Source organism: Musa acuminata, unplaced genomic scaffold (assembly GCF_036884655.1).
Source record: "Musa acuminata AAA Group cultivar baxijiao unplaced genomic scaffold, Cavendish_Baxijiao_AAA HiC_scaffold_1138, whole genome shotgun sequence".
NCBI lineage: Eukaryota > Viridiplantae > Streptophyta > Magnoliopsida > Zingiberales > Musaceae > Musa > Musa acuminata.
This window is the reverse complement of record NW_027021350.1, coordinates 251951-324039: the sequence shown is the minus strand read 5'-3', so window position 1 is coordinate 324039 and position 72089 is coordinate 251951. Positions and strand designations below refer to the sequence as shown.

The window sequence follows — 72089 nt, the reverse complement described above, 5'->3', positions numbered from 1 at the left end:
AGTCACACAGGATGCTTCGATTAGAATGAGACAATTAGAACAAGAAAAATCATGTTGGGCCGGAGGAACATGTCAGAAGATTGGACATCGGGCCGGTAGATCGGTCGACATATCGACAAAAGGCTTCGGGCCGTGGATTCAGGCATTGGGCCAAGAAGAGCGGATATTGCACCAAGGATATCGGAGTTGCGGAGTCAATTGGCCAATTGGGCAATAGGTCGTAGGAGAGGACGATGCACCGAAGAATTGGACGAAGCGTTGAGAGACCAATGACATGCCGGACAACTTGATTAATGCTTAGTATTAATTGTCTAGATCGAAGTTTGTTTTACATGTGCAGAATTAACTACGATAGCAAGGCATGAAGCAAAATGAAGTTCCGGAGTCAAGGACGTGATCACATTGGGAGTTCGAGAGTTCGTCGGAAGTTCGGACGTTCATCTGAAGTTCTGGAGGAACCAGCCGAGAAGTCTCGGAGCTTGCCAGAGAAGCTCGTCAGAACTTGCCAAGAAGATCGTTGTGAAGTCCAAGAGCTTGCTGGGAGTTCGTCGGAACATTGCCGAGAGATTGTCGGAAGTTCGCTGGAAGAATAGACTTATGGACTTTGTTTAGCTTAGAATATGTCTTAGGAATCGTAATTAGCACGTAATTGGGCTTGGATTGGGCCAACCCAATTACGAGCCAGCTAGGCCCATGTAAGAACTGTGTTGGGCCTAATAAGAAGCCCAAACAGTGCCCTAAGAAATCTCGTCGTCGTGGCATAGTCTTCGAGACTGTGTCAGGTGATGGTACCGCCAGTCTAGGTAGTGGTACTGCCCAGCACTACCCTCCAGGCGGTGGTATCGCCAGACCTGGGTGGTGGTATCGCCCAGGGTAGTGTCAGCCAAACTGACACTGGTCGGTGGTACCACCCAGCGTGGTGATACTGCCCGTGCCCGGGGAACCCGGGATGAGATGTTTTTAGGCTCCAAGTTTGAATCAACTTGAAGCCTATAAATACCCCTCTCATCTCTGGTTAAAGCACATAAGCACAGAGAGTTTAAAAGCAAATAAACACGGTAGAAATCTCTTGTGAGAATCCTCCTCAAGTTTTAAGTGTTAGAATTCTGTAAGAGGAGTGTAAGTGCTTATAAGGGTTGTCTCCTAAACCCAATAAAAGGAGAAGAGGGGTGTAAGAAGAAGTTGATCTTCGCCTATTGAAGGAAGACCACTAGTGGACATCGGTGACCTCATCGAAGGAGGAAGCCAAAAGTGGATGTAGATCAAGATTGACTGAACCACTCTAAATCTCGATTTGCATTTACATTCTGCTCTTTATATTAACTACAAACTGCCTTCGTTATTTTACATCAACTATATTTTCGTTTCAATCTTAAGTTAAAGTTCTTTCCGAAACGGTTTTCATTGAAAATAGATTTCTTCATACGAAAGTCATTTTTGAACCGATGAAAGTTTTTCGTTGTACTAATTCATCCCCCCTCCCCCCCCCCCCCTCTTAGTGCTCTTGATTATAACAATTGGTATCAAAGCCACAGTTTTCTAATTTGGTTTAACACCCAAATAGAAATGGCTCATTTCGGCTTTCAAGAGGATCAATCTCTCATTTGTCCTCCCTTCTTCAATGGAACATACTACACTTATTGGAAAACTCGAATGAGAGTTTTCTTGCTTTCATTGAATCTTGATTTATGGCACATAGTCAAAAACGGATTTGAAATGTCTTCACTTCCAATGAACCATTGGAATGATTTGGAGAAGAAGAATAAAAATTGGGATGAATCGAGTTCCTCCGAAGATGTGAAGAAAATAAAAAAAGGCGAGGTGGCAAACTACGCCTTAACGACATTCAACGATGAGGTAATCGAAACCCCCTTAATTTATTTTAAAATTACTTGATGTTTTCCATAATGCATTTTTATTTAGTTTAAGAAAGTTAAATATTCTTGAAAATTACATGTTTAATAAAAAAATGTAAAAATCATGATCATGCTAGTAATTTCGAAAATGATAATAAAAATTACATGCTTAATAAAAAATTGATTTTGATTAAAAATGCCTTATGAAATCATGCTATGTGGTTAAGAAGTAATAATGTGTATCATGTTATTTTCCATTGTTATTTCTCGATTTTGATTAAATGAAATCATGTTTGATTTGAAGTAATGCATAATGATGGAATTAAAATATTAAATGTTTTGATACTATGATTGACGATTTTATGCATGAGATTTTAAAGTTATATATGATGATTTTTGTGATTTATTGGTATTGATGGTTTTTATGATGAAATTCATTTTTTGATCCTAAACATTGATGCATATTTTTATTTGGCATAAAAGAAAAGGACATGCATGTATAAAATAAATCATGTGAATTAAAATAACTAAAAAGTGGAAAGGTTTCTCCTTGAAAAATTTATTTTTTTGACTTTATCAATTTTTCCAAAAAGGAGATTAATGAATCTATTTATATCATCTTTATGAATCTCTTGAACCATGAAATTGATTTTGATGGTTTGAATTTAATGGGTTTTATCGAAATCACGATCTTGATTTCTCAAGATTTATTACATGAAATCTTTTATATGAATCAAGATTTTTCATGATCTCCTAAGAATTCTTTACATTATTTATTTAAAAGGAGATGTGTCAAAATGAATCATGTCTTTTAGTTTTCATATGATCTCATCTTTCATGACATGATTTTCTGTCTTTGTATATATCCTTGTATTCATCACCCAATTAATTTTCTGTCTTTGTATAACTCCTTGTATTCATCACCTAATTAATTCATCGCTCCTTGTATTCATCAGCCAAACCTATAAGTCTGGTATCAAAGAGTGGAGCACTCATACAGGACATCCTTAGTGTCTCAAGTCTAAGGACCAGATATACCACTAGGACTACGGAATCGCTGTCTGACAATAAGGCATCATCAACCATCCAACATTCCGTAAGCGGATCAATCAGTGAACTCATTCTCCAATGAGCACCTATACTGTATCCCGAGTGTCCCTACACGAGCAGCTATGAGACCAGCTGCATCCATCATATGGACGGGTATACAGCACACCAGTCTATCCGGTTATCACGATATCCCACTCGAGTAATCTATGACCGGGATTTTTAGGATCTGTGTTTAAAGGTGAATTGATCTCATTATCGTGATCTCATCACGATTCGATTCCCATTACACAAATCCAAGGACATCACAATATATATATGCATATATATAATAGTTATAAAGTGATATATGCCAAAATATAATAAGCAAAAAGATTCTGTATCAAGTCACATGTGCCATCACTCACGTGATTGGCTTGCTGGGCACCTATGACTAGTAATCTCCCACTTGACCTAAAGTCAATCACCTATGTGTCTGATCCCCATCAGACCCCTGTGATGCTCAAAGATAATCTGAGAAAATGGCTTTGTTAGTGGATCTACAATGTTATCTTCGGATGAAACTCTTTCCACTACTACATCTCCTCGGGTTACGATCTCTCTTATAAGCTGGAACCTCCTCAGAATATACTTAGATTTCTGATGAGACCTTGGTTCCTATGCTTAAGTAATCGCCCCGTTGTTGTCGCAATATAAGGAGATCGGCACCTCGCTACCCGGCACGACTCCTAAATCTATGATGAACTTCTTCACCTAGACTCCCTCCATTGCTGATCTGATGCAGAAATGTACTTCGGTTCTGTGATCGAGTCAACAGTAGTATCTTGCTTGGAACTCTTCCAGCACACTGCTCCTCCATTCAAGGTGTACACATACCCTGAATTCGACTTGCTATCATTGACATCAGACTGAAAACTTGAGTCCGTGTAGCCTTCAACCTTAAGGCTATTACCTCCATATACTAGTAAAATATCCTTAGTCCATCTCAAGTACTTAAGGATACACTTTACTGCTTTCCAATGCTCCAAGCCTGGATCCGCCTGATACCTGCTCGTGACACTCAGAGCATGCACTATATCAGGCCTAATACATAGCATGGCATACATGATAGACCATATTGTTGAGGCATAAGGTATCATATCCATGTTCACCCTTTCTTCTGGAGTATTTGGGGACATACTCGTAGAAAACGATATCCCATGTCTCATCGGTATGAGACCTCTCTTAGAATTTTTCATTCCAAACCTTTTGACAATGGTTTCTATATACCTAGACTGGGACAAGCCAAGCATCCTCTTGGATCTATCTCTATAGATTCTAATCCCCAAGATATAAGATGCTTCCCCTAAGTCCTTCATGGAGAAGTGTCTAGATAACTAAGTTTTTACTATGGATAGCATTCCTACGTCATTCCCAATGATCAAGATGTCATCCGCATATTGCTAGTCATAGGTGCCCAGCAAACCAATCACGTGAGTGATGGCACGTGTGACTTGATACAGAATCTTTTTGCTTATTATATTTTGACGTATATCACTTTATAACTATTGCATATATGTATATATATATTGTGATGTCCTTGGATTTGTGCAATGGGAATCGGATCGTGATGAGATCACGATAATGAGATCGATTCACCTTTAAACACATATCCTAAATAATCCCGGTCATAGGTTACTCGAGAGAGACATCGTGATAACCGAACAGACTGGTGTGCTGTATACCCGTCTATATAATGGATGCAACTGGTCTTATAGCTGCTCATGTAGGGACACTAGGGATACAGTACATGTGCTCATTGGAGAATGAGTTCACTGATTGATATGTTTACGGAATGCTGGATGGTTGATGATGCCTTATTGTTAGACAGTGATTCCGTAGTCCTAGTGGTATATCTAGTCCTTAGACTTGAGACACCAAGGATGTCCTGTATGAGTGCTCCACTCTTTGATACCAGATTTATAGGTTTGGCTATCCCAGATCTAGTACAGCTGGTCATTGGGAATGGTAGTCGACCTTACAAGGGCTATTGAGTGTCGATAGAGGATCATCCACTCTCGGCGACTTGAGAGGAATATCCCATATGTTCTTGCTCAGACAAATCCCTGGCCAGGGTCATTCGGGTTGAGAGAGAAAGAGTTCTCCGGGAGAATCCGATTAGAGCAAGATTCGAGTAGAAACCGTATGGGTCTAACAGCACCATGCATGATATACGGTCTCTGAGATATTAGATGGATGAGGGATTATAGGTACACGGTAACTGAGGACAGACAGGTCCAATGAATTGGATTCCCCTGTATCGTTTGGGGACTACAGCGTAGTGGCTTAGTACGTCCGTAGTCGATGAGTCAAATGAATTATTACAGAGATAATAATTCATTGAGTTAGAAGGAGTTCTGACAAGTATGACTCACGACCAGCTCGATATTGGGCCTAGAGGGTCACACACATATGGTAGGCATTGCGATGAGTAGAGGTTCGGATATGAGATATCCGACAGAGCCCTTGTCTTATTGGATGCAGATCTAATACCCACTAGGGGAGGACCCATTAGGGTTTGATAGGGGATCTCTATAAATAGGAGGGATTCAGAGCCTCATAGGCTAGAGCCTTTGATTGCCTCTCCTATTCTCCTTCCCCTCTCCACCTCAGAGCAGGCCTGGAGTTTTGAGGAGCGTCGTCGCAGCCCTGTTGTGTGGATCACCGCTAGAGAGGAGGACGCTTAACCTCCTTCACCCTCTCCTAAAGATCTGTAAGGAAATAGGGATATACGATCTCCCTAGGTAACATAATCTACTTTATACACAGTTTTAAGTTTCGCGGATTTTGTGCACCAATCTTCGCACGACGACGAACATCTCTTTGGGAATTGGGGATTTTGTTTTCTTGTTCTTTCGCTACGCATATGATGTCGCCCCCAAGATTTCCAAACAGTGGTATCAGAGCCACGTTATTCGTGTGAATGATTGGTTTTGAACTGCATTTGTTGTGTTTAGGAAGAATTTTGACGTCAAAATCGTTGACGCAAAAACAAGGAAGGGCAGCAACAGTTGCTGCCCTCGATCTGCGTGCATGCAACGCAGCCGAAGGCAGGCAGCATAGGGGCTGCGTCTGCAGCAGCCGGCCGGCGGCCTGCTTGCAGCAGGCTTGCATCTGGCGGGGCTGGCAGCCCGCGGGCAGAGGCGCCTGCGACTGCTTCTCTCGCGGGGTGAGGCGCCGTAGGGCAGCGGCGCCTATCGCCGCTGCTCCCTCGAGGATTTCTCAAGGTATGGATATGTGTACTTAATGAAGTACAAGTCCGAGGCTTTTAAGAAATTTAAAGAGTATAAGAATGAGGTGGAGAACTAGACTGGAAAGAGTATCAAAACTCTTCGATCAGATCGATGAGGTGAGTACTTAAGTATAGAGTTTACTCAGTTCCTCAAGGACCATGGGATATTATCCCAATGGACACCTCCTTATACACCTCAGCTCAATGGTGTCTCTGAAAGGAGAAATTATACGTTATTAAACATGGTACGGTCCATGATGAGTTTCGCTGATCTATCCATCTTATTCTAGGGATATGCCCTAGAGACCGCAACTTACCTTCTGAATAGAGTTCCAACTAAGTCGGTAGTGTCTACATCATATGAGATATGGAAAGAGAAGAAGCCTGATCTTAAGGTTGTTAAGATTTGGGGCTGCCCTGCCCACGTTAAAAGACACAACCCCGATAAGTTAGAATCAAGGATAGAGTGATGCAAATTTATGGGATACCCCAAGGAAACTTGTGGGTATTATTTCTATCATCTCGAGGACCAAAAGATCTTTGTAGCTAAGAGAGCAGTGTTCCTTGAGAAGGAACATATTCTTGGCGGAGATAGTGGGAGAATGATAGAGTTAAGCGAGGTTGGAGAACCAAGCTCAAGCACCACTCTACAGCCCGAGTATGTTCAGGTACCTAATACACAAGTTTCAACTTTACGCAGGTCTGATAGAGTATCCCATCCTCCTAAGAGATATGTGAGACATATTAGAGGAGAGGATGTTGAGGATATTGATCCTCAGACCTACGAGGAGGCTATTATGAGTATAGACTCCGGGAAGTGGCAAGAAGCCATGAATTCTGAGATGGATTCTATGTACTCCAATAAGGTTTGGAACCTAGTTGATGCGCCCGAAGGTATTGTACCCATCAATGGATCTTTAAGAAAAAGATCGGAGTAGATGGAAAGATAGAGACCTATAAAGCAAGGCTAGTGGCTAAGGGGTATCGTCAAAGGCAAGGTGTTGACTACGACGAAACCTTCTTACTCGTAGCAATGGTAAAATCCATCAGAATTCTATTGGCTATTGCAACACACTATGATTATGAGATATGACAGATGGATGTGAAAACCGCATTCCTCAATGGGAACCTCGAGGAGGAGGTGTATATGATGCAACCTGAGGGATTCATGTCCAAGAACTGCCCAAATAAGGTGTGTAGGTTGCTTAGATCCATTTATGGACTAAAGCAAGCTTCCTGAAGTTGGAACATAAGATCTGATGAGGCAATCAGATCTTATGACTTCGTTAAGAATGAAGATGAGCCTTGTGTGTACAGGAAGGTAAGTGGGAGTGCTATCAGCTTTTGGTGTTATATGTGGATGACATCCTAATCATTAGGAATGATGTAGGAATGCTATCCATAGTAAAGGCTTGGTTATCTAGACACTTCTCCATGAAGAACTTAGGGGAAGCATCCTATATCTTGAGGATTAGAATCTATAGAGATAGATCCAAGAGGATGCTTGGCTTGTCCCAGTCCAAGTACATAGAAACCATTGTCAAAAGGTTTGGCATGGAAAATTCCAAGAGAGGTCTCATACTGATGAGACATGGGATATCGCTTTCTATGAGTATGTCCCCAAAGACTCTAGAAGAAAGGGCGAACATGGATATGATACCTTATGCCTCAATAATAGGGTCTATCATGTATGCCATGCTATGTACTAGGCTTGATATAGCACATGCTCTGAGTGTCACGAGCAGGTATCAGGCGGATCCGGGCTTGGAGCATTGGAAAGTAGTAAAGTGTATCCTTAAGTACTTGAGAAGGACTAAGGATATTTTACTAGTATATGGAGGTAATAGCCTTAAGGTAAGGCTACATGGACTCAAGTTTTCAGTCTGATGTCGATGATAGCAAGTCGAATTCAGGGTATGTTTACACCTTGAATGGAGGAGCAGTGTGCTGGAAGAGTTCTAAGCAAGATACCACTGCTGACTCGACCACAGAGGCGGAGTACATTGCTGCATCAGATGCAGCAAAGGAGGGAGTCTGGTTGAAAAAGTTCATCACAGATTTGGGAGTCGTGCTGGATAGCGAGAAGCCGACTTCCTTATATTGCGACAACTATGGGGCGATTACTCAAATAAGGGAACCCAGGTCTCATCAGAAGTGTTTTGAGGAGGTTCCAACTTATCAGAGAGATCGTAACCCGAGGAGATGTAGCAGTGGAAAGAGTTACATCCGAAGATAACATTGCAGATCCACTAACAAAGCCGTTGTCTCAGATTGTCTTTGAGCGTCACAAGGGTTTGATGGGGATCAGACACATAGGTGATTGGCTTTAGGTCAAGTGGGAGATTGCTAGTCATAGGTGCCTAGCAAGCCAATCACGTGAGTGATGGCACGTGTGACTTGATACAGAATCTTTTTGCTTATTATATTTTGGCGTATATCACTTTATAACTATTGCATATATGCATATATATATATTGTGATGTCCTTGGATTTGTGCAATGGGAATCGGATCGTGATGAGATCACGATAATGAGATCGATTCACCTTTAAACACATATCCTAAATAATCTCAATCATAGGTTACTCGAGAGGGACATTGTGATAACCGGACATACTGGTTGTTGTATACCCGTCCATATGATAGATACAGCTGGTCTCATAGTTGCTCGTGTAGGGACACTATGGATACAGTACAGGTGCTCATTGGAGAATGAGTTCACTGATTGATCCGTTTACGGAATGCTGGATGGTTGATGATGCCTTATTGTCAGACATCGATTCCATAGTCCTAGTAGTATATCTGGTCCTTAGACTTGAGACACCAAGGATGTCCTATATGAGTGCTCCACTCTTTGATACCAGACTTATAGGTTTGGCTGTCCCATATCTAGTACAGTTGGTCATTGGAAGTGGTAGTCGACCTTACGAGGGCTATTGAGTGTCGATGGAGGATCATCCACTCTCGACGTCTTGAGAGGAATATCTCATATGTTCTTGCTCAGACAAATCCCTGGCCAGGGTCATTCGGGTTGAGAGAGAAAGAATTCTCCGGGAAAATCTGATTAGAGCAAGACTCGAGTAGAAACCGTATGGGTCTGACAGCACCATGCTCGATATATAGTCTCTGGGATATTAGATGGATGAGGGACTATAGGTACACGGTAACTGAGGATAGACAGGTCCAATGGATTGGATTCCCCTGTATCGTTTGGGGACTACGGCGTAGTGGCATAGTACGTCCGTAGTCGATGAGTCAAGTGAATTATTACATAGATAATAATTCACTGAGTTAGAAGGAGTTCTAACAGGTATGACTCACGGCCAGCTCGATATTGGGCCTAGAGGGTTACATACATATGGTAGGCATTGCGATGAGTAGAGGTTCGGATATGAGATATCCGACGGAGCCCTTGTCTTATTGGATGCAGATCCAATACCCACTAGGGGAGGACCCATTAGGGTTTGATAGGGGATCTCTATAAATAGGAGGGATTCAGAGCCTCATAGGCTATAGCCTTTGCTTGCCTCTCCTATTCTCCTTCCCCTCTCCACCTCAGAGCAGGCCTGGAGTTTTGAGGAGCGTCGTCGCAGCCCTGCTGTGTGGATCACCGCTAGAGAGGAGGTCGCTTGACCTCCTTCACCATCTCCTAAAGATCTGTAAGGAAACAGGGATATACAATCTCCCTAGGTAACACAATCTACTCTATACGCAGTTTTAAGTTTCGCGGATTTTGCGCACCAATCTTCGCACGACGACGAACATCTCTTTGGGAATCGGGGATTTTGTTTTCTTGTTCTTCCGCTGCGCATATGATGTTGCCCCCAAGATTTCCCAACATTTATAACACCAAAAAGGTGATAGCGCTCCTACTTACCTTCCTATACACACAAGGCTCATCTTTATTCTTAACGAAGTCATAAGATTTGATTGCCACATCAAATCTTATGTTCCAACTTCAGGAAGCTTGATTTAGTTCATAAATGGATCTAAGCAACCTACACACCTTATCTGGGCAGTTCTTGGACACGAATCCCTCAGGTTGCATCATATACACCTCCTCGAGGTTCCCATTGAGGAATGTGGTTTTCACATTCATCTGCCAAATCTCATAATCATAGTGTGCTACAATAGCCAATAGAATTCTGATGGATTTCAGCATTGCTACGGGTGAGAAGGTTTCGTCGTAGTCAACACCTTGCCTTTGATGATACCCCTTAGCCACTAGCCTTGCTTTATAGGTCTACTACGATCTTTTTCTTAAAGATCCACTTGCAACCGATGGGTACAATACCTTCGGGCGCATCAATTAGGTTCCAACCCTTGTTGGAGTACATAGAATCCATCTCAGAATTCATGGCTTCTTGCCACTTCCCGAAGTCTATACTCATAATAGCCTCTTCGTAGGTCTGAGGATCAATATCCTCAACATCCTCTCCTCTAATATGTCCCACATATCTCTCAGGAGGATGGGATACTCTATCAGACCTACGTAAAGTTGAAACTTGTGTATTAGGTACCTGAACAAACTCGGGCTATAGAGTGGTGCTTGAGCTTGGTTCTCCAACCTCGCTCAACTCTATCATTCTCCCACTATCTTCGCCAATAATGTGTTCCTTCTCAAGGAACACTGCTATCTTAGCTACGAAGACCTTTTGGTCATCGAGATTATAGAAATAATACCCACAAGTTTACTTAGGGTATTCCACAAATTTACATCGCTTTGTCCTTGATTCTAACTTATCGGGGTTGTGTCTTTTAACGTGGGCAGGGTAGCCCCAAATCTTAACAACCTTAAGATCAGGCTTCTTCCCTTTCTATATCTCATATGGTGTAGATACTACCGACTTAGTTGGAACTCTGTTCAGAAGGTAAGCTGTGGTCTTTATGGCATATCCCGAGAATAAGATGGGTAGATCAGCGAAAATCATCATGGACCGTACCATATCTAACAGCGTACAATTCCTCCTTCCAGAGACACCATTGAGCTGAGGTGTATAAGGTGGTGTCCATTGGGATAATATCCCATGGTCCTTGAGGAACTGAGTAAACTCTGTACTTAAATACTCACCTCCTCGATCTGATCGAAGAGTTTTGATACTCTTTCGAGTCTGGTTCTCTACCTCATTCTTATACTCTATGAATTTCTCAAAAGCCTCGGACTTGTACTTCATTAAGTACACATATCCATACCTTGAAAAATCATCAGTAAAGGTAATGAAGTAGGAGTAACCACCAATGGCATGAGTTGACATGGGTCCACATACATCACTATGTATGAGTTCCAACAGCTCAGTGGCTCTCTCTCCAGTTTCACTAAATAGAGAGTTGGTCAGTTTTCCACGAAGGCAAGGCTCGCAAGTTGCATATGACACATAGTCGAATGGATCTAGATATCCATCATTTAGCAACTTTTGAATCATTCCCTCATGGATGTGACCTAACCTACAATGCCATAGGTATGCACTGTTCACCTCATCTCGTTTCCTTTTAGACACACTTACATTCATGATATATGGAGTAGTGTATAGCATAAACAAACCTTTATGCAATATTCCTCTCGCCAATCTCCCCTCGGCTTTGCAAGAATTTACAATAAATTGTAGATGTGATAAGCAATACTGGTATCCAATACCAATGCACTATCACAAAAATATGATAATTGGAGATTGATCATGAATGTACCTGAAGCTTCTCCAAGCTTCTATTTCGCCCTCTCTGCAAGGTACTTTTTGCAGTTCCTCTTCTAGTGTCCATCTTTACCACAATGAAAGCACTGGCCTTTGTCCTTTGCTAGGTCTTTCTTAGTAACTTTTGCTTTACCTGGTCTGCTCTTGCCCTTTCCCTTCTTAAGGGACCTTTCTGCTTTCTTTTTCTTTCTGGTCTTACTAGTGTAGATAACTAGCTTCTCTTTCTTAATAGTACTCTCTGCCTCCCTCAACATATTGAGGAGCTCTGGGAGAGTCACCTCAAGCTTGTTCATATTAAAATTCATTATGAACTGTGAAAAGGAATATGGTAGGGACTGAAGCACAATGTCCACATACAAGTTATCCTCTAGGACCATTCCTAGACCTGTGAGTTTCTCTATCCACTCAATCATCTTTAGGACATGTTTCTGAACCGGTGTCTCCTCTGTTATCCTAGCGCGAAAGAAGCTCTTGGATATCTCATATCGTTGAGTCATTCCCTGTTCCTCAAATAATTTACGGACGTGTAGGAGAATGGATCTGGCATCCATCTTTTCATGTTGTCTCTGTAACTCAGGAGTCATAGAGCCCAACATATAGCACTGAGCAAGAGTGGAGTCATCAATGTACTTTACGTTGCGAGCGATCTCATCCTCGCTTGCCCCTTCTTCGAGCATAGACATCACTGTATTAAGGACGTACACGATTTTCTCTGCCATGAGAACAATTCTCAAGTTACGGAGTCAATCCGTATAATTTGGACCAGTGAGGCGGTTGACATCAAATATGCCACGTAAGGGATTTGAAAGCGACATTTTCTAAAAATAAAGATACAGCAGAAATGAATAACATGCAGATTTTGTAAGAAATAAACTATCAAGATATGGACTTCTATCTTAATATACTCACATTATTTTACTAACGAGTCACGCGACACTCTCAGCACGTGAAACGGAAGTCTCCGGCAGACTTCTAGTGGGGATCAAGATCCAATCAACGTCTTAATGTAACCTCGAGGGACTCGACCAATCACACTAAGCCTAAAAGGTAGGCAACTCTTGTCGATCACAACTCCTTCTGATTCCCATCCTGTTCGGCCTCCGAATCACCATGGTCTCGAGGGACTCGACCAACCATGATGCTCGGTTAAGTCAACACCTTCGTTACAAGATGAGTCTGATTTGATGATATATCTTCGAGGGACTCGACCAAGCATACCATATCCTCAGGTCACCGGTGACATCTCTATGTCGTAAGCAAGATAGCGAATCGCGATATAGGTGAGTCTCGAGGGACTCGACCAACTCAACCTACATCGGGAATCGGTTCCTACTTATAACGGTGGAAGGCCACGTGGGTCAATCTAATTGCCTCACGTTTACTAACTTAATATTATCGAGAGAGATGTTTCTATGATTTGGTCTCCTAATATGACATGTCACACGTATACATATTTAATATATATCTACATCGCATGCAAATATATATTCATATCTAGTATGTGTATAAGCAATCACCCCAGATGATCATGGACCATAATCTAATGTGATTAGGCCCGAGCCAGTAGGCCTAATCACTCACATCAAGATCTATGTGTGCAACGGTGCATCTTCATGCCCTGTGATCGTCCATCTCATCCTCGTCGGTTCCGTCGACATCTCGATGCATCTTCATGCATCGCGATCTTTCGTCTCATGGGTCCCGCTATCGCATCCACGCTCCCGCTGTGCCTCCTCATGTGATTACAACTTAATCATAGGCACGCAGGCCCGATAATAAATGAGAAATATAATGGAGGCTCGCAAACCTCAATAATAATAATCACAAGTACACACATCACACGGTCCATGATCATCCGTCCACACATCATACATCATATGTATAAATAATCATCATTATGTAGGACTACTAGATAATAATAAAAATAATAATCAACTAAACTTTTTAATTAATTAGTATTTTATGAAATCAGGGACATATAGGAAATTTCTTAATTCCTAAGGGTATTTTCGTAATTTAGATAAAAAAAGGAATTTTTCAAATTCATAGGGGCAAAAATATCTTTTTACAAAAGCCCTAAGCCCCTCTACCCTGCTGCCGCCGCCGCCACCCTGCTGGCGGCGGCCTGTGCGGCGGGGCGAGGGCGCTGCCCTCGCTTGCATGTCACGGACAAACTTCGAAACAGGGTGTTTGATGTAATGCTTATGTATGTCCATGTCTTTTGGCATGTTCATGCCTTGTACAACATGTAGAGGGGCGGCCGAAGGCATAATAGTCCCATTTTAGTTGGGTTGGTGGCCTCTTTAGGCTTGTAAATAAAAGGTTGTGTCATGTGGACACGTGCGAGAGCTTTTCGGTCTGTAATGGACCATTTTACCCTTTGTTGTGCCACTATTCAGAGCTTGTAAAGTCTGTTTGTAATTTGCATTGTCTATGAAGTGTTTTTCGGACATGTTTGCTTGTGGATCCCGATTGAGGCGTTCTCTTTAACCCGTTCTCTCTTTTGTTGGTCCTAAGGGACAATGGGAGGCTTCGGGGAGGCTGACCTTTGCGGACGGATGCGCGAGGGTGCCGCACGACTTAGGCAAAACCAGCTAAGTCCGTGTCATATGGTATCAGAGTGGGACAAGCACTCATAGAAACACTTGACATGCAAACGTGGGGGACCTAGCGAGGCTGCGTTGAGGGTAGTCTGCACACGCGCGACCGTTTGAGGGAAAACGGGCATGGAGATGTAGGGAAAAGAGTCGCTCAGAGGAGCGGGCATCTGAGATTGGCATTCAGAGGAATGGCCAACCCTTCGCGCAAGAGGCACCACGAGAACAGGCAAGCTTAGAAGAATTTGGAGCGCACAAAGGTTGGGATGGCTAAGTTTGAGCTACGGCTCAACGTTGACAACTATACTTGATGGTGCTCTAGGCAAGCGAGGCGCTTGGCAAGAATGAGACCATGCAAGATGGAATGAGTTGCTCAACGACCAAAAGAGTTATGCAAAGCTCACAGAGGTGAGGGGAATTGCTAACTCGAAGAATTTGGTACTCATGTATGGGCTTGTATGCGGACGACGGAATGTTCGTGGCCATCCCAAGGCGACCGAAACTCGGCGCCATGGAGCATTGAAACTTTCTCTTCGGCATGTGAAGGATACGTCCGTCGGAGGCTAAAGTGTGCAACGAGTTCAGCATGTTGCTAGGCCTTGAGGGGTGCAGCGGGGGCTGTATTGACATGGAGTCGTAATCTAGCAAGTGCGTTTGCAGGAGGCAGAACAGTGCACAGTTTGTTCAGCAGATCGGAGTAGTCCAAGGGGATGGTGGTCTCCGAAACGAAGAGAGATGTTGCTCCAACGGGATAGTTACCCAGGAGGGATAAGTCCCAGCTCTCCAGAGGGAGAATCATGTGAGACGGACCTCACATGTTGAGGAGGAGTACCTCAACAAACAACAACTCCACGAAGCTCGATGGACTGAGCAAGCAGCGAGAAGTTGTCGCATGATCTCGCTCGAGAGAATGCATTGGTGGATGCATTGCGAGATCAAGTGGGGGAGCGACCTAAAGCAACTTAAATGAAGGCACACTTGGAGTCAATGTGGAGATCGGACTCAAGGGAGGGCTGACCCGTGGAATGGTGGGCACGAGGGCCACCATCGACTCAATGCAAAAACGAGGAGCGGAGCAACTTGGGTGTAACTTGGCGAAGTACCCAAGCCGCATGAAGGGAGCCAGCATAGAAGTTGGAACGTGGAGCAGAGGCACAGTGCTTTCCTTAGACAGAGGTCAAGGACATGAACTCTTGCAGAGGCAATAGTAGGATCATGTTGTTCCATGGGTCCTTCATTCTAACGGAGCAGACTCATCTTGCATGGTGCCAAAGACGAAGGGAGCTTCGGGGCACATGCACCTTATCTCGGAGAAGCATTTGATGGAGGAACTAAGGCGACTCAATTTGCGGAGGCTAAGTTGGGTTCAGAAGGCCTTAGCACAGGGCAAGAGGACGCAGAGGCAGGTACTCTTGAAGAATATGCCATAGTGTTGCCATTCGAGTTGCTATGAAGGAAGCGGTGCGCAGCGGAGATTGTGCTGGTAGGGGCAGAGGCCCAGGATCCAAACAATGGTGCACAAATTACAGTGAAGTCGGTGGACTTCGGGAGCGACTAGGCGACGGACTGTCCTAGAGCGGTGATTCATCTAGGTGTGACCCAAGAGTGGGTGGATGAAGGTCGATTGCCAAAGGAGCGAACAAAATCGAAGGTGGAGGAGACCCTGCGATGTATTGGCAGAGGCCACACATGGAGGGTTCACAATTCGAGTTTATTCCACAAGGATCAGAATGCAATGGAGATGTCACCAGGAGGCGACATGGTGCAGCGGATCATGGTGGAATAGTTCGTGGTAATGCGACACACACGACATAGTCCCGGGAGGGACTAGATCATATGGAGGTATGATCGGGAGCTACTGGAAGCTCCACTTCGGTGAACAACACGACGGCAAGAAGGGCTATGGATTCAAAGAGTGAAGGCCATGGTACCGCAGAGGCGGGTCTTCCGTGCGTGCATCGAATTTTGCATCGGATGAAAACCTTGGTCATCAGCATAAGGGGGCTGGGTTCCACCAAGGGAAAAGTTCGAATGCAAGTACCAGTGAGTTCCATAGGAGGAACTTGATCATGTAGAGGTATGATCGAAGCAGCTGGAGAGTTGGACTGCTCCAAAGCTCATATTCGCTTAAGGGAGCCCGGCAAGTCAGAGGACAAGGCCGAGTAAGCGAACGTTGCTACCAAGGAAGCTAGGGAGAACAGAGTCGGTGCAAATCCTACAACGTGATGGCGGAGGCCATGCATGGGAGTTGCAATCTGTCTTTCCATCGACCAAACGGACTGCTTGGAGAACACAAAGGTGTTGAAGCAGGGGGTCGAAAGGGGCGAGGAAGCGACGACGAGTCCAGAGGGACTTAGCTACCCAAAATCAAGCATCAGTCAGAATGGAGGTGGACTCAGAGGAGTGCCACGGAGACATATCTACTGATTGTGAAGAAAAGGGATGCAGATGCGAGGCGACGAATAGTAGGGCCATGGGCATGGCAGCGCCATGGTACCGCAGAGGCGGGACTTCCGTGAAAGTCATTGATCCCTTGCTCTCACGGAGGGAGAGCGCTTGGTCGTGAAAGGGGCCGAGGAAGTGGAGCATGCAGAGGCAATCTCCAAGTACCAAGACAAGGCTGAAGGGCAGAGGCCAAGAAACTTCGTAAGACCGGTGTCAACAAGTTTCTCATCAAGATAGCCGTAAGTGAAGGACTTCGTGTTGGGAAATCATTGGGGGGGCGACATCATATGCGCAGCGGAAGAACAAGAAAAACAAAATCCCCGATTCCCAAAAAGATGTTCGTCGTCGTGCGAAGATTAGTGCGCAAAAATCCGCAAAACACAAAACTGCGTATAGAGATTATGTTACCTAGGGAGATCGTATATCCCTGTTTCCTTGCAGATCCTTAGGAGAGGGTGAAGGAGGTCAAGCATCCTCCTCTCTAGCGGTGATCCACACAGCAGGGTTGCGACGACGCTCCTCAAAACTCCAGGCCTACTCTGAGGTGGAGAGGGAGAGGAGAATACGAAAGGCAAGCAAAGACTCTAGCCTATGAGGTTGTGAATCCCTCATATTTATAGATATCCCGTGTCAAACCCTAATGGGTCCTTCGTTAGTGGGTATTGGATCTGCATCCAATAAGACAAGGGCTCCGTCGAATATCTCATATCCGAACCTCTACTCATCGCAATGCCTACCATATGTGTGTGACCCTCTAGGCCCAATATCGAGCTGGCCGTGAGTCATACCTGTCAGAACTCCTTCTAACTCAGTGAATTATTATCTCTGTAATAATTCACTCGACTCATCGACTACGGACGTACTAGGCCACTACGCCGTAGTCCCCAGACGATACAGGGGAATCCAATCCATTGGACCTGTCTGTCCTCAGTTACCATGTACCTATAGTCCCTCATCCATCTAATATCCCAGAGACCGTATATCGAGCATGGTGTTGTCAGACCCATATGGTTTCTACTCGAGTCTCGCTCTAATCGGATTCTCCCGGAGAACTCTTTCTCTCTCAACCCGAATGACCCTGGCTAGGGATTTGTCTGAGCAAGAACACATAGGATATTCCTCTCATGACGTCGAGAGTGGATGATCCTCTATCGACACTCAATAGCCCTAGTAAGGTCGACTACCACTCCCAATGACCAGCTGTACTAGATCTAGGAACAGCCAAACCTATAAGTCTGGTATCAAAGAGTGGAGCACTCATACAGGACATCCTTGGTGTCTCAAGTCTAAGGACCAGATACACCACTAGGACTACAGAATCGCTGTCTGACAATAAGGCATCATCAACCATCCAGTATTCCATAAGCGGATCAATCAGTGAACTCATTCTCCAATGAGCACCTGTACTGTATCCCTAGTGTCCCTACACGAGCAGCTATGAGACCAGCTGCATCCATCATATGGACGGGTATACAGCACACTAGTCTATCCGGTTATCACGATGTCCCTCTCGAGTAACCTATGACCGGGATTATTTAGGATATGTGTTTATAGGTGAATCGATCTCATTATCGTGATCTCATCACGATCCGATTCCCATTGCACAAATCCAAGGACATCACAATATATATATGCATTTATGCAATAGTTATAAAGTGATATACGCCAAAATATAATAAGCAAAAAGATTCTATATCAAGTCACACGTGCCATCACTCACGTGATTGGCTTGCTGGGCACCTATGACTAGCAATCTCCCACTTGACCTAAAGCCTACCACCTATGTGTCTGATCCCCATCAGACTCCTGTGACGCTCAAAGACAATCTGAGACAACGGCTTTGTCAGTGGATCTGCAATGTTATCTTCGGATGGAACTCTTTCCACTACTACATCTCCTCGGGTTACGATCTCTCTTATAAGCTGGAACCTCCTCAGAACACTTCTGATGAGACCCGGGTTCCCTTATTTGAGTAATCACCCCATAGTTGTCGCAATATAAGGAAGTCGACTTGTCGCTATCTGTATCGACTCCCAAATCTGTGATGAACTTCTTCACCCAAACTCCGTCCTTTGCTGCATCTAATGCAGCAATGTACTCCGCCTCTGTGGTCGAGTCAGCAGTGGTATTTTGTTTGGAACTCTTCCAGCACACTGCTCCTCCATTCAAGGTGTACACATACCCTGAATTCGACTTGCTATCATCGACATCAGACTGAAAACTTGAGTCAGTGTAGCCTTCAACCTTAAGGCTATTACCTCCATATACTAGTAAAAGATCCTTAGTCCTTCTCAAGTATTTAAGGATACACTTTACTGCTTTCCAGTGCTCCAAGCCTGGATCCGCCTGATACCTGCTCGTGACACTCAGAGCATGCGCTATATCAGGCCTAGTACATAGCATGACATACATGATAGGCCCTATTGCTGAGGCATAAGGTATTATATTCATGTTTGCCCTTTGGAATTTTCCATGCCAAACCTTTTGACAATGGTTTCTATGTACCTGGACTGGGACAAGCCAAGCATCCTCTTGGATCTATCTCTATAGATTCTAATCCCCAAGATATAGGATGCTTCCCCTAAGTCCTTTATGGAGAAGTGTCTAGATAACCAAGTCTTTACTGTGGATTGCATTCCTACATCATTCCCAATGATGAGGATGTCATCCACATATAACACCAAAAAGGTGATAGCGCTCCCACTTACCTTCCTGTATACACAAGGCTCATCTTCGTTCTTAACGAAGTCATAAGATCTGATTGCCTCATCAAATCTTATGTTCCAACTTCGGGAAGCTTGCTTTAGTCCATAAATGGATCTAAGCAACCTACACACCTTATCTGGGCAGTTCTTGGACACGAATCCCTCAGGTTGCATCATATACACCTCCTCCTCGAGGTTCCCGTTGAGGAATGCGATTTTCACATCCATCTGCTAGATCTCATAATCATAGTGTGCTGCAATAGCCAATAGAATTCTGATGGATTTTAGCATTGCTACGGATGAGAAAGTTTCGTCGTAGTCAACACCTTGCCTTTGACGATACCCCTTAGCCACTAGCCTTGCTTTATAAGTCTCTACCTTTCCATCTACTCCAATCTTTTTCTTAAAGATCCATTTGCAACCGATGGGTACAATACCTTCGGGCGCATCAACTAGGTTCCAAACCTTATTGGAGTACATAGAATCCATCTCAGAATTCATGGCTTCTTGCCACTTCCCGGAGTCTATACTCATAATAGCCTTCTCGTAGGTTTGAGGATCAATATCCTCAGCATCCTCTCCTCTAATATGTCCCACATATCTCTCAGGAAGATGAGATACTCTATCAGACCTGCGTAAAGTTGAAACTTGTGTATTAGGTACCTGAACAAACTCGGGTTGTAGAGTGGTGCTTGAGCTTGGTTCTCTAACTTCGCTCAACTCTATCATTCTCCCACTGTCTCCGCCAAGAATGTGTTCCTTCTCAAGGAACACTGCTCTCTTAGCTACAAAGACCTTTTTGTCCTCGAGATGATAGAAATAATACCCACAAGTTTCCTTGGGGTATCCCACAAATATTCATCGCTCTGTCCTTGATTCTAACTTATCGGGGTTGTGTCTTTTAACGTGGGCTGGGCAGCCCCAAATCTTAACAACCTTAAGATCAGGCTTCTTCCCTTTCCATATCTCATATGGTGTAGACACTACCGACTTAGTTGGAACTCTGTTCAGAAGGTAAGCTGCGGTTTCTAGGGCATATCCCTAGAATAAGATGGGTAGGTCAGCGAAACTCATCATGGACCATACCATATCTAATAGCGTACGATTCCTCCTTCCAAAGACACCATTGAGCTGAGGTGTATAAGGAGGTGTCCATTGGGATAATATCCCATGGTCCTTGAGGAACTAAGTAAACTCTGTACTTAAGTACTCACATCCTCGATCTGATCGAAGAGTTTTGATACTCTTTCCAGTCTGGTTCTCCACCTCATTCTTATACTTTCTGAATTTCTCAAAGGCCTCGGACTTGTACTTCATTAAGTACATATATCCATACCTTGAGAAATCGTCAGTAAATGTAATGAAGTAGGAGTAACCTCCAATGGCATGAGTTGACATGGGTCCACATACATCACTATGTATGAGTTCCAACAACTCAGTGGCTCTCTCTCCAGTTCCACTAAATGGAGATTTGGTCAGTTTTCCACGAATGCAAGGCTCACAAGTTACATATGACACATAGTCGAATGGATCTAGATATCCATCATTTAGCAACTTTTGAATCCTTCTTTCATGGATGTGACCTAGCCTACAATGCCACAGGTATGCACTGTTCAACTCATCTCGTTTCCTTTTAGATACATTTACATTCATGATATGTGGAGTGGTGTCTAACATAAATAAACCATTATGCAATGTTCCTTTCGTGATGATCTTATCATATAATAATATTGAACAACCATTGTTCTCAAAAACAAATTTATATCCACTAACTGTTAAACATGAAATGGAGATAATGTTTTTGATAATAGAAGGAACAAAATAACATGCATCTAATGCAATAAAAGCTCCACTAGGCAGATGTAAGGCGACCTCGCCAACAGCAACTACAGCAACTTTTGCTCCATTACCCATCTTGAGGTCCATCTCGCCTCTTTCAAGTCTCCTAGGCCTTGCCAGAACCTGCAACGAATTGCATATATGATAAGCACTACCGGTATCCAATACCCATATGTTATCATAAGAGTCTGACAAATGGAGACTGATCATGAATGTACCTGAAGCTTCATCAAGCTTTTGTTTCGCCCTTTCTGCAAGGTACTCTTTGCAGTTTCTCTTCCAATGCCCATCTTTACCACAGTGGAAGCACTGGCCTTTGTCCTTTGTTGGGTCTTTCTTAGCAACCTTTGCTTTACCTTGTTTGCCCTTGCTCTTTCCCTTCTTAAGGGACCTTTCTGCTTTCCTTTTCTTTCTGGTCTCACTAGTGTAGAGAACTGGCTTCTCTTTCTTAATAGTACTCTCTGCCTCCCTCAACATATTGAGGAGCTCTGGGAGAGTCACCTCAAGCTTGTTCATATTAAAATTCATTATGAACTGTGAAAAGGAATCTGGTAGGGACTGAAGCACAATGTCCACACACAAGTTATCCTCTAGGACCATTCCTAGACCTGTGAGTTTCTCTATCCACTCAATCATCTTTAGGACATGGTTCTGAACCGGTGTCCCCTCAGTCATCCTAGCGCGAAAAAGGCTCTTGGATATCTCATATCATTGAGTCCTTCCCTGTTCCTCAAACAATTTACGGACATGTAGGAGAATGGATCTGGCATCCATCTTTTCATGTTGTCTCTGTAACTCTGGAGTCATAGAGCCCAACATATAGCACTGAGCAAGAGTGGAGTCATCAATGTACTTCACGTAGCGAGTGATCTCATCTTCGCTTGCCCCTTCTTCGGGCGTAGGCATCACTGTATCAAGGACGTACACGATTTTCTCCGCTGTGAGAACAATTCTCAAGTTACGGAGCCAATCCGTATAATTTGGACCAGTGAGGCGGTTGACATCAAGTATGCCACATAAGGGATTTGAAAGCGACATTTTCTGAAAATAAAGATGTAGCAGAAATGAATAACATGCAGATTTTGCAAGAAATAAACTATCAAGATATGGACTTCTATCTTAATATGCTCCCACTATTTTACTAACGAGTCACGCGACACCCTCAGCACGTGAAACGGAAGTCTCCGGCAGACTTCTAATGGGGATCAGGATCCAATTAGCGTCTTAGTGTAACCTCGAGGGACTCGACCAATCACACTAAGCCTAAAAGGTAGGCAACTCTTGCCGATCACAACTCCTTGTGATTCCCGTCCTGTTCGGCCTCCGAATCACCATGGCCTCGAGGGACTCGACCAACCATGATGCTCGGTTAAGTCAACACCTTCGTTACAAGATGAGTCTGATTTGATGATATACCCTCGAGGGACTCGACCAAGCATACCTCAGGTCACCGGTGACATCTCTATGTCGTAAGCAAGATAGCGAATCGCGATATAGGTGAGTCTCGAGGGACTCGACCAACTCAACCTACACCGGGAATCGGTTCCTACTCATAACGATGGAAGGCCACGTGGGTCAATCTAATTGCCTCACGTTTACCGACTTAATATTATCGAGAGATGTTTCTATAATTTGGTCTCCTAATATGACATGTCACACATATACATATTTAATATATATCTACATCGCATGCAAATATATATACATATCTAGTATGTGTATAAGCAATCACACCAGATGATCATGGACCACAACCTAATATGATTAGGCCCGAGCCAGTAGGCCTAATCACTCACATCAAGATCTATGTGTGCAACGGTGCATCTCCATGCCCTGTGATCGTCCATCTCGTCCTCGTCGGTTTTGTCGACATCTTGATGCATCTCCATGCAACACGATCGTCCGTCTCGTGGGTCCCGCTATCGCATCCACGCTCCCGCTACGCCTCTTCATGTGATTACAACTTAATCATAGGCACGCAGGCCCGACAATAAACGAGAAATATAATGGAGGTTCGTAGACCTCAATAATAATAATCATAAGTACACACACCACACGGTCCATGATCATCCGTCCACACATCATACATCACATGTATAAATAATCATCATCATGTAGGACTCCTAGATAATAATAAAAAATAATAATCAACTAAACCTTTTAATTAATTAATATTTTCTGAAATCAGGGACATGTAGGGAATTTCTCAATTCATAAGGGTATTTTCATAATTTGGACAAAAGACAGAAACTGAAATTTCTCAAATTCCAAGGGGCAAAACTATCTTTTTCCCAGAAAACCCTAATGCCCTCTTACTGCTGCCGCTGCCGCCGCCGCCACCCTGCTGGCGGCGGCCTGTGCGGCGGGGCGAGGGCGCTGCCCTCGCCTGCAGGCGGCACGCCCGCTGGCGGCGCTGCCGCTGCAGGTGGGCTCCCCTTTCGGGCGTCGCTGCCTCCGCAGGCGGTGCTGTCCCGCCGGGCGGCCGCCCCTGTGGGGGGCGTTTCGCCCGCGGGAGCAGCGGCGGCAAGCGTCGCGCGTCGCTGCCCTGCGGCGGCAGGCGCCGCTTCCTTTCGGCGGCAGGCGCCGCTGCCCTGCGGCGCCTCTGCCCGTGGGTTGCCATGCCCGGCCGGCAGCAAGCCTGCTGCAAGCAGGCCGCCGGGCGGCTGCTGCAGACGCTGCCCCTGCGCTGCCCGCCTTCGACTGCGCTGCACGCACGCAGATCGAGGGCAGTAACTGTTGCTGCCCTTCCTCGCTTTTGCGTCAATGATTTTGACATCAAAATTCTTCCTAAACACAACACACGCAGTTCAAAACCAATCATTCGCACGAACAACCTGGCTCTGATACCACTGTTGGGAAATCATTGGGGGGGCGACATCATATGCGCAGCGGAAGAACAAGAAAAACAAAATCCCCGATTCCCAAAAAGATGTTCGTCGTCGTGCGAAGATTGGTGCGCAAAAATCCGCAAAACACAAAACTGCGTATAGAGATTGTGTTACCTAGGGAGATCGTATATCCCTGTTTCCTTGCAGATCCTTAGGAGAGGGTGAAGGAGGTCAAGCGTCCTCCTCTCTAGCGGTGATCCACACAGCAGGGTTGCGACGACGCTCCTCAAAACTCCAGGCCTACTCTGAGGTGGAGAGGGAGAGGAGAATAGGAAAGGCAAGCAAAGACTCTAGCCTATGAGGCTGTGAATCCCTCCTATTTATAGAGATCCCGTGTCAAATCCTAATGGGTCCTTCCCTAGTGGGTATTGGATCTGCATCCAATAAGACAAGGGCTCCGTCGGATATCTCATATCCGAACCTCTACTCATCGCAATGCCTACCATATGTGTGTGACCCTCTAGGCCCAATATCGAGCTGGTCGTGAGTCATACCTGTCAGAACTCCTTCTAACTCAGTGAATTATTATCTCTGTAATAATTCACTCGACTCATCGACTACGGACGTACTAGGCCACTACGCCGTAGTCCCCAGACGATACAGGGGAATCCAATCCATTGGACTTGTCTGTCCTCAGTTACCATGTACCTATAGTCCCTCATCCATCTAATATCCCAGAGACCGTATATCGAGCATGGTGTTGTCAGACCCATACGGTTTCTACTCGAGTCTCGCTCTAATCGGATTCTCCCGGAGAACTCTTTCTCTCTCAACCCGAATGACCCTGGCCAGGGATTTGTCTGAGCAAGAACACATAGGATATTCCTCTCATGACGCCGAGAGTGGATGATCCTCTATCGACACTCAATAGCCCTCGTAAGGTCGACTACCACTCCCAATGACCAGCTGTACTAGATCTGGGAACAGCCAAACCTATAAGTCTGGTATCAAAGAGTGGAGCACTCATACAGGACATCCTTGGTGTCTCAAGTCTAAGGACCAGATACACCACTAGGACTACGGAATCGCTGTCTGACAATAAGGCATCATCAACCATCCAGCATTCCATAAGCGGATCAATCAGTGAACTCATTCTCCAATGAGCACTTGTACTATATCCCTAGTGTCCCTACACGAGCAGCTATGAGACCAGCTGCATCCATCATATGGACGGGTATACAGCACACCAGTCTATCCGGTTATCACGATGTCCCTCTCGAGTAACCTATGACCGGGATTATTTAGGATATGTGTTTATAGGTGAATCGATCTCATTATCGTGATCTCATCACGATCCGATTCCCATTGCACAAATCCAAGGACATCACAATATATATATGCATTTATGCAATAGTTATAAAGTGATATACGCCAAAATATAATAAGCAAAAAGATTCTGTATCAAGTCACACGTGCCATCACTCACGTGATTGGCTTGCTGGGCACCTATGAGTAGCACTTCGGGTCATGCAAGAGTGCACGACCAAGGAACGAAGCAGGCAGTACACGGTGTTGTACCTTTGCTACTCAGTGGAGTAGGCGGCAGGGTTAATGGAGAAGACGGTACAATCCCAGAGGCGACCTCATCTATCAGAGAATTACTCCAAGTTGGGGTGAAAACTTCCTGCATTCCAGAAGTTCAATGGCATTGAGAAGGTGAATCACAGTAGCTAACTCAACGCAAGGAGTGCAAACACTTCAAGTACTTCAGAAGTGTGAGCAAAGAGCAGGCGAAGGCCAGTAACCAGCTCGATGCATGAAGTACAACCTCGAGGAGGCGGGCGAAGTCAAGTAACCTTTGCCTTCTCAACTCTTAAGAGAATGGGTGAAACCAAGTACCCCAGTTCTCTTATTTATCCAGCAGAGGAGCTCTGCATAAGTTCAAATACCCTTCGAGGATAATGAAAGACAATAGTTGTCAAATCCTCACCAACGGTGATCAGTGCTACTGAGAGTAGATTGTCCGCTTCATTTCCCAACGAAATGCCAATCGAAAGCGGAAGTGATGTGAACCTACTTGGATGTGACAACTAACTGAAAGAAGAGTCAATGAGTAGATTTTGTAGAGGAAGGACCCAAAACTTCAGAAGTTTGCGAGGCGATGCTCGTTAAAGCTCCAACAAGCATCCACCCAGTTCAAGCAGCATGTGGAAATTTTGAGAAACTAGCGCAGTAAGAATGGTCTTTTCCTTCATTTGGTGGATCCGCAGGAATCAACGAGGATCAACACAACTCAGCCAACCCCACACCAGAGTCAGAGTCATTGGCGAGTTGAAGCAGCATGGCGGATCAAAGGTTCGACTACTCAAAAACAACAGCGGAGAGCAGCTGGGAGCCAGGAGGCGCATTGCAGCTGGAGTAGAAGATTGAAGACTCAGCAAAGGTGAAGAGTTGCAGTATTCACAAAGGCTTCGACGAGGACGTCGAAGGGATAAGTGGGGGAGAATGTCACGGACAAACTTCGAAACAGGGTGTTTGATGTAATGCTTATGTATGTCCGTGTCTTTTGGCATGTTCATGCCTTGTACAACATGTAGAGGGGCGGCCGAAGGCATAACAGTCCCATTTTAGTTGGGTTGGTGGCCTCTTTAGGCTTGTAAATAAAAGGTTGTGTCATGTGGACACGTGCGAGAGCTTTTCGGTCTATAATGGACCATTTTACCCTTTGTTGTGCCACTGTTCAGAGCTTGTAAAGTCTGTTTGTAATTTGCATTGTCTATGAAGTGTTTTTCGGACATGTTTGCTTGTGGATCCCGATTGAGGCGTTCTCTTTAACCCGTTCTCTCTTTTGTTGGTCCTAAGGGACAATGGGAGGCTTCAGGGAGGTTGACCTTTGCGGACGGATGCGCGAGGGTACCGCACGACTTAGGCAAAACCAGCTAAGTCCGTGTCATGCAGGCGGCAATCCCGCTGGCGGCACTGCTGCTGCAGGTGGGCGCCCCCGCGGGCGGTTCTGCTCGCGGGGCAACGCCCGTAGGCGGTGCTGTCCCCGGGGCGGCCGCCCTTGTAGGTGGGCGCCCCCGCGGGCGGTTCTGCCTGTGGGGCAACGCCCGCAGGCGGTGCTGTCCCCCCGGGCGGCTGCCCCTGCGGGGGGTTTCGCCCGCGGGGGCAGCGGCGGTAGGCGTCGCTGCCCTGCGGCGCCTCACCCCACGGGAGAAGCGACCGCAGGCGCCTCTGCCCGCCGGCCGCAAGCCTGGTGCAAACAGGCCGCCGACCGACTACTGCAGACGTAGCCCCTGTGCTGCCTACTTGCGGTTGCGCTGTACGCACGTAGATCGAGGGCAGTAACTGTTTCTGCCCTTTCTCACTTTTGCGTCAACAATTTTGACGTCAAAAGTTTCTTCAATACATAACACACGCAGTTCAAAACCAATGTATCGCACGAACAACCTGGCTCTGTTGAGAAATCTTGGGGGCGACATCACATGCGTAGCGGAAGAACAAGAAAAATAAAATTCCCTATTCCTAAAGAGATGTTCATCGTCGTGCAAAGATTGGTGCACAAAATCCGTGAAACTTAAAACTGCATATAGAGTAGATTGTGTTACCTAGGGAGATCGTATATCCCTGTTTCCTTACAGATCTTTAGAAGAGGGTGAAAGAGGTCAAGCTTCGTCAATTCAATTGAAGTTTAACTCGGTATTAAACTAATTCCACTTCACCAAAATCATGTGTTACGGTGTCAATAAGCGAGTAGTAGCTCCTTTCAGAATGGCTTTGAATCTACATCCAATAACCCAAGCCTTTTAGATTAGTGGATCTATATCCAATAATCTCTTATGGGCTCTTATTGGATCTCATCCATGGGATCCAATAATTTAGAGGCTTATTGGATATCCAATAAGACAAGGGCTCCGTCGGATATCTCATATCCGAACCTCTACTCATCGCAATGCCTACCATATGTGTGTGACCCTCTAGGCCCAATATCGAGTTGGCCGTGAGTCATACTTGTCAGAACTCCTTCTAACTCAGTGAATTATTATCTCTGTAATATTTCACTCGACTCAACGACCACGGACGTACTAGGCCACTACGTCGTAGTCCCTAGACGATACAGGGGAATCCATTTCATTGGACCTGTTTGTTCTCAGTTACCGTGTACCTATAATCCCTCATCCATCTAATATCCCAGAGACCATATATTGAGCATGGTGCTATCAGACCCATACGGTTTCTACTCGAGTCTCGCTCTAATCGGATTCTCCCGGAGAACTCTTTCTCTCTCAACCCGAATGACCCTGACCAGGGATTTGTTTGAGCAAGAACACATGGGATATTCCTCTCATGAAGGCAAGAGTGGATGATCCTCTATCGACACTCAATAGCCCTCATAAGGTCGACTACCACTCTCAATGACCAGCTGTACTAGATCTAGGACAGCCAAACCTATAAGTCTGGTATCAAAGAGTGGAGCACTCATACAGGACATCCTTAGTATCTCAAGTCTAAGAACTAGATATACCACTAGGACTACGGAATCGATGTCTGACAATAAGGCATCATCAACCATCCAGCATTCCGTAAGCGGATCAATCAGTGAACTCATTCTCCAATGAGCACCTATACTGTATCCCTAGTGTCCCTACATGAGCAGCTATGAGACCAGCTGCATCCATCATATGGACGGGTATACAGCACACCAGTCTATCCGGTTATCACTTCTAGAGTAACCTGTGACCGGGTTTATTTAGGATCTGTTTTTAAAGGTGAATCGATCTCATTATCGTGATCTCATCACGATCCGATTCCCATTACACAAATCCAAGCACATCACAATATATATATATATATATATATATATATATATATATATATATATATATATATATATATATATATATATATATATATATATATATATATATATATATATATATATATACAATAGTTATAAAGTGATATATGCCAAAATATAATAAGCAAAAATATTTTATATCAAGTCACACGTGCCATCGCTCACGTGATTGGCTTGTTGGGCACTTATGACTAGTAATAAATTAACACTATAATAATGCACAAATAAGAATGATTACTTACCTTTATCATGATTTAAAAATTGATGTAATGGGTCTTCCCTTCTTTTTGACAATGACAAAGGGGGAGTAAAACATACTAGAAAGTAAAAATTTGCTAGCTCACACAATTCAAGAAGAAAGTAAAAATTATACTTCTCAAAATCGAAGAAATTGCTATCTTGAACATTACCAAGAATTGCTTGCTTGAAATCTCAAGAAGATATAAAAATATGCTATCTTGCATATCGCAAAGAAAAGTAAATATGCCACCTTGCATATATTTAAATTTGCTAGCTTGTATGTCGTAAAACTTACATATTTCAAGAAAGCAAGTGTTGCTTTCTTGAACATCTCTAATTTGCTAACTTATATAATGTAGAACTTGCTATCTTGAACACTATAAAAAAGTGTTATCTTACCTATCTCAAGAAGCAAAAATGCTAAACTTATACATCTAGCAAAATTTACAAACTTGCAAAACTCTAAATTTTTGCAAGCTTGCATGATGATAAAAAAAACTAGAAATTATGTTTATCATGCAATGTGTAGAACTTATATTACAAACACTTGATTATGGTACTTCTTTTTGTTGATGACAAAGGGGGAGAAGTATGTTGATGACATGCATGATTTGATCATGACATGTTGCTTGGATTTTTGAATCCAAGAGTTTCTATTAATATAGCATATTGATAGGGGGAGTTTGGTTAAACTCCGAGAGTTAAGGTTAACTCCGTCGTCGGTTGGTTGTCATCATCAAAAAGGGGGAGATTGTTGAATCTTGTATTTTGATGATGAAACCAATTGATAATTGTGTTTATATTTTAATCTGCATTTTGAGTGACGCAGGATGCTTCGATCAGGATGAGACAATTAAAGAAGGAAAAATCATGTTGGGCCGGAGGAACATGTCAGAAGATTGAATGTCGGACCGGTGGATCGGTCGATGTATCGACAGAAGGCTTCGGGCCGTGGATTCGGGCATCGGGCCAAGAAGAGCGGACATTGCGCCAAGGATATTGGAGTTACAGAGTCAACTGGCCGATTGGGCAATAGGCCGTAGGAGAGGACGATGCGTCGAAGAATCAGACGAAGCGTCGAGAGACCAATGACATGCTGAACAACTTAATTAATGCTTAGTATTAATTATCTAGATCGAAGTTTGGTTTACATGTGTAGGATTAACTATGATAGCAAGGCATGAAACAAAATGAAGTCCCAGAGTTAAGGATGCGATCACGTTGGGAGTTCGAGAGTTCGTCGGAAGTCCGGATGTTCGTCGATAGTTCTGAAGGAACCAGCTAAGAAGTCTCGGAGTTTCCAGAGAAGCTCATCAGAACTCACCAAGAAGATTGTCGTGAAGTCCAGGAGCTTATCGGGAGTCTGCCGGAACATTGCCGAGAGATCGTCGGAAGATCTCCGGAAGCTCACCGGAAAAATAGATTTACGAACTTTATTTAGCTTAGAATACGTCTTAAGAATCGTAATTAACACATAATTGGGCTTGGATTGGGCCAACCCAATTATCGGATAGCTAGGCCCATGTAAGAACTATGTTGGGCCCAATAAGAAGCCCAAACAGTGCCCCAAGAAGTCTCACCGTCATGGCACAGTCTTTGAGACTGTGTCAAGCGGTGGTACCATCAGTCTGGGCGATTGTACCACCCCTGACAGGGTGCTAAGCAGTGGTACCACCAGTCTAGGTGGTGGTACCGCCCAGCACTACCCCCAAGGCGATGGTACCGCCAGACCTGTGCGGTGGTATCGCCTAGCGTAGGCGGTGGTACTGCCCGTGCCCGGGGAACCCGAGATGAGATGTTTTTAGGCTCCAAGTTTGAATCAACTTGAAGCCTATAAATACCCTTCTTATCCTTGGTTAAAGCACACAAGCACAGAGAGTTTAAAAGCAAAAAACGCTATAGAAATCCCTTGTGAGAATCCTCCTCAAGTTCTAAGTGTTAGAATTCTGTAAGAGGAGTGTGAGTGCTTGTAAGGGTTGTCTCCTAAACCCAGTAAAAAGAGAAGAGGGGTGTAAGAAGGAGTTGGTCTTTGCTTATTAAAGGAAGACCTCTAGTGGACATCGGTGACCTCGTCGGAGGAGGAAGCCAAAAGTGGATGCAGGTCAAGATTGACCGAACCACTCTAAATCTCTGTTTGCATTTACATTCTGCTCTTTATATTAACTGCAAACTGCCTCCATTACTTTACATCAACTATACTTCTGTTTCGACCTTAAGTTAAAGTTCTTTCCGAAATGTTTTCATCGAAAAACCGTTTAGGGAGTAATGAGGTAGTTTGCTTTCTTCATATGGATTTCATCGGAAAAATGGTTTTCATCGAATGAGGTCAAATCCTAATGCTCTTGATCCTAACATATCATAATCCTAATGAGGTCAAATATAACAATTTAGGGAGTAAATCCTAACAATTTAGTTATGGTTTTATATTTGAATTAGATGGTTTTTTTTTTCATATGGGTTGGAATACATTAATAATTTATACACGAATAATTTAGTGCTATGGTCCAATGCAGGATCCACATTTGTAGTTACTATAAAATCTACAATGGCTTATGAAATCTCAATAATAATAATAATAATAAAATTATAAGTTTCGATTATTTGAGATCGACTATATTATTATGGTCGAGATCGTAAAATCTACATATTTAATTAAGCTTAGAGTATTTGAATCTTTATTTATATTTTACACTAAATACTTCTTAATCTTTTCTTTATCTTTTATAATACCATTAATATTAATCCTTTCATCTTTCTAATTATTATTCGTCTCATAATTATCTTATAATTTTTTCTTTTACTAATGATCGGAATAATATATTCATTGATCTCTCTATCTTTTGATTACTTAAAGAAAATTATTATCCATCCAATATAATATTATTTTCTTATGTATGACTAAGATTGCATCTCATATATTCAATTTTAGTCCTACTTAATTTAAGACCGAAGGATTACCTAGCTCAAGTTTATAACTAATTTTATTTAGGTTTTCATTAATTATGATGATATCATCATCAAATAATATACACTAGGTCTATCACGTATATGATGAGTAACTTCATTCATTATTAATGTAAAAAGGAAGAGACTTAATGCAGATCCTTAATATAATATTATAACAATCGAAAACTCACTTGGCATAGTTTCTATAATTCTAATGCTATTATCTATATTATTATACCTATCCTTAATAACATCAATATAATTAGTGGACACATTTTTGTTTTCTAAAATCCATCATAATAAATATGTAAGAACTCTATTGTAGGCTTTCTCTATATCAATAAAAATCATATACAAATCTCTTTTTCTCCTAATATTTTTATTATTTATTTTAACAAATAAATAACTTCTATAATTGATAGGCATAAAATTAGATTAATTTTTAGATATATTTATTCCAAACATTATCCTAATTTCAATAAATCTTTCCCAAAGTTTCATCACTAAAAAACTTTTTCTTCATTTATCATGCATTATTCTGAATCTCATCATTTTATTGAATAATTTAGTTAACCAAGCTACTCCCTTATCCTAACAAATTAGTGGTTACATTTTTATTTTCTAAAATCCACCATAATGAATATGTAAGAACTCTATTGTAGGCTTTCTCTATGTCAATAAAAATTATATACAAATCTATTTTTCTCCTAATATTTTTTATTATTTATTTTAACAAATAAATAACTTCTATAATTGATAGGCATAAAATTAGATTGATTTTTAGATATATTTATTACAAACATTATCCTAATTTTAATAAATCTTTCCCAAAGTTTCATCACTAAAAAACTTTTTCTTCATTTATCATGCATTATTCTGAATCTCATCATTTTATTGAATAATTTAGTTAACCAAGCTACTCCCTTATCGCTTAAATTTTTCTAGACCTCAATAGGGATATCATTAAGTTTCACACTCTTAGTTATTTTCATCTTCTTTAAGACGTCTTTTACTTCACTAGCTCTAATTTTATAAATAAATCTATGATTATTATATACATCACTATTATTTATCGTTAAGGTTAATTCCTAAGTGAAATCTTTATTAAATAATTTATAAAAATATTTTTTAAATTTTATTATCACTAACAAGTATTCTTTGATCTTTGTCTTTTATACATCTAATGTTACCTAAATCCTTATGCTTTTTTTCCCTATATTTAGTAATTTGATATATATCTTTTTCATCATCTTTAATATCTATTATAAAAATTATCATAAGCTTTATATCTTGTTATGGTAATCACTTTTTTATCTTCTATTTATATTCTTTATATCTTTTAAATTTTTTCTTATTTTTATAATTTTATTAATATTTAAAATATAATTTTTTTTGTAAAAATTACTTCTTGAACTTTTTTGCATTACTATCAACTCTCTCTTACAAGTCATACATTTACTTTTAGTCTCATAAAAAATTCTTTTTTGTTTAAGCTCCTAATTTTATTAGTCATCATAGTCTTTTGTTTAAGTTTCAAATCACTTCTCTTTCCACCCTATTCTTAAAAATTTCACCATCCGATTCTAGTAAAAAAAAATTTATCTTTTTTTATTTACTTCATACAAATAACTTTATCTACCTTTGAGAAAAAAGTCTCTCTAACTACAATTGTAACAAAATATTAATACTACCAAATAGTAAAAAAGTCTCTCTTCTTAAAATAAATATTTACAATAATAAGACCACGAAGTTGTAAAATCTAAAATCATACTACCATATTTATTTCTCTTCCTATAACCAAAAGCCACCCATGCATTCATTTTTCCTATATGACTATTCAAATCTCCTTCAATTATTAGTTTTCATTCCTTGAATGATATCATCTAGATATTCTCAAAATTTTCTTTTGATTTAATCATCTAATATATCTTGAGAGGCATAAGCACCAATGATATTCAAAACATATGCATATTGTCCTTTGATAAATTTTAGAACTATAATTCTATCTTCAAATCTTTTTATATCTACTACATTGTTTTTAAGATTCTGTATTTATCTTTTCTACTATACCAAATTTTATATCCAATACTATCAATTTCTTTAAATTTTTGTAAGCAAATGATATTTATTTTTCTTCTAATTTGATCATAGTGTTAATCTCTTTTTTTGAATGTTCATATAATCCAAGTTACTAAACTAGACCTTTATTGGTTGACAAAGAACCCTTAACTACTTTTGAGCATCAATATGATGGACTGTTTCGTGATGACCTCTTAGCCCACAGTTTATGATTCGGGACACCTAGACGGTGAAGGTGCGTCGAGTCACGTCCCGATGACAACCTAGCTCTATACTGAAATTGGTCAAGATTCATATTCATGGGATATGACATAATTATATATTGATTATCAGTGATCTAATATAATTTTTTTTATTTTTTACATCCGGGCTTGGGATCGATATTGACGGTGTAATTTTTTGTTATCGTTCTATAGTAACGGACATTTTGGATCTTTGTAAATCCTTAAAAAGGTGATTAAGATGGAACATGTGTGTGCAACCAACAAGGCTCCTACCATCCCAAGATTTTTTTTTTTTTTTTTTCATGGGACAGATCCTAAACTATATTTTGAGTGATTAAGTAATACAGCTTCTTTTTTTATTATTTTTTTGTTCCTTTGTGCTAAAAAATAATAAAAAAAATATGTTGGACTTGTGAAGAAAGACGGTAAAGATCCAATTGCAAATAACCTAATTTTTCTTCGATTAAAACAACGGTAGCCACCATAATCTTTAATTAGATTGTGCCTTTCCTTTGTCTCCATCAACCATTAGACTGTGCATTATTACGTGTTAAAGACTACATCTACTTAGACCCAAAACTCTGTTGACTTCGCCCATGGAATTGAGTTGACCAATACTTACATATATCGGCACTTGTCCGCTTCCCCACCTGCCGCCTTCCTCCGTTTCCGCCGCGCGCTCTCTCGTTACAGCGCACGACTACGGATCGTTTCCCGTCGCTCTCCGATAACACTCAACACGACCCTCGGGCAGCAAAACCCACGCCGCCATCTCTTTCCAAATTCCTTCTTCCTTCTCGGATTCGGGGCGTCGTCGTGATGCCCGGCGGTGAGGCGGTGGCGATCGCTGTGCGGTCGGTGGAGCCCGCACCCTCTGACCGCCAGGCCGGCGCCGAGTGGCGAGAGGAGAGGGACGTGGAGGCCGGCGTCGGCGGAGTTAAGAAGGGTGAGAGTGAGAAACTGTGTCGGATTTGCCATTTGGGCTCCTGCGTTGGAGGATCGGAGGCGTCGGAGTTGATCCAGCTGGGGTGCGCCTGCAAAGGGGAGCTCGGCAGCGCGCATCGGCCCTGCGCCGAGGCCTGGTTTCGCGTAAAAGGCAACAGGTACCCTTTATCTGATCTCTCGTGCGATGTCATATGGCCCTTCTCTTCTTTGAAGTCAAACCGTTTGTAGAAATGCTAATAGCCAACCCTTTATTTGATCTCTCGTGGCATGTCATACGGTCCCTCTTCTTTGAAGTCAAACCGTTTGTGGAAATGCTACAAAGGAAATAGCTATTGAGTTCTGCGTCGATTAAATTCCACATGAAATGAACTGAAATGATTTCACTCGGTCACACAATTTAGCAAATTTATGGAATCTTATATAACAATGGCATGACCTTCAACGTTTCACCTTTTTACTGTTCCGATCGATGACAGTCGCTTGAATAGGTAGAAGTTGTCCTAAGAACATGATTGCCGACATTATTGCTTCATGGTTTAAACAAGAACACCAAAGTACAAAATTGCAGTTGCAGTCTTAAAGAAAATAGATCAGATGAAATGTTTTGTTCATCAGATGTGCACCTTTTTTATGGGATATGCTGGTAAAACCATTTGTAGACCTGAGACGACTTGTTTGCGTATCCTAAAGTCTATTCATTCCTAGTGTGCTCACCTTCTTTTGGCTCCAAACAAAGATACATGTACTCCCATGCTTTTCATGTCAACCTCCCTATCTTCGAATGCATCACCTCTCTGTCCTTCCTGTCCTTCACTTAGATATGTTGGTATCAGCTGCAATAGCTTAATCAGTTTAAGTTTTCAGGGCATCATCGGTTAGCATTTCTTTTTCCTGAGAATAGATATATATTTAAGGATAAATAGCTTAAGTTATGGGTTAGATAAGTAACTCTCAACTTGACGATTTGAGACAAAAAAAACTGTGAACTAAGTTGAGCGAATTGGTCTTTGCCCATGGGTTCTTGATGCCATGTTTGGCTCATTCCACATTCAATCCGCATGAAGGTGCCAAGCCTCTGCAGTGAATTGGAATCAGAGGAGCAGATTGTACTCCTGTGATAAGTTGGCTTAAATTTCTAACTCTAAAGTTGTTCCTACCAACTCAAGCTTCTTGGCAAGGACCTGCCACTATCTAGATGATAGCTGTTGGGAAGCAGTAACTGCAATTTAGAGTTAATTGGTGTGATGTTCCCCTAGGTTTAATTGGAGTGTCTGATAGTCCAAGTTCATTGCAATAATGATACCAATCATTGACTTACATTTACAATCTTTATGTCCACATGCAAGTTTCCAGCTCATAAAGACACCACATGTGTCTTTTTACAAGTAGTACCTGCTTATTCAAATGGGCTTTATTTTTTGTTGGTTTGGCAATTGGATGAAGAGAACAAGTACATGTGGTCGTTAATGGAGGATAGAATATATATTTGAATCAGTGATTTAAAAAGCACTAGGCGCTAAAAGGCGCCAAGGTCCAAAAACGCCCGAGGCGCTAGGCGCTCGCCCGAGCGATAAAATATAAAAATATATAATATAATTAATAAAATAATATAAAAATATATAATATAATTAATAAAATAATATAAAAATATATAATATAATTAATAAAAATTAATAATATTAAAATTAAAATAATATATTATTAATCTATTAATAATATTGAAAATTAATCATTTCAAATAAACTTAATAATATTAACATTTAACAGTATACAATATATGTATACTGTTAAAAGGAAGTGTAAAGGGGTGCTGAGCCTACTGACTGAGAAAAAAGGAAGCGGCAACGGCGAGCGGCAAGCAGCGGGAGGCGTGAGCGGCGACAGCGACAACGTTTGCGAGCAGCGGCAGCAGGAGTAGGAGCAGGAGCGGCAAGCAGCGGGAGGCGCGAGCGGCGACAGCGGTAGCGTTTGCGAGCAGCGACAGCAGCGAGCAACAACAGCGGGAGCAGGAGCGGTGAGCAGCGAGAGGCGCGAGCAGCGACAGCGGCGAGCGGCGAGCAGCGGGATCGGGATCGAGATCGAGATCGGTGTCGGCAGCAGCGAGGGTTAGGGTTCGTTTGTCACTTATATCAGTTTTAGTTGGTTCGATTGAACCAACTAACCATCATAGACTGAACCAGGATCGAACCAGACCTAAAATCTTGGTTCGGTCGCCTTAGTTAACCCAGGCGCTCGCCCGAAGCGCCTGGGCTCGGGCGAGCGGCCCAGGCGGCGCCTGGGAGATTAGCGAGGCGCTCGGGCCTCGCCTCGCCTCGCCCGAGCGCCTAGGCGAGCGCCCGAGCGCCTTTTTAAATCGCTGATTTGAATTAATAGATGATTGGCTGGTTGCTTGTCCTTTGTGTTTCAATAATTTTTTGCTGGAATGGACACTGCTTTTTTAACAATTTCAGAGATGACGAAGCTTGGTTGTAAATTTAGGTATTTACGATTATTTTGAAAATACTACATTTTGACTAATTTGATTGGATGAAATTTTAGATGCGACTGACAATAAACTTGAGTTAAAGATTCAAATCTTAGAAACTAAATGTTTTAAAGTAGTACTATGATCGAGTATATGACATATAAGACTAGTAATACTATAAAGATGAATGATATAGTTAAGATAGATAGGCAAATGATTAAGGTGAATAGGGATGTTGGGGTTTTTTTGTATTATCATTGGAGTAATCCATAGCTTTAAAGAAAAAGAAAAAAATTATATAACAGTTGCTAGGCCTTATCATGTGCTCATGCAAGCCGACTGCCTATTCTTACAATGGACAGAAGCTTCCACATGAACTTGGAGAACTGAAGAAGAAAATTTTCATACTTGGCCCAGAATGTTTTCCTTTATATCCAACACTTCTGCTAGATCTCTCTTATGATCCCTAGTGTCATGCATATTAGTATATGTTTGCTGTCAAACAAAGACATTTATCCCATAAAACTATATCGGTCCTGTCAGTCCTTTCCTATTAACCTTGTTTAAACCATATTATCTATCATTTGAATTAAGTTTCCCTATACTGTTTCTTCACTTTGGACGGTGAAAAGAAGAAGAAAGAGGCACTCTACCCATCAACCAAGATTCAGGCCTCCCTGCTACTAGTTAACCTTACGGTCTATGCTGATCCTCTTTAGTCATGTCCCAGTACCAATAACAATAAATCTTCTGTCAGTACTAAGTTTTATATAGTTGCTTTGGAGAGGATATGCCTCTCCAAGATTTAGTCCTTTATGTGCTTCAAGGTTTTGATCAAGTACTAGTGAACTTGAGTGACATCATGATGTCTTTACCTCCTAATACAGGAGCTGCGAAATTTGTGGTGTCAATGCGAAAAACATCAACGGCGAAGAGGACATCAGTTTCATGGAGAGATGGCATGAGAGGAGAACGTTGAGAAGGGGCGGTGATGCCACTTCTGAGACAAGCCGGTGGTGGGGGAATCAACGGTTCTGTAATTTTTTGATCGTGTGCTTGGTGATAGCATTTGTTCTTCCATGGTTTTTCCATGTAAGAGTGCTTTGAGATGGCACCTGCACTGCAATTGCTTGGTTGTGAAGAATGGAAGCTGGACGATCCATAACAACTTAAGGGGCCAGAGTTGATGCTACAGTAAGTTTTCTGCTGCTGCCTTTGTGGATAGCAAAAACATGTGCACCAGTAATTTGGTGGACATGAAATAGAAATAGGGTTATGTGAAAATGTTGTTCATCAAAGTGATATTTTGGTTAATGCCTATGTTGTATACAACAATAAAACTGGTAAGTCTCAATTATTTTTAACCGAAGCGAAATGTGTATGTGATTATTATTATTATTTTCCTTGTGTTGGGAACACTTTCATTGATTGTTGTAACCAATCTGTGTGTTCACATTTATTATTATTTATTTTCATGTATGACTGAAGAAGCTGAAGGGTAACATTCCCATCCATTTCTTCCAATAAGTATGTATAAATATGTTGCGATTTTAATCGTCCTATAGTTGTGTACATATGTTGACTGAATTAAGCCTCTGCAGATCACATTCACAAAGGCTTAATTAGTTAGTACACAGAAAGCGACAGAGATGCCAACGCATGACAGCCACTTGCAAACCTAAACGTTCATGCATCAAAATGCATGTATGCAATCTTATCACTTACATTTATTTATAATTGAGCATTTCATCTAAATAAATAATTACACATTCTTGCAGAATAAACATGAAAAAGACAATTGTAGCATTTTAAAATGACCAAAACCTTTGTCCTCCTATGAGCCAAATGGTCTTTCACTCAGATTGTTGATGTTGTGTCTTGAGGCTAGGAAGGCAACGACAGCTAAAATTTGCGGTAACAACAGTGGACACTACTTCTCGCCTTCGTATGTCAAGCACTAAGACTGACTACCTCCTTCAGCAATTTGCAGACGGAAGATTTCAAGTCACAGGGGATATGTAGCTGTGTTGGAACTGCATCAAGTGCAAATAACGCAAGAATTCTCATGGAATCCGACAGAATCACCTTCTCCATCCTGTTTACTCTTTGATTCATAAATTTGCAGGAGGTTCTCATCTGGCAACCTCGACATATCTGTAGAATTGAGAAAGCGTCAAATTTGGCATAACATTTGGTCTTTCGATTTTGGCCATAACTTCAGTATGAAGCCAACTTACAATATCTTCTTGAATGCTGAAGAAAGAACGTAGTCTTTTGGCTGCAAACACTGTTTTTCTGTCGAGAGATGGACAACCGAAAAGAGCAATTTCTTTCAACTCCCTTCCTGACAACCACCTGCACTTGAATGGATACAAAATCTAGACAATTAGCATAATGATTCAGCTATACAACATCTGAAACCAAAGACTGCATCAGATAGAATGTCGTCTCTCTTTTACCTTCCTTCTTCCTGTTGACAAGTATAATTGTTGCTCATTGGAAAACATAATTCCTGATTTCTGTCTAAGATAAATTTTCCCAAGCAGTTGAACGTCCTATCACAAACTTAACTGGTTTTGCCTAAATCGTACGGCACCCTTGTATGTCCCTCCGCAAATGTCAACCTCCCCGAAACCTCCTATGGTCCCTTAAGACCTACAAAAAAGAACGGGTTAGAGAAAGCATTTCACTTGGGATCCATAAGCAACCATTTCAGCAAACGCTTTATAGCCAATGCAAATTACAAACATAGACTTCACAAGCTCTGAATGATCGCACAAAGGATGGTCCAAAATGATCCACTACAGACCGACATGCCCACAAGTGCCCACATGACACAACCTTCGTTTACGAGCCTAAAGCGGCCACTAAAACCAACCAAAATAGAGCTGCTAAGCCTACTATCAGCCCTCTACATGCTGTGCAAAGCATGAACAAAACCAAAAGATATGGACATAAATGAGCATTACATCAAGCACCTCGTCTACAACTTTGTCTATGACATTATCCCCCACTTATTCCTTTGACATCCTTATCGAAGCCTTTGCAGACACTACATCTCCTTGCCTTTGCTGAGTCTTTAATCTTCTCCTCCAGTTCCAACACGCCTCTTGGCTCCTAGCTGCTCTTCGCCGCTGTTGTTGCGTAGTCAAACTTTGATCTGCCATGCTGCTTCAACTCGCTAGCAACACTGACTCTAGTGTGGGGTCGACTGAGTTATGCTGATCCTTGTAGGGTCCTGCAAATCCTTGAGATGAAGGAAAAGACCTTCCTTATTATATGCTAGTCTCTCAAATGCCTCATGCCGCTTGAGCTAAGTGGATGCTTGTTGAAGCTTTAACGAGCATCGTCTCGTAGATTTTGAAGTTTTTGAGGTCCTTTCTCCGCAAAATTTGCCCTTTGATTCTTCTTCAATTTAGTTGTCACTTCTAAGTAGGTTCGCATCACTTTCGTTTTCGATTGACATTCTGTTGGGAAATAAAGCAGACAATCTACTCTCAAAAGCACCGATCACCATTAGCGAGAATTTGACAACTATTGTTTTCCATTAGGTTTCTTCGAAGAGTCTTTGAACTTGTGCAAAGCTCCTCTGCTAGATAAATAAGAGAATTAGGATATTCGGCTTCGCCCATTCTCTTAAAAGTTGACAAGGCAAAAGTTACTTGACTTCGCACGCTTCCTTAAAGGTTGTACTCCATGCATTGAGCTGGTTACTAGCCTTCGCCCACTCTTTGCTCACACTTACGAAGCACTCGAAGTGTTTGCACTCCTTCTATTGAGTTAGCTACTGTGATTCACCTTCTCAATGCCATCGAACTTCTATAATGTAAGAAGTTTTCACCTCAACTTGGAGTAAGTCTCTAATAGTTTTAGTTGCCTCTGAGATTGCACCGTCTTCTCCATCATCTTTGCCCCCTACTCCTCTGAGTAGCAAAAGTATAGCACCACGTACTGCCTACTTCGTTCCTTAATCGAGCACTCTTGCATCGACCCGAAGTCCTCCACTTTTGGCTATCTTGATAAGAAGCCCGTTGACATCAATCTTACAAAGTTTCCTGGCCTCTACCCTTCAACCTTATCTCGGTACTTGGAGTTTGCTTCTGCATTCTCCACCCCCTCGACCCCTTTCACGACCAAGCTATCACAAACGGTCGTCGCACACCCGCAACAACTCCGTTCAACGAATCGTTCGTCGCTCTCGTCTACATGTACAGTTGCTTGGCAACATGTTTTGACTTGGTTTTAAGTCCTTTTTCTTGTAAAAATGTAAGTTCGAACAAGTTGCAACGCTACAATATGACCGCTCACCGAACCAAGCAAAATAACCCCAAAATAGCTTCGTTTTCGCGTCCACGGGCTGATTTCTACAGCCCGCTGCTGCATGCAAAACGTCAACCATCTCAGCACCTTGGAACCCCCCGGGTGGCACAGGGCTGGATGGGGCTTCGGTATAGTGTCGGGTATTGAATACTCTTTCGTAAGTTCGCACATTACCTTGACGGGAACTTGTTGTCGCACCCGGCACCCGGCACCCGGTGAGCAGCTGTTTGTGGACTTGCAACTGTTCGTTCAACCTTCTAAAGTCCTTGTTTTCCCCCTCTCCCTCTTTTCTCTTGTGCACGCAAGATGCTCGCTGAATTGCTTGTAAAGCTTCCCCTTTTCGCGAGACGTCGGGACTTGTCCGTCGCTCGTTCTTCGAATTAATCAACTTTCTCTTTGTACAAGTCCTTCGGGACCTGCAAGAGGTTACAAGTGGGCTGATCTTTGCGGACGCAAATCGCAAGGGCGAAGCGCGACTTAGGCAACGTAAGCTAAGTTCGCGTCTTTACCGTAAGGGTGCCTCGTGACTTAGGCAACGCAAGCTAAGTTCGCGTCTTTGCCGCAAGGGTGTCTCACGCCTTAGGCAATTCCAGCTAAGGTTGTGACATTGTGGTATCAGAGTGGGCAGGCACTTCGAGCAAGCAGCGAAGGAACTTTGCAACTTCACCATTGCAAAGCATCGTGGCGAATCAAGCAAGACGGGGCAAGCCGGACCCTTGCCCTAAGCAGCCGTAGGTGGGCTGCAAGTGCACATTCGCTCGCATGTTGTTGGAGCCGCTCAGGAGGAGCGCGACAGCGAACATGATGAGCGAGAAGTTGGCTACTCTCCGCGAGCGGAGGAGGCGCAATCTGGAGTGCCAATCAGGAAAAAGAGTCATAAGGAGAGACTCACAATGGCGGAAACCCGCTTGGATGTTCTCGAAGCGAGCTTGGAGGAACTCTACCATGGCCAACGAAGGCTTGTTGAGGTAGAGAGCTCGCAAGAAGAAGCGGAGTCCAGGATCGACAAGGTTGAGGCCCTAGTCGATCGATTGTCATATGACACCAAAGACTCTGTGCAACACCTGCAGGAAGTTGTGGCGGAACTCACTTCGAGGGTGTCCATGCTCACAAGGGCACTAAATGCGAGAGGAAGCAACACTCGCGTTGCGCCGCCACAAAACTTGAGGGCACTCGAGCCTCATGGTTATAGAGGGGCCAGAGATGCAAAAGAGCTCGAGAATTTCCTGTTCGATATGGAACAATACTTCCAAGCTACGAGGCCTGATTCTAAAGAAACCAAAGTTTCTATAGCGACCATGTATCTGAACGGAGATGCAAAACTTTGGTGGCGAACTCGTCGGGAGGAGATCCAACAAGGTCGGTGTCGAGTTGACATATTGTCACGGCCTTAGCTGGAATTGCCTAAGGCGTAAGGCACCCTTGCGGCCAAGACGCGAACTTAGCTTGCGTTGCCTAAGTCGCGCTTCGGCCTTGCGATATTGCTCCGCAAAGATCAGCCCACTTGCAACCTCTCGCAGGTCCCGAAGGACCTGTAAAAAAGAAAGTTGATTAGTTCGAAAGAACGAGCAACGGACAAGTCCCGAAGTCTCGCGAAAAGGGGAAGCTTTACAAGCAATTCAGCGAGCACCTTGTGTGCACAAGAGAAAAGAGGGAGAGGGGGAAAACAAGGGCTTTAGAAGGTTGAACGAACAGTTGCAAGCCCACAAACAGCTGCTCACCGAGTCTCGGGCGCGACAACAAGTTCCCGTCAAGGCAACGTGTGAACTTGCGAATGAGTGTTCAACGCCCGGTACTATACCGAAGCCCCATCCAGCCCTGTGCCACCCGGGGGGTTCCAAGGGGCTGAGATGGCTGACGTTTTGGTGAGCGGAGGCAGATTCCAGAAATCAGCCCGCTAACACGAACTTAGCTGGTTTTGCCTAAGTCGTGCGGCACCCTCGCGCGTCCGTCCACAAAGGTCAGCCTCCCCGAAGCCTCCCATTGTCCCTTAGGACCAATCAAAGAGAGAACGGGTTAAAAAGAACGCCTCAATCGGGATCCACAAGCAGACATGTCCGAAAAACACTTCATAGACAATGCAAATTACAAACAGACTTTACAAGCTCTGAACAGTGGCACAACAAAGGGTAAAATGGTCCATTACAGATCGAAAAGCTCTCGCACGTGTCCACATGACACAACCTTTATTTACAAGCCTAAAGAGACCACCAACCCAACTAAAATGGGACTATTAAGCCTTCGGCCGCCCCTTTACATTCTGTACAAGGCATGAACATGCCAAAAGACACGGACATACATAAGCATTACATCAAACACCCTATTTCAAAGTTTGTCCGTGACATTCTCCCCCACTTATCCTTTCGACGTCCTCGTCGAAGCCTTTGTGAACACTGCAACTCTTCGCCTTTGCTGAGTCTTCAATCTTCTGCTCCAGCTGCAATGCGCCTCTTGGCTCCCAGCTGCTCTCCGCTGCTGTTTCTAAGTAGTCGAACCTTTGATCCGCCATGCTGCTTCAACTCGCCAATGACTCTGACTCTGGTGTGGGGTTGGCTGAGTTGTATTGATCCTCGTTGATTCCTGCGGATCCACCAAATGAAGGAAAAGACCATTCTTACTGTGCCAGTTTCTCAAAATTTCCACATGCTGCTTGAACTGGGTGGATGCTTGTTGGAGCTTTAACGAGCATCGCCTCGCAAACTTCTGAAGTTTTGGGTCCTTCCTTCACAAAATCTGCTCATTAACTCTTCTTTCAGTTAGTTGTCACATCCAAGTAGGTTCGCATCACTTCCGCTTTCGATTGGCATTTCGTTGGGAAATGAAGCGGACAATCTACTCTCAGTAGCACTGATCACCGTTGGTGAGGATTTGACAACTATTGTCTTCCATTATCTTCGAAGGGTCTTTGAACTTGTGCAGAGCTCCTCTGCTGGATAGATAAGAGAATTGGGGTACTCGGTTTCGCCCATCCTCTTAAGAGTTGAGAAGGCAAAGGTTACTTGACTTCGCCCGCCTCCTCGAGGTTGTACTTCATGCATCGAGCTGGTTACTGGTATTCGCCTGCTCTTTGCTCACACTTCTGAAGCACTTGAAGTGTTGCACTCCTTGCGTTGAGTTAGCTACTGTGATTCACCTTCTCAATGCCATTGAACTTCTGGAATGCAGGAAGTTTTCACCCCAACTTGGAGTAATTCTCTGATAGATGAGGTCGCCTCTGGGATTGTACCGTCTTCTCCATCAACCCTGTCGCCTACTCCACTGAGTAGCAAAGGTACAGCACCGCGTACTGCCTGCTTCGTTCCTTGGTCGTGCACTCTTGCATGACCCGAAGTCCTTCACTTACGGCTATCTTGATGAGAAACTTGTTGACACCGGTCTTACGAAGTTCTTCGGCCTCTGCCCTTCAGCCTTGTCTCGGTACTTGAAGATTGCCTCTGCATTCTCCACCTCCTCGGCCCCTTTCACGACCAAGCACTCTCCCTCCATGAGAGCAAGGGATCAATGACTTTCACGGAAGTCCCGCCTCTGCGGTACCATGGCGCTGCCATGCCCATGGCACTACTATCCGTCGCCTCGCATCTACATCCCTTTTCTTCACAATCAGTAGATATGCCTCCGTGACACTCCTCCGAGTCCACCTCCATTCTAACTGATTGCTTGATTTTAGGTAGCTAAGTCCCTCTGGACTCGTCGTCGCTTCCTCGCCCCTTTCGACCCCCTGCTTCAACACCTCTGTGTTCTCTAAGCAGTCTGTTTGGTCGATGGAAAGACAGACTGCAACTCCCATGCATGGCCTCTGCCATCACGTTGTAGGGTTTGCACCGATTCTGTTCTCCTTAGCTTCCTTGGTAGCAACGTTCGCTTACTCGGCCTTGTCCTCTGACTTGCCGGGCTCCCTTAAGCGAATATGAGCTCTGGAGCAGTCCAACTCTCCAGCTGCTTCGATCATACCTCTGCATGATCAAGTTCCTCCCATGGAACTCACTGGTACTTGCATTCGAACTTTTCCCTTAGTGGAACCCAGCCCCCATATGCTAATGACCAAGGTTTTCATCCGATGCAAAATTCGATGCACGCACGGAAGACCCGCCTCTGCGGTACCATGGCCTTCACTCCTTGAATCCATAGCCCTTCTTGCCGTCGTGTTGTTCACCGAAGTGGAGCTCCCAGTAGCTCCTGATCATACCTCCATATGATCTCATCCCTCACGGGACTATGTCGTGTGTGTCGCATTGCCACGAACTGTTCCACCACGATCCGCTGCACCATGTCGCCTCCTGGTGACATCTCCGTTGCATATTGATCCTTGTGGAATAAACTCGAATTGTGAACCCTCCATGTGTGGCCTCTGCCAATACATCGCAGGGTCTCTTCCACCTTCGATTTTGTTCGCTCCTTTGGCAATCGACCTTCATCCACCCACTCTTGGGTCATACCTAGATGAAGCACCGCTCTAGGACAGTCCATCGCCTAGTAGCTCCCGAAGTCCACCGACTTCACTGTAATTTGTGCACCATTGTCTGGATCCTGGGCCTCTGCCCCTACCAGCACAATCTCCGCTGCGCACCGCTTCCTTCATAGCAACTCGAATGGCAACACTGTGGCATATTCTTCAAGAGTACCCGCCTCTGTGTCCTCTTGCCCCGTGCTAAGGCCTTCTGTACCCAACTTCACCTCCGCAAATTGAGTCGCCTTAGTTCCTCCATCAAATGCTTCTCCGAGATAAGGTGCATGTGCCCCGAAGCTCCCTTCGTCTTTGGCACCATGCAAGATGAGTCCGCTCCGTCAGAATGAAGGACCCATGGAACAACATGATCCTACTCTTGCCTCTGTAAGAGTTCATGTCCTTGACCTCTGTCTAAGGAAAGCACTGTGCCTCTGCTCCATGTTCCAACTTCTATGCTGGCTCCCTTCATGCGGCTTGGGTACTTCGCCAAGTTACACCCAAGTTGCTCCGCTCCTCGTTTCTGCATTGAGTCGATGGTGGCCCTCGCGCCCACCATTCCACGGGTCAGCCCTCCCTTGAGTCCGATCTCCACATCGACTCCAAGTGTGCCTTCATTTAAGTTGCTTTAGGTCGCTCCCCCACTTGATCTCGCAATGCATCCACCAATGCATTCTCTCGAGCGAGATCATGCGACAACTCCTCGCTGCTTGCTCGGTCCATTGAGCTTCGTGGAGTTGTTGTTTGTGAGGTACTCCTCCTCAACATGTGAAGTCCATCTCACATGATTCTCCCTCTGGAGAGCCGAGACTTATCCCTCCTGGATAACTGTCCCGTTGGAGCAACATCTCTCTTCGTTTCGGAGATCACTATCCCCTTGGACTACTCCGATCTGCTGAACAAACTGTGCATTGTTCTGCCTCTTGCAAACGCACTTGCTAGATTGCGCCTCCACGTCAATACAGCCACCGCTGCACCCCTCAAGGCCTAGCAACATGCTGAACTCATTGCACACTTCAGCCTCCTCCGGACGTATCCTTCGCATGCCGAAGAGAAAGTTTCAATGCTCCATGGCACCGAGTCTCGACCGCCTTGGGATGGCCACGAACATTCCATCGTCCGCATACAAGCCCATGCATGAGTACCGAATTCTTCGAGTTAGCAATTCCCCTCACCTCTGTGAGCTTTGCACAACTCTTTCGGTCGCTGAGCAACTCATTCCACTTTGCATGGTCTCGACCTTTGCCAAGCGCCTCGCTTGCCTTGAGCACCATCAAGTAAAGTTGTCAACGTTGAGCCGTAGCTCAAACTCAGCCATCCCAACCTTTGTGCGCTCCGCATTCTTCCAAGCTTGCCTGTTCTCGTAGTGCCTCTTGCGCGAAGGGTTGGTCATTCCTCTGAATGCCAATGTTAGATGCCCACTCCTCTGAGCGACTCCTTTTCCCTACATCTCCATGCCCGTTTTCCCCCCAAACGGTCGCGCGTGTGCTGACTGCCCTCAACGCAACCCCGCTAGGTCCCCCACGTTTGCATGCTAAGTGTTTCTATGAGTGCTTGTCCCGCTCTGATACCATATAACACGGACTTAGCTGGTTTTGCCTAAGTCGTGCGGCACCCTCGCGCGTCCGTCCGCAAAGGTCAGCCTCCCCGAAGCCTCCCATTGTCCCTTAGGACCAATCAAAGAGAGAACGGGTTAAAAAGAACGCCTCAATCGGGATCCACAAGCAGACATGTCCGAAAAACACTTCATAGACAATGCAAATTACAAACAGACTTTACAAGCTCTGAACAGTGGCACAACAAAGGGTAAAATGGTCCATTACAGACCGAAAAGCTCTCGCACGTGTCCACATGACACAACCTTTATTTACAAGCCTAAAGAGGCCACCAACCCAACTAAAATGGGACTATTAAGCCTTCGGCCGCCCCTTTACATTCTGTACAAGGCATGAACATGCCAAAAGACACGGACATACATAAGCATTACATCAAACACCCTGTTTCAAAGTTTGTCCGTGACACCGCGGCATGCGAAAACGGAGCTGTTTTGGGCTGTTTTGGGGCTATTTTGCTCGGTTCAGTGAGCGGTCGCTTTGTAACGCTGCAGCTTGTTCGAACTTACATTTTTACAAGCAAAATGACCTAAAACCAAGAGAAAACATGCTGTCAAGCAGCTGTACATGTAGGTGTGAGCGACGAACGGATCGTTTAACGGAGTTGTTGCGAGTGCGCGACGACCGTTCGTGACATTCTCCCCCACTTAAACTGTCGACGCCCTCGTCGACGCTTGTTGGTAGTTGTTGATGATTTCTTCTTCATGTCGCAGGGCGTCTTCAGGCTCCCAACTGGCTTCAGTTCGGGGAAGTTTTCGCCACTTCACCAAGTACTTTGTCTGCTCAGTTCCGTTGGGTAGCTTTATCTTGCGGTCCGCCAGAATAGTTTCAACTCGCTTCTCGTAGGAGGCTGTGATGGGAGGTAGCCGAGTTGGAACACTTCGGGAAGCATCTTGCGGATCCGAGTGGTAGGCTTTTAGGTTGCTGGCTTGAAGAACGTTGTGAATTTTGAACCATGCCGGCAGCTGCAACTTGTAAGAGACGTTGCCCACCCTACTGATAATTGGGAAGGGCCCTTCATACTTGCGCACTAATCCTTTGTGGACTTTATTCCTAAAGAATTGGAGTGATGCTGGTTGGAGCTTTACCAACACCAAATCGCCAACTTTGAACTCTTGCGGTCGCCTTCCCAAGTCTGCCCACTTCTTCATTCTTTTTTGCCGCCTTCTCCAAGTAAGCCCGCGCAATATCTGCATTTCGGTGCCACTCCTTTGCGAAGTGGTAAGCTGACGGACTACTCCCAGTATACCCAATCGCCATGGTGTGAGGAGTTGACGATTGTTGTCCTGTAATAATCTCGAATGGGCTCTTGTTGGACGCAGAGCTCCACTGCAAGTTGTAGGAGAATTGGGCAATGTCCAATAACTTCACCCAATCTCGTTGGTTGGCACTCACGTAGTGCCGAAGATATTGCTCCAAGAGCGAGTTTATCCTTTCAGTCTGGCCATCCGTCTGAGGGTGGAGGCTTGTGAAGTATAACTTTGACCCCAACAATTTGAATAGCTCGGTCCAGAATCGTCCCATGAACTGAGCGTCTCGATCACTGATGATATTGTGCGGGACTCCCCAATACTTCACCACCTCCTTCATCATCAGCTTGGCTGCCTCTTCTGCTGAACAGTGTAGGGGAGCAGCAATGAAAGTTGCATACTTTGAAAACCGATCGACCACCACGAGTATCGATCCGAGTCTCCCTACAGGTGACAAGCTTGATATGAAGTCCAAGGAAATGCTCTCCCACGACCTTTCTGGTACGGGCAATGGCTCCAAAAGTCCCACCGGCTTCCGCTGCTCCACCTTGTCTTGTTGGCAAGTAAGACATGTTCGAACATATTCCTCCACATCAGTCCCCATCTTCGGCCAGTAGAAGGCCCTCTCCACGAGAGCCAACGTTCTGTGAATGCTTGGGTGTCCAGCCCAAAGGGAATCGTGACACTCTTTTAAGAGTTCACGCCTCAAATTGTCCACTCGGGGAACGTAAACCCTATTCCCTTTTGTGTAAACGAGTCCCTCCTGGACCCAAAATCGTCGTGCCTTGCCTTCTTTGATGAGCTGCATCAGGATAACTGCCTAGGGGTCACTATACAGTCCATCCCTGATCCTGGAAAGGAAGTTGGAGTGCAATTGACTTGCTTGGCCTCCGCCCTCCAATTGTGCGGCATTCACACGCTCCACTTTCCGACTCAATGCATCGGCCACGACATTTGCCTTCCCAGGCTTATACTCCATTGCCATATCAAATTCAACCAGGAAGTCCTGCCATTGCGCCAGCTTTGGGGAGAGCTTCTTCTGAGTTTGGAAATAGCTCAGAGCGATGTTATCCGTCCTCAGCACAAATCGCGATCCGAGGAGATAGTGTCGCCAAACTCGTAGACAGTGGATCACCGCTGTCATCTCCTTCTCATGCACTAGATACCGTCGCTCAGTCTCGTTGAGTTTGCGGCTCTCGTAGGCCACCGGATGACCCTCCTGCATAAGTACTCCCTCAATAGCGAAGTCTGAAGCGTCTGTATGGATTTCAAAGGGCTCTCCATAGTCTGACAATTTGAGCACCGATTCTTCCAGAACAGCAACCTTCAGATCTTGGAATGCTATTTCACATTTGTCAGACCACTTCCAAGGCTGCTCCTTCAGTAACTCCATCAGTGGAGTTGCACGCTTCGAGTATCCCGCTATGAAGCGTCGATAGTAGTTGACGAAACCAAGGAAGGATCTCAACTCTGGCACCTTCTTTGGAGTTCACCATTCCGCAACCGCTTGCACCTTCGACTTATCCATCCGAATGGAGCCATCACCGATTCGATGCCCCAAGAATAAGATCTCAGTTTGAGCAAAGTAGCATTTCTCCCTTTTCACGAACAAAGTGTTCTCCCTGAGAACCTTGAAAATTGTCCAAAGGTGTTTGACGTGCTCCTCGAGCGTTTGACTGTAGACGACGATATCGTCCAAGTAGACGACCACGAACTTATCCAAATACTCCTTGAATAGCTGGTTCATGAGAGTGCAGAACGTGGCCGGAGCGTTGGTTAAGCCGAAAGGCATCACCAAGAACTCAAACGCTTCATACCTGGTCACACAGGTAGTCTTCGCTTTGTCGCCTTCAGCAATGCGCACCTGCCAATACCCCGACCGAAGGTCGAGCTTCGAGAAATACTTAGCTTTGCCCAACTGGTCGAACAAGTCCGCGATGAGTGGGATGGGATACTTGTTCTTCACTGTCACTTTATTAAGGGCTCGGTAGTCGACGCATAATCGGATGCTCCCATCTTGTTTCTTTTGGAAGAGAACTGGAGCTCCGAAAGGTGCTTTAGAGCTGCGGATGAGACCACCGCTTAGCAATTCACCTAACTGCTTTTTGAGTTCCGGCGGGGACATGCGGTAGGGTGGTCTCGTTGGAGGCTTCACTCCTGGCTCCAGCTCGATGCTGTGGTCCACGCCTCTGCGTGGTGGAAGAGTCTTCGGCAACTCGGGTGGCATAACGTCATTGAATTCTTTCAGGACGTTCGCCACCCCAGCAGGTTCTTGAATGGCCTTCTCGTTGAGTGGCTTTAGCTTCATAGCAGCCACGAATGTTAATTCGTCTTTTCGCACTCCTTTCTTCAGTTGTAATGCCGATATGTGTTGGGGCTCCTTGGTTCCTCTCCGAGAGACGGGAACCACGCAGGGATCATCGCCTCCCATCATACATAGGGAGTTCAAGAATGGCATTGGCACCAACTTCGCCGCATGTATAAACTCCATACCAAGAATCACTTGGAAGTCATCCAGTGGCACTGCCATCATGTTGGTGTTCCCGCTCCATGTCCCGATTTTGATGGGAACTCCCTTCGCCAACCCGGAGATTCGCCTGGCCTCCGAGTTCACCGCCTTCATTCGGCTTAGGCTCTTCTCCAAGATCAACCCAAGTCGTTGTGCTTCTCGATCGGCTATGAAGTTGTGGGTAGCGCCCGTGTCCACCATTGCACGGGTCGTTTAGCCATTTAGCTTGATGTCCACGTACATCAGCTCATTACTTCCTGCTTTTTGTAGCTTTGTCTTCATGTTCTCCCCCACTTGACCCCGCATGGCGTTCAACAAATGCATTGCTCCCATTCGGGGTCCTTGCGACTCCTCGTCGTCGCTGCTGGATTCAGAACTGCTCGAACTAAGAGCAACAGCTTTGCCCTTGTCCGATGGGGGGGGGGGGTGAATGGAAGCCGTCAAAGCATTAAGTGCTTGTTTTTGTGGGCACTCCCTTACCATGTGCGGTCCTCCGCACAAGAAACATCCTCCAGGTTTTGAGGCCTTGTCTTTCGGGTTTGACCCTTTGTGGGAACTCTTCTTCTTTTGTTCGCCCCCGAGCTCCTTCCCTCGAGAATGGTTTGGAGGGCGATTGCCTGAAGATTGTTTCCTTCTACCTGGGTCTTCGGAGGAAACAAAGTCGGTGAGCCTTTCTGCAGCAGCAATTGCCCCGACCATATCGGTGACATTCCTTCGATTTAGTTCCTGTTGAGCCCATGGCTTCAAACAATCGAGGAAGCTGAACAACTTGTCCTTCTCGGACATTTCCTGTATGTCCAGCATTAGTGCAGAAAATTGTTTCACATAGTACTCTGGCGGAGTTGCCTCAACTTCCTTCTTGCGACGAACTCTGTGTTCTCCGGTAAGAACTGAGTTCTCAACACCCGCTTCAAGTCTTCCCATGTGTCAACCCGACACCGACCTTGTTGGATCTCCTCCCAACGGGTTCGCCACCAGAGTTTCGCATCTCCGTTTAGATACATTGTTGCTATAGAAACTTTGGTATCTTCAGAATCGGGCCTCGTAGCTCGAAAGTATTGTTCCATGTCGAACAGAAAGTTCTCGAGCTCTTTGGCATCTCTGGCCCCTCCATATCCATGAGGCTCGGGTGCCCTCAAGTTTTGTGGTAGTGCAACGCGAGTGTTGCTTCCTCCCGCATTTAGTGCTCTTGTGAGCATAGCCACCTTTGAAGTGAGTTCCGCCACAACATCCTGTAAGTGTTGCACGGAGTCTTTGGTGTCATCAGACAGTCGGTCGATTAGGGCCTCGACCTTGTCGATTCTTAACTCTGCTTCCTCTTGCGAGCTCTCTACCCCAACAAGCCTTTGCTGGCCATGGTAGAGTTCCTCCATGCTCGCTTCAAGAACATCCAAGCGGGTTTCCGCCATTGTGAGTCTCTCCTTGTGACTCTTTTTCCCCGTTGGCGCTCCAGATTGCGCCTCCTCCGCTCCCGGAGAGTAGCCAATTTCTCGCTCATCATGTTCGTTGTCACGCTCCTCTTGAGCGGCTCGAACAGCCTGAGAGCGAGTGTGCACATGCAGCCCACCTGCGGCTGCTTGGGGCAAAGGGTCCGGCTTGCCCCGTCTTGCTTGATTCGCCACGATGCTTTGCCATAGCAAAGTTGCGAAGTTCCTTCGTTGCTCGCTCAAAGTGCTTGCCCACTCTGATACCACAATGTCACGGCCTTAGCTGGAATTGCCTAAGGCGTGAGGCACCCTTGCGGCCAAGACGCGAACTTAGCTTGCGTTGCCTAAGTCACGCTTCGGCCTTGCGATAGTGCTCCGCAAAGATCAGCCCACTTGCAACCTCTCGCAGGTCCCGAAGGACCTATAAAAGAGAAAGTTGATTGGTTCGAAAGAACGAGCAACGGACAAGTCCCGAAGTCTCGCGAAAAGGGGAAGCTTTACAAGCAATTCAGCAAGCACCTTGCGTGCACAAGAGAAAAGAGGGAGAGGGGGAAAACAAGGGCTTTAGAAGGTTGAACGAACAGCTGCAAGCCCACAAACAACTGCTCACCGAGTCCCGGGCGCGACAAGTTCCCGTCAAGGCAACGTGTGAACTTGCAAATGAGGGTTCAACGCCCGGTACTATACCGAAGCCCCATCCAGCCCAGTGCCACCCGGGGAGTTCCAAGGGGCTGAGATAGCTGACGTCTTGGTGAGCGGAGGCAGATTCCAGAAATTAGCTAGCGACACGCGAAAACGGAGCTGTTTTGGGGCTGTTTTGCTCGGTTCGATGAGCGGTCGCTTTGTAACGCTGCAGCTTGTTCGAACTTACATTTTTACAAGCAAAATGACCCAAAACCAAGAGAAAACATGCTGTCAAGCAGCTGTACATGTAGGTGTGAGCGACGAACGGATCGTTTAACGGAGTTGTTGCGAGTACGCGACGACCGTTCGTGACAACATGGGAGGACTTGAAGCGAGAGTTGAGAACTCAGTTCCTACCGGAGAACACCGAGTTCGTCGCAAGAAGGAAATTGAGACAACTCCGCCAAAATGCTTCCATCCGAGACTACGTGAAGCAATTTTCTACGCTAATGCTGGACATCCAGGACATGTCCGAGAAGGATAAGCTGTTCAGCTTCCTCGATGGTTTGAAGCCATGGGCGCAACAAGAACTACATCGAAGGAATGTCGCCGATTTGATCGGGGCAATTGCTACCGCAGAAAGGCTCACCGACTTCGTTTCCTCTGAAGACCCGGGAAGAAAGAAATAATCTTCAAGCAATCGCCCTCCAAAATATTCTTGAGGGAAGGAGCTCGGGGGCGAACAAAAGAAGAGGAGTTCCCACAAAGGGCCAAGCCCGAAAGGCAAGGCCCCAAAACCTAGCGAATGCTTCTTGTGCGGAGGGCCGCACATGGTGAGGGAGTGCCCACAAAAACAGGCACTCAATGCTTTAACAGCTTCCATCCATCCCCCCAAATCGGACAAGGACAAAGCTGTCGCTCTTAGTTCGAGTAGTTCTGAATCCAACAATGACGGCGAGGAGTCGCAAGGACCCCGGATAGGAGCAATGCATTTGTTGAACGCCATGCGGGGTCAAGTGGGGGAGAACACGAAGACAAGGCTACAAAAAGCAGGAAGCAGTGAGCTGATGTACGTAGACATCAAGCTCAATAGCCAAACAACCCATGCAATGGTGGACACGGGCACTACCCACAACTTTATCGTCGATCGAGAAGCAAAGCGACTTGGGCTGATCTTGGAGAAGAGCCCAAGTCGAATAAAGGCAGTGAACTCGAAGGCCAAGCAAATCTTTGGGTTGGCAAAGGGAGTTCCCATCAAGATCGGAGCATGGAGCAGGAGCACAAACATGATGGCAGTGCCACTGGATGACTTCCAAGTGATTCTTAGAATGAAATTTATGCACGCGACGACGACCCCTATGGAATGGAAGTTAGTGCCAATGTCGTTCCTTAACTCCCTATATGTAATGGGAGGTGACGACCCCTGTGTGGTCCCCGTCTCTCGGAGAGGAACCAGGGAACCCCAACATATATCGACATTATAACTGAAGAAAGGGGTGCGAAAGGGTGAATTAACATTTGTGGTTGCTATGAAGCTAGAGCCACTCAACGAGAAGGCCATTCATGAACCTGCTATGGTGGCGAACGTCCTGAAAGAGTTCACTGACGTTATGCCACCCGAGTTGCCGAAGACTCTTACGCCACGCAGAGGCGTGGATCACAAGATCGAGCTGGAGCCGGGAGTGAAGCCTCCAGCGAGACCACTCTATCGCATGCCCCCGCCAGAGTTGGCAGAACTCAGAAAGCAATTAGGTGAACTGCTAAGCGGTGGTCTCATTCGCAGCTCTAAAGCATCATTCGGAGCTTCAGTTCTCTTCCAGAAGAAACAAGATGGGAGCATCCGACTATGCGTCGATTACCGAGCCCTCAACAAAGTGGCGGTAAAGAACAAGTATCCTATCCCGCTCATCACGGACTTGTTCGACCAGTTGGGCAAAACCAAGTATTTATCAAAACTCGACCTTCGGTCAGGGTATTGGCAGGTGCGCATTGCTGAAGGCGACGAAGCGAAGACTACTTGCGTGACCAGGTATGGAGCGTTTGAGTTCTTGGTGATGCCTTTCGGCTTAACCAAGTCTCCGGCCACGTTCTGCACTCTCATGAACCAACTATTCAAGGAGTATTTGGATAAGTTTGTTGCCGTCTACTTAGACGATATCGTCATCTACAGTCAAACGCTCGAGGAGCATGTCAAGCACCTTCGGACAATTTTCAAGGTTTTCAAGGAGAACACTATGTTTGTGAAGAGGGAGAAATGCTACTTTGCCCAAACGGAGATCTTATTCTTGGGGCATCGAATCGGTGATGGCTCTATTCGGATGGACAAATCGAAGGTGCAAGCGGTTGCGGAATGACGAACTTCAAAGAAGGTGTCAAAGTTGAGATCCTTCCTTGGTTTCGTCAACTACTATCGACGCTTCATAGCGGGGTATTCGAAGCGCGCAACTCCACTGACGAAGTTGTTGAAGGAGCAATCTTGGAGGTGGTCTGATAAATGTGAAATTGCATTCCAAGATCTGAAGACTACCGTTTTAGAAGAACCGGTGCTCAAATTGTCGGACTATGGGGAGCCCTTTGAAGTCCATATAGATGCTTCAGACTTCGCTATTGGGGGAGTACTCATGCAGGAGGGTCATCCGCTAGCCTACGAGAGCCGTAAGCTCAACAAGACCGAGCGGCGGTATCCAGTGCATGAGAAGGAGATGAAAGCGGTAATCCACTGTCTACGAGTTTGGCGACACTACCTCCTCGGATCGCGATTTGTGTTGAGGACAGACAAAATCGCTCTGAGCTATTTCCAAACTCAGAAGAAACTCTCCCCAAAGCAAGCACGATGGCAAGACTAAGCAAGTCAGTTGGAGGGCAAAGGCTAAGCAAGTCAGTTGCACTCCAACTTCCTTTCCAAGATCAGGGATGAACTGTACAGTGATCCCCAGACAGAAGCCCTGATATAACTCATTAAAGAAGGCAAGGCACGACGATTTTGGGTCCAGGTGGGGCTTGTTTGCACCAAAGGGAATAGGGTCTATGTTCCTCGAGTGGACAATCTGAGACGTGAACTCTTAAGAGAGTGTCACGATTCCCTTTGGGCTGGACATCCAGGCATTCATAGAACCTTGGCTCTCGTGGAGAGGGCCTTATATTGGCCGAAGATGGGGACTGATGTGGAGGAATATGATCGAACGTGCCTCACTTGCCAACAAGACAAGGTGGAGCAACGGAAGCCGGTGGGACTTTTGGAGTCGTTGCCCGTATCAGAAAGGCCGTGGGAGAGCATTTCGTTGGACTTCATATCAAGCTTGCCCGCAGTAAGGAGACTCGGATCGATACTTGTGGTGGTCGATCGATTTTCTAAGTATCCAAATTTCATTGCTGCTCCCCTACACTGTTCAACAGAGGAGGCGGCCAAGCTGATGATGAAGGATGTGGTGAAGTATTGGGGAGTCCCGCACAATATCATCAGTAATCAAAACGCTCAGTTCCTGGGACGATTCTGGATCGAGCTATTCAAATTATTGGGGTCGAAGTTATACTTCTCCACAAGCCTCCACCCCTAGACGGATGGCCAGACTGAAAGGATAAACTCGCTCTTAGAGCAATATCTTCGGCACTACGTGAGTGCCAACCAACGAGATTGGGTGAAGTTGTTGGGCATTGCCTAATTCTCCTACAACTTGCAGCGGAGCTCTGCGTCCAACAAGAGCCCTTTCGAGATTACAGGGCAACAACCGTCAACTCCTCACACCATGGTAATTGGGTATACTGAGAGTAGTCCGTCAGCCTATCACTTTGCAAGGGAGTGGCACCGAAATGCAGATATTGCGCGGGCTTACTTGGAGAAGGCGGCAAAAAGAATGAAGAAATGGGCAGACTTGGGAAGGTGATCGCAAGAATTCAAGATCGACGATTTGGTGTTGGTCAAGCTCCAACCAGTATCACTCCAACTCTTTAGGAACAAAGTACATAAAGGATTGGTGCGCAAGTATGAATGGCCCTTCCCAATTATCAGTAGGGTGGGCAACGTCTCCTACAAGTTGCAGTTGCCGACATGGTTCAAAATTCGCAATATTCTTCACGCCAGCAACTTGAAAGCGTACCACTCAGATCCGCAAGATGCTTCCCGAAGTGTTCCAACTCGGCTACCCCCCACCACAGAGCCTCCTACAAGAAGCGAGTTGAAACCATCCTGGTGGACCGCAAGATAAAGCTACCCACTGGAGCTGAGCAGACAGAGTACTTGGTGAAGTGGCGAAAGCTTCCCCGAACTGAAGCCAGTTGGGAGCCTGAAGATGGCCTACGACATGAAGAAGCAATCATCAACAACTATCAACAACCGTCGACGAGGGCGTCGACAGTTTGAGTGGGGGAGAATGTCACGAACGATCATCGCGCACCCGCAATAACTCCGTTCAACAAACCGTTCGTCGCTCTAGTCTACATGTACAGCTGCTTAGCAGCATGTTTTTGGCTTGGTTTTAAGTCCTTTTACTTGTAAAAATGTAAGTTCGAACAAGTTGCAGCGCTACAGTGCGACCGCTCACCGAACCAAGCAAAACAGCTCCGTTTTCACGTACCACGGGCTGATTTCTGCAGCCCGCTGCTGCACGCAAAACGTCAGCCATCTCAACACCTTGGAACCCCCCGGGTGGCATAGGGCTGGATGGGGCTTCGGTATAGTGTCGGGCGTTGAACACTCTTTCGCAAGTTTACACGTTACCTTGACGGGAACTTGTTGTCGCGCCCGGCACCTGGTGAGCAGCTGTTTGTGGACTTGCAGCTGTTCATTCAACCTTCTAAAGTCCTTGTTTTCCCTGTCTCCCTCTTTTCTCTTGTGCACGCAAGGTGCTCGCTGAATTGCTTGTAAAGCTTCCCCTTTTCGCGAGACGTCGGGGCTTGTCCGTAGCTCGTTCTTCGAACTAATCAACTTTCTCTTTTTACAGGTCCTTCGGGACCTGCGAGAGGTTGCATATGGGCTGATCTTTGCGAACACAAATTGCAAGGGCGAAGCGCGACTTAGGCAACGCAAGCTAAGTTCGTATCTTTGCCGCAAGGGTGCCTTGCAGCTTAGGCAACGCAAGCTAAGTTCGCATCTTTGCCGTAAGGGTGCCTCACGCCTTAGGCAATTATAGCTAAGGCTGTGATAAAGCACTCTCCCTTCATGAGAGCAAGGGATCGATGACTCCACAGAAGTCCTACCTTTGCGATACCATCGCGCTGCCATGCCTATAGCCCTACTATTCGTCGCCTTGCATCTGCGTCCCTTTCTTCACGATCGGTAGATCCACCTCTGCAGTACTATGGTACTCTTCTGAGTCCACCTCCATGCTAATTGATGCTTGGTTTTGAGTAGCTGAGCCCCTCCGGAATCGTCGTCGCGTCCTCGCCCCTTTCGACCACTTGCTTCAACACTTATATGCTCTTCAGTAGTTCACCTTGGTCGATGGAAAGATAAACTACAACTCCTATGCATGGCCTCCGCCATCATATTGCAAAGCTCATGTCGATTTTATTCTCCTCAGCTTCCTTGATAGCAACATTCGCTTACTCGACCTTATCCTCTAACTTGATGGGCTCCCTTAAACGAATATGAGCTCTAGAGTAGTCCAACTCTTCAATCGCTTCGATCATACCTTTGTATAATCAAGTCCCCCATGGAACTCACTAGTACTTACATTTGGAATTTCCCCTTTGTGGTACACAACCCCTATATACTGATGACCAAGGCTTTTATTCGATGCAAAATTCGATGAACGCACGGAAGACCCGCCTCTACGATACCATGACATTCACTCATTGAATCTATAGTCCTTCTTACCGTCGTGTTGATCACCGAAGTGGAGCTCCTAATAGCTCCCGATCATACCTCCGTATGATCCAGTCCCTCACGGGACCTATCTCGTGTGTGTCGCATTGCTTCGAACTGTTTTACCATGATTCATTGCACCATGTCGCCTCTTGGTGACATCTCCATTGCATACTGATCATTGTGGGATGAACTCGGACTATGATCTCTATATGCGTGGCCACTGCCAACACATTGCAAGGCCTCTATACCATCTCCGATTATGTTTGCTACTTTGGCAATCGACCTTCGTCCACCCGCTCTCGAGTCACACCCAGACGAAGCACAACTCTAAGACAATCCGTCAACTAGTAGCTCCCGAAGTCCATTATGTTTTATAGATGACACATAAGCTCCTTTCATATATGCTTGCCACCTAGCAATCCTTATGTTAGCCAAACCTAAGTAATTAAAGGAGCAACTAAAGGAAAAGATAACAAAATGAGCTGCAACTAGCATAAGTTTAAGAAGAGAAGAAAGACTAATTGAAGTAGAGGACAAAAAAGCTTTGCTTTGGCTTGAGATTTTGCATCAATTCCACACCTTTGGGAACCAAATTTGTTTAAGGCAAGTGTTTTAACCCCTTCCTATAGAAACATTGATCTCTGATTTCATCTTAATTCTAAAACTTTTGGAAGATTTTGGCTTCATACATGATATTTCTTTCGTTTGGGGAATAAAACTGTGAATCTGGAAATTTTCGAAGACTTGACCTTTCTGTATTGTTCTAGTCATAACTTTCTGTACCAATTTTGGATTCTAGAGAAACCAAATTCATCTATAAATAGACTCACTGATCTTTCTTTTGACACCTAGATTGGTAAATTTAGAGTCTATTTGCCTATCCAAACTATTATTTCAACTGACCCTATGAAATCTGTAAAATAGAGACTGTTGGTTCTGACCTTTCAGTACTCTATTGCTTATAACTCTCTGTTGAAAACTCTGATTTATGCAAAATATGATTTATCATAAACTAGACTCATAAATCTTTCTATGCATATCTGATTTGAATGATTTGGAGCATAAATTCCTATTGAATCATCGATTATAATCAACTATATGAATTCTGCAAAACGGAGATAATGTTCTCTGATCTTTGGTTACTAAATTGTTTATAACTCCTTGTTGCAAACTCTTATTCATACAAAACATGATTTATCTAAAACTAGATTGATACATCTTTCGAATGACCCATATTTTGTGTAAATTGGAGTATTATTGGTTGTCTAAATAATTCATGCAATGTGCCTCTCAAATTCTATCAGAATCGAGCTTTGGTCGATTTCGCCTATTCTTGTTTCATCTCTTTGGAAATTGATTTCAGCCAACATCCTTACTACAGTTGAGCTATACATTATTGCTTTGAATTCATGTATACTCTTGTCCTTCAATTATTTGTATACCCGAATCTACTATGTAAAGTTCATGTTTGTATCGCAATGTTTCATATAGGCACATGCATTCCGTTGTTCCGCATGTGTTTCCGATATGCCCCAATTTTTTGTTCACAATACCCTTTTGTACTCTGGTGTTCGTGGGATAATATGAAACTTTACCAAAAATGGTAAAGGGATTATTTGAACCTTTGCTAGAAATGGTAAATGGTATGTGCCTAGAGCACACGATGCTCTAGATTATGTTTGATGGTCATTCAGAAATGGATGGACCATATTATGTTATGATCCCACTTTATCATCGATGTGTTTGATATGATATCCAAAGCTTTGGTTATGTGCTTCTATATGTGCTTTGGATAATAATGAAACGTATGCAACGTCAAATGCGACGTTTGAGCTTTTGTTTCATATTTGTTCTTTGATATGCTCTGAAATGCTTCCTATGTTATTGATATACTCTGAAATGTTTCATTTGTTATTGATATGTTCCAAAACATTTAATACGCCATTAATTCATTCCGAAATGTTTTATATACCATTGATATATTCCGAAACATTTCATACGCCATTGATATGCTTTGAAATATCTCATCTGCCATTGATATGTTCCGAAATGTTTCATCCGCCATTGATATGCTCCAAAATGCTTCATATGTCATTGATATGTCCCGAAGCATTTCATACACCATTGATATGTTCCGAAATGTTTCATCCGCCATGGATATGCTCTTAAATTCTTCCTATGTCATTAATGTACTATGAAATGCTTCCTATTCCATTGATATACTCCAAAATACTTCATATGTCATTGATATATTCCGAAACATTTCATACGCTATTGATATCTAAAATGCTCCTTACATCATTGATATGCTCCGAAATGTTTCATATGTCATTGATATGCTCCGAAACATTTCATACGCCCTTAATATGCTCTGAAATGTTCCATATGCAATTGATATGCTCCGTAACATTTCATACGCCGTTGATATGCCTCGAAATGCTCCTTACGTCAATAATTTGCTCCAATTAGTCTTTACTCCCTTGTTATGAACAAAACATGCTTCGAATGAAATGACGTTGTAATTCTGCATTCGTTGAGTGGCTATCTATAAACTCTTGTATCCCTGCCTTGTATTTGATACCTTATTTGTTTGAAATTGTCCTATTTCGCTATGGATTTGTTAGTCGTTTGCTGAGCTCTGTATGCTCACCTCGTTGCTATATAAATTTTTCAGTATAGCTTTTCGCTCATTAAAATGTTTAAATTGGACTAAGGCTGTGGAAAGCTAGAAGAGTTTGGGCAAACCTTTAGTGGATGATATGTTTTTGTTGTATAAGTACACTTAGTGTCTAATGGAATGTTGATGGAAAATATGAACTTTGAGTTTTTTAAAAGTTTAAAGAACCTCTCATGTTTAGGATTTTGAAGTGTTAAGTTTAATTTGTGTAATGATATGAATCATGTGGTAAATATTGGTTTTATGATTATGTAGAATCTCACACTTGTGGATTTATAAGGTGGTTATTGTCTTGGTGAGTTGGTTTTCAAATTTTATGATCCATCGAGTGATGTGGTATATGATTTTAAACTGCACAGGTTTTATGAATTGGGGAATCATGAATGTGAATGACTTGAACGTTTTCTCAGTATCCTCAAATGTATGATTGGATCCTAGAATGTATTGTAAAATTATAATACTATCGATTTAGGGGGTGTGATACTGGCTCTCAACTGCTCTCTACCGCTGTTATTGAGTAGTCGAACTTTTAATCCGGCATGCTACTTCAACTCGCCAATGACTCTAACTCTAGTGTGGGGTTGGCTGAGTTGAGTTGATCCCTATTGGTTCCTATGGATCCTTCAGATAAAGGAAAAGACTATTCTTACTGTGCGCCAGTCTATCAAATGCCTTATGCTACTTGAACTGGGTGGATGCTTGTTGGAGCTTTAACGAGCATCGTCTTGCAAACTTTTCAAGTTTTTGGGTCCTTCCTCCACAAAATTTGCCCATCGACTCTTCTTTCACTTAGTTGTCACTTCCAAGTAGGTTTGCATCACTTCCGTTTTCGATTAACATTCTCTTGGAAAATGAAGCAAGTAATCTACTCTCAGTAGCACTGATCACCATTGGTGAGGATTTGACAAATATTGTCTTCCATTTAGTCTCTTCGAAGGGTCTTTGAACATGTGTAGAGCTCCTCTGCTGGATAGCTAAGAGAATTGGGGTACTCGGTTTCGCCCATTCTCTTAAGAGTTGAGAAGGCAAAGGTTACTTGACTTTGCTCGCCTCCTCGAGGGTTATACTCCATACATCGAGCTGGTTACTAGCCTTCGCCTGCTCTTTGCTCACACTTCTGAAGCACTCGAAGTGTTTGCACTCCTTGCGTTGAGTACTACTATGGTTCACCTTCTCAATTCCATCGAACTTATGGAATGCAGGAAGTTTTCACCCCAACTTGGAGTATGTCTTTAATAGTTTTAGTCGCCTCTGGGATTGTATCGTCTTCTCCATCAACTCTGTCACCTACTCTACTAAGTAGCAAAGGTACAGCACCGCGTACGCGATGTTGTACTGCCTGCTTCGTTCCTTGGTCGTGCACTCTTGCACGACCTGAAGTCTTTCACTTTCAGCTATCTTGATGAGAAGCTCATTGACACCGGTCTTACGAAGTTCCTTGGCCTCTGCCCTTCAATCTTATCTCGGTACTTGGAGTCTGCCTTTGTATGCTCCACCTCCCCGACCCCTTTCACGATCAAGCGCTCTCCCTCCATGAGAGCAAGAGATCGATGACTTCACAGAAGTCCTGCCTTTGCAGTACTATGATGCTGCTATGCCCATGGCCCTACTACTCGTCCCCTCGCATCTGCATCCCTTTCTTCACGATCAGTAGATATATCTCTGTGGCACTCCTCTGAGTCCACCTCCATTCTAACCGATGCTTGGTTTTGGGTAGCTAAGTCCCTCTGGACTCATCATCGCTTCCTCACCCCTTTCGACCCCTTGCTTCAACACCTCTGTGTTCTCCCAACAGTTCCCCTTGGTCGATGAAAAGACAGACTGCAACTCTCATGTATGGCCTCTACCATCATGTTGTAGGGTTTGCATCGATTCTGTTCTCCTTAAGCTTCCTTGGTAGCAACATTCGCTTACTCGACCTTGTCTTCTGACTTGTCGAGCTCCCTTAAGCGAATAAAGGCTCTGAAGCAATCCAACTCTCCAACTGCTTCAATCATACCTCTGCATGATTAAGTCCCTCCCTGAGACTCACTAATACTTGCATTCGAACTTTTCCCTCAGTGGTACACAGCCCCCATATGCTGATGACCAAGGCTTTCATCCGTTGCAAAATTCTATGCACGGACGGAAGACCCACCTTTGCGGTACCATAGCATTCACTCCTTAAATCCATAGCCCTTCTTACCGTCGTGTTGTTCACCGACGTATGATATAGTCCCTCACGGGACTAGATTTGTGTGTATCGCATTGCCACAAACTGTTCCACCACGATCAACTACACCATGCCGCCTCCTGGTAACATCTTCATTGCATTCTGATGCTTGTGGGATGAACCCGAATTGTGATCCCTCCATATATGTGGCCTTTGCCAACATATCACAGGGCCTCTTCCACCTTCGATTTTGTTCGCTCCTTTGGCAATCGACCTTCGTCTACCCGCTCTCGGGACATACTCAAACGAAGCACGGCTTTAGGATAGTCCATCGCCTAGTAACTCTCGAAGTCCATCAACTTTATTAAAATTGGTGCACTATTGTCTGGATCCTGGGCCTCTGCCCTTACCAGCACAATCTCCGCTGCACACCGCTTCCTTCATGACAACTTGAATGGCAGCACTGTGGCATATTCTTCAAGAGTACCTGTCTCTGCATCCTCTTGCCCTGTGTCAAGGCTTTCTGAACCCAACTTTGCTTCCGCAAGTTGAATCACCTTAGTTCTTCCATCAAATGCTTCTCCGAGATAAGGTGCATGTGCCCAAAAGCTCCCTTCGTCTTTGGCATCATGCAAGATGAGTCTGCTCCATCAGAATGAAGGACTTATGGAACGACATGATCCCGCTCTTGCCTCTACAAGAGTTCATGTCCTTAACCTTTGTCCAAGGAAAGCTATGTGCCTTCGCTCCATGTTCCATCTTCTATGCTGGCTCCCTTCATGCGGCTTGGGTACTTCGCCAAGTTACATCCAAGTTGTTTCGCTCCTCGGTTTGCATTGAGTTGATGGTGGCCCTCGCGCCCACCATTCCACGGGTCAGCCCTCCATTGAATCCGATTTCCATATCGACTCCAAGTGTGCCTTCATTTGTGTTGATTTGGGTCGCTCCCTCACTTGATCTCACAATGCATCCACCAATGCATTCCCTCAAGCGAGATCATGCGACGACTCATCGCTGCTCACTCGGTCCGTTGAGCTTCATGGAGTTGTCGTTTTTGAGGTACTCCTCAAAATACGCGATATGTTGCACATGATTCTCCCTCTGGAGAACCGGGACTTATCCCTTATGGATATTTGTCCCGTTGGAGCAACTTTTCTCTTTGCTTCCTTCCCTCTGAAAATTTCGGAGACCACCATCCCCTTAGACTACTCCGACTTGCTAAAACAAACTATGCATTGTTCTGCCTCCTGCAAACGCACTTGCTAGATTGCACCTCCACATCAATACAACCCCTACTGCACCACTCAAGGCCTAGCAATATGCTGAACTCGCTACACGCTTCAGCCTCCTACGGACGTATCCTTCTCATATCGAAGAGAGTTTCAATGCTCCATAGCGCCGAGTTTCAATCATCTTGGGATGGCCATGAACATTTCATTGTCCGCATACAAGCCCGTGCATGAGTACCGAATTCTTCGAGTTAGCAATTCCCCTCACCTCTGTAAGCTTTGCACAACTCTTTTGGCCGTTGAGCAACCCATTCCACCTTGCATGGTCTCATCCTTTACCAAGCATCTCGCTTGCCTTGAGCACCATCAAATATGGTTGTCAACGTCAAGCTACAGCTCGAACTCAACCATCCCAACCTTTATGCACTACGTATTCTTCCAAACTTGCTTGTCCTCGTGGTGCCTCTTGTGTGAAAGATTAGTCATTCCACTGAATGTCAATCTCAGATGTCCGCTCCTCTGAGCGACTCCTATTCTATACATCTTCATGTTCGTTTTCCCCTAAACGATCACGCATGCTGGCTACCCTCAACGCAATCTCGCTAGGTCCCCCACGTTTGCATGTCAAGTGTTTCTCTGAATGCTTATCCCGCTCTGATATCATCTGTCACGGACTTAGCTAGTTTTACCTAAGTCGTGCGGCACTCTTGCGTGTCCATCTGCAAAGGTCAGCCTCCCCGAAACCTCCCATGGTCCCTTATGACATAAAAAAGATAAAACGGGTTAGAGAACGTGCCTCACTCGGGATCCACAAGCAAACATTTCCAAAAACACTATATAGTCAATGCAAATTACAAACATAATTTACAAGCTCTGAACGATTGCACAACAAAGGGTCCAAAATGGTCCATTACAGACTGAACATCTCTCACAAGTGTCCACATGATAACCTTTATTTACAAGCCTAAAACGGCCACCAAACCTAACTAAAATGGGGTTGTTAAGCCTTCGACTATCCCTTTACATGCTGTACAAAGCATGAACAAACCAAAAGACACAAACATACATGAGCATTACCTTAAACACCCTATTTACAATTTTGTCTGTGACAAAAGGGTCCAAAATGATCCACTACAGACCGACATGCCAACAAGTGCCCATATGACACAACTTTCGTTTACAAGCCTAAAGCGGCCACCAAAGCCAACCAAAATGGGACTGCTAAGCCTACTCTCAGCCCTCTACATGATGTGCAAAGCATGAACAAAACCGAAAGACACGGACATACATGAGCATTACATCAAACACTATATTTACAACTTTGTCCATGACACTCCGATGACGAAAATAACATCATGGGATCACAATGGCAGATGTAGTGCAGCTGGACTAAAGTATATCTTCAACAATTCACCTATGCAATGTGAAGCAAAGGCTTTAGAAGAGGGACTGCAGTTTGCTATAAGCAAGGGTCTTACTAAGCTGGAGATTGAAACCGACTCAGTTATACTGACCAATTTGCTCAATTCCACCAAACAGTCACCATGGATTGTGAAACACACTATCGCAGGCATCATACAACTATTGTTACAGTTCAACATTTTACATTGTTTTAGAGAGTGTAACCAGGCAGCCAATCCGGCTGCTAGAAAATCCAGAATGGATAAATTGAGAGTTGTACGAGTGGATCAATTTCCCCGAGAACTACTTGTAACTATCCAAAATGACTTAACCAAGTCTCTTGGTAGAGCTGTGAAATTTTAATAAATGTTTCTTCTGGAAAAAAAGAAAAAGAAAATAGCATTGTGTTGCAATACCAGTACATGCTGTTGAGTGCAAACTGAGGCACAAAAAGTGCAGACAAGATGTTAATGTGTGCCATGAGTTGTACCCGGATACAAAACCCAGGGCAGCATGCATGGGCATATCATTGGCATTGCATCGCTCAAGCAGATTGCATTCTACGGAACCCAAGTGAGCCCAACAAGGTGTCAAGCTCTATAAAAGCCTTCAAAGTTCTACTCCAAGAGATTTCTCTAGCAGCTTCAGTCTCTGAAGCCATTAAAATTCTACATCAACATATGGTTAAAAGAATTGTTTACTTGTTTTCTTTTCAACTTTAACTGAAGGGTCACACGAATAAAGGAAAAGAAGGTCTTCTTCATGGGATAATCTATGATGCATTGATACATCTATAATGTATATTATAGAGAACTCAAAGAGAAAATATGAATAGTAATTGTCAAATCAATGCACCCAATAGGATCAGCAGATCAGAGTGAACACTGTTGTCAAGAACTTGACCAAGTAGCAAAGGCAGCCAACAGGAGTGATAACTGTCAGCAAGTAATGCTGTGGTTTTATTAAAGATTGAAAACAGCAAAAAGAAATGTGAAAATCTATGTTTTTTTTTGGAAAATTTTCTTTTGACTAATTCTTTGAAACATACACAAACTGTTAGCAGTAAAAAGTATCCTATTAAATGTGCAAATCTATGTATTTCTTTGGAAAATTTTCTTTTGACTAATTCTTTGAAACATAAACACACTGTTAGTAGTAAAAAGTATCCTATTAATGGCTACAAGGCCTTCATTTATGGTGCTTCTACTTAGTATCCCCATAACATATAATCATGATCCACTTCTGATTTAACTCGTATGCAGATCATAGAGATTCATTCATTCAGGAAAGTATGACTAAACACCACATCTGCTTTTCCTTTACTGTTTCCTACTAAAAAAATCTAAAAAGATGTAATCTTGCTTACTTTGCAATGTCTTGGTGATCCTGTCCAAATTTCTCTGCAGCTGATTTCAAGATATGCCTTGAATACAGAGTTGCCGGAACCTTCTCGGGACTCATTGGCGCCACCTGGTAGAAATTTGCCTTCGTCAGGTATCCGCCCTCCTGCAACCGGCTCACCAGCGCCGCAGCCTCGGGAGACAGCTCCTTGGGGAACTCCTTCTCGACCATCGGCTGATTTGTCGGCGAGCTCGACAAAGGCGTCGATTTCCGTCCCTTTTTCTTAGCTACATCGGACTTGGAAGGCACGTCAACTTCGGAAACCGAACCGAGCTTCGGCTTCGAGAAGATTGAGTAGAGACTTCGCCGCCTCGAATCGATGTGAGCCGGTTCGATCCCGGCGACAGAAGAAACCGATTTTGGAGTGGACGAGGGAGAAAAAGAAGAATCGGGAACCCTAGAATTAGGGTTTATGCGGGAGAGATGCGGATTGAAGACGGAAGAAGGTGGTCGCCTGCCGTGAAAGCCACGGGGTAGGCGACGGAAACCGATAGCTCTCGAGGCCACCATCTCTCGTAGAGGGCGATGGATTGGCGATGGTTGCGTCCACAACAGAGCGACCGAGCGAGAAAAGGGAGGCGCTTTCCAATGTCGAAACGACTGTTGGCAACGGGGATGCGGAGAACCGGTTCGACACTACGGTTCGCAACGGGGTTATGGAGAATCGGATGAACCGGGTCTATTTTGGAGCAAAGTTGATAGCCGACCGGGTTCCCATTTTTAAATAAATTTAATAAAATTTTAAAATAGAAAAATAGTTTAGCATTTTATCGGAAAAAAATTCCACTATTAGATTATTACCGGATGATGGATTTTTTATTTGAATAAAAATATCCTCAGTTTTTTTACTAAAATGACTTGATCACATATATTATTAAAAAATAATAATAATTTTGATAGTTAGTTATCATAAAATTCTCAAAAAAATAGAATGATTCTAAGATCATTAGTATCAATTTTTTTTATTTTTGAGAATTTAATGATAATTAACTAACAAAATTATGGATTTTTTAATAGCATCTATGATCAAATCAAATCATTTAAGTAAGAATATAAGTGTGTTTTTGCCTAAACAAAAAAAAGGACACCCTCATTTTGGGGGGTGTCATCCGATAAAAAAAAATCAAATAGTGAGTTTTTTAATAAAATATCCAAAATAATTACCTCATTTTGGTTTGAATTTAAGTTTGAGTTAAAGTAATTTGGTGGCTAGTCGAGTTTGGATCAAAATAAAATGAAGTTTTCCGAGTATTATTCTTATTATTGATTTTAAAATAGGTTTTCCAAGTATGTAACATGAAATTTACGGGTATCTTGTTATATTTATTCCTTCTTATCGAGAAATTCTTTAAGTGGATCGATTATAATTATTATCATTAGCTTAAATTATACACACGTCATTTGTTCTAAACTATTGAAGAAAATCCTCTTATATTGAAGGAAATTCTCTCTTCTAACATGTATAAATGGGGAGTATTGTATTGTTTCAACTCAATGCATTTGTATTTCATTTCTATCTTGGTCGTCCATCAACTCTTATTCAGGAAAAACTGTTTTCCCATTATTCTCTTCATACGCTTAAAACCAATAACATCATAACTCATTATGATCCTTGTTTAAGTAATAAAAGTCATAGATTTCTCTTTAGAAAATCCTCCATATCCTGCTCTAAACTCCTTGAGGTTGTTTACACTGATGCTTGGGGCCCCGCTCTAATTACTTTCTTTGACAAATTCAGATTTTATATTTTTTTCGTAGACTATTTCACTAAATACACATGGTTATACCCTCTTCACCATAAATCTAAAGTTTCAACAGTCTTTACCAACTTTTGAAGATTGGTCAAGAACTTCTTTCAGTCTAAAATTAAGATTGTTTACTTTGATGGTGGCGACGAATATCAAGCCCTCACATCCTGCCTATCTGCTTGTAGTATACAACACATCAAGTCACCTCCACACACTCCTCAACTCGTTGGCTTTGCTGAACGCAAACATCAACATATTTTTGAAACTAATCTCACACTCCTACACCAAGCCTCTATGCCACCAACTTTTTGGACTGCAGCATTTCAAGCCGTCGTCTACTTCATTAATTGTATGCTCACTCCAGTCCTCGAGTACGAGTCATCATTTGAAAAATTATTTCATAAATCCTCAAACCTTCAAAAACTCAGTGTTTGATTGTCTATGTTATCCATGGTTGTGTCTATATACGTCACATAAGATAACATCAAAATCTAAATATTGTGTTTTCATTGGATACTCCCTTGACCATAATGTCTTTCGATGCTACGAACCCCAATCTCGAAAAGTCTTTACGTCCCGTTATATTATTTTTATAGAGACTACCTTTCCGTTTCATAACCTTGAGCCTCCTACTGTGCGACCTACTCCATCACATATACATCACTAGATTACGCCATTAATCCCATCAACCGAGTCTCCCATAATATCATCCAGTCCTTCTCCTCAAAATCCACACTCTCTCCTTCTCCTGATGCAATAGCTCCTCACCCCCTCCATTGTGCCTCTCCCTTCTATACTAAGTCCCCCTACGATTGAAGGCATTCCCTCGGAATCATAATCACTACCTTTATCCTCTCCTAGGACCAATGACACTGAAGTCCCACAACCTACCCTAATCCGTGTTAGTGCACCTCCACCACTCATACTTACAACACACCCTATAGCCTCTGGACATACAATGACAGCACGATCTAAATGTGGTGTCTTTAAACCATAATAAATCATTGACCTACATACCATCACAACGTCCTCGTCAAAGACCACTGAACCTACCACAATTACTCAAGCCCAAAAATCTCCATACTAACATAAAGCCATGTGTGAAGAATATCATCAAAACATAATTCTACATGGACCCTTGTACCCTCTTATTCTACACAAAACATCATCGGGTGTAAGTGAGTCTTTTGAATTAAGTGGAACCTAAATGAATATGTAGCCAAATATAAAATACGTTTAGTGGCCAAAGGGTTTCATCAACGACCTGGTGTTGACTTCACAGAGACATTCAGCCCTATTATTAAACCCACAATAATCTGACTTATTCTGAGTTTGGCCATCTCACAAGGCTGGCATTTACATCAACTCGACGTTAACAATGCCTTTCTACAGGGGACCATAACTGACGATGTCTTCATTCAGTAGCCTCCTGGCTTCATCCACCCTCAATATTCAA

General features: G+C 44.1%; 2 protein-coding genes across 2 annotated transcripts; one reads left to right on the top strand and one right to left on the bottom strand.

Moving 5' to 3' along the window:
* The first annotated feature begins 35271 nt into the window (after window positions 1-35271).
* On the top strand, window positions 35272-39430 carry LOC135671284 (uncharacterized). Its single transcript, XM_065179331.1, has 2 exons — window positions 35272-35726; window positions 38920-39430. Exons 1-2 carry the CDS (start codon window positions 35443-35445, stop codon window positions 39137-39139), a joined length of 504 nt encoding a protein of 167 aa, XP_065035403.1. The 5' UTR covers window positions 35272-35442; the 3' UTR covers window positions 39140-39430.
* Window positions 39431-39702: 272 nt separating this feature from the next.
* LOC103999671 (uncharacterized) lies at window positions 39703-69508 on the bottom strand. The gene is made up of 3 exons (XM_009421482.3): window positions 68851-69508; window positions 40270-40387; window positions 39703-40186 (listed from the first exon to the last, which is right to left on the bottom strand). Exons 1-3 carry the CDS (start codon window positions 69393-69395, stop codon window positions 39983-39985), a joined length of 867 nt encoding a protein of 288 aa, XP_009419757.2. The 5' UTR covers window positions 69396-69508; the 3' UTR covers window positions 39703-39982.
* Window positions 69509-72089: the final 2581 nt, after the last annotated feature.

Excerpts from the sequence above, each read along its gene's own strand:
- LOC135671284 (XM_065179331.1), top strand. The coding sequence starts at position 35,443 with ATGCCCGGCGGTGAGGCGGTGGCGATCGCTGTGCGGTCGGTGGAGCCC. Across the intron at positions 35,727-38,919 it reads TTTCGCGTAAAAGGCAACAG|GAGCTGCGAAATTTGTGGTG; the intron begins GTACCCTTTATC and ends CTCCTAATACAG.
- LOC103999671 (XM_009421482.3), bottom strand. The coding sequence starts at position 69,395 with ATGGTGGCCTCGAGAGCTATCGGTTTCCGTCGCCTACCCCGTGGCTTT. Across the intron at positions 40,388-68,850 it reads GATCACCAAGACATTGCAAA|GTGGTTGTCAGGAAGGGAGT; the intron begins GTAAGCAAGATT and ends ATTCAAGTGCAG. Across the intron at positions 40,187-40,269 it reads TCAGCATTCAAGAAGATATT|ATATGTCGAGGTTGCCAGAT; the intron begins GTAAGTTGGCTT and ends TCAATTCTACAG.